This window comes from Coenobita brevimanus, chromosome 13 (genome assembly GCF_032717465.1).
Source record: "Coenobita brevimanus isolate Jiangsu-jjx chromosome 13, ASM3271746v2, whole genome shotgun sequence".
NCBI lineage: Eukaryota > Metazoa > Arthropoda > Malacostraca > Decapoda > Coenobitidae > Coenobita > Coenobita brevimanus.
In genome coordinates, this window is record NC_136966.1 from 10,333,228 (window position 1) to 10,405,316 (window position 72,089).

At 42.3% G+C, this 72,089-nt stretch overlaps 1 protein-coding gene across 1 annotated transcript; it reads right to left on the reverse strand.

The window, feature by feature from the left end:
- Positions 1–11,420: 11,420 nt before the first annotated feature.
- Positions 11,421–56,427, reverse strand: LOC145414904 (uncharacterized). Its single transcript, XM_080284323.1, has 3 exons — positions 56,352–56,427; positions 13,733–13,839; positions 11,421–11,621 (listed from the first exon to the last, which is right to left on the reverse strand). The coding sequence occupies exons 1-3, from the start codon at positions 56,425–56,427 to the stop codon at positions 11,421–11,423; spliced, it is 384 nt and encodes a 127-aa protein (XP_080140449.1).
- Between the last annotated feature and the right edge of the window lie 15,662 nt (positions 56,428–72,089).

A 72,089-nucleotide genomic window follows, 5' to 3' on the forward strand; every position in this document is an offset into this window, starting at 1 on the left:
AATCAAAACAAGAAATGACGGCTTAGGACTGTGGTGGCAATGAAGAGTTTGTGTGGAAGGAAGACAGCTTTGGAACTAAGGGACAATAAAGAAAATTGTCACATACAATATCATCGGCATCATCATCATAGATATCATCATCCTATCCCAGTTCGTCATATTGTACGTAAAGTGATTACCGATATCTTTTAAAACCACAATCGGAACGTGACAAATTCAAACATTTATAAACCCAATGACGCGTGAGGAATTCACATCCATATTCATCTTTAGGTGAATTTATTATATTCTACATATATTTGGTCACGGAATCCTCTACATAGCGCTTAATCTACGTCACATACGTAACCGAAAAAATATATACATATATTACCGGTACTATGTCGTATGTCAGATCTTCCTTTCTTCACTGTGTCTTGCATCTTTAATCCCTTTAGTCTCTCTCCCCCATTACTCATCATTCCCACATACACATCTCACCATCCCTCTCAACATCACACCTTTCCATCAGTTCCTTGCTTACCTTCATTTGTGTCTACTTTCACCCCTTCTTCCCACCCCGGCCACTACGGGATTTAATAATTTGCTTGGGATACGTATGTGGTCTTGTGTGTGTGTGTGTGTGTGTGTGTGTGTGTGTGTGTGTGTGTGTGTGTGTGTGTGTGTGTGTGTGTGAATAATCGTGTGGAAATATTTATCTGAAAATGTGGGACATATTATTTTCACCTCCCTTTCAAGAATATGTTTTAACTAAGTAAAGTAATGTGGTAAGAAATAAAAATTAAATGCCTTACCTTTTAATACGCCCTTCCTCTCTTTCCTCTCACTTTGTTCTATAAAAAAGTTCATCTTGCGCCTTCTCTTTCTTGCAGATATCCCTCCTAGTCGCCTACATCGCCAAATTCTTTCCTTTCCTTTACTGAGAAACCAGCCAGCCTCCTTTTCCACAGTACCATAGCATCTCTCTCTCTCTCTCTCTCTTCTTCAACAGCTCCCAAGGTGTGAGTGAGAGTGGGCCATAGACTAGTTATCCTTCACTGCCAGACACTGTATTACCTGCCGTATCTCACTGCCTCTTCTCCCGCACTGCCTCCCCTCAGCCCACCTCTGTCATCGCCTCCCTTCCCTACCTTCCCTCACAGCCTCCTTTCCCCTGTCCTCTCTCCCTGCCTCCTCTTGTCTCCCCTCACTCACTCATTTACTTTCCCTCCCACACTGTCTTCTTTCTCCTTTCCCTCACTATCACCCACCCCTCCCTCGCTGACTCTCATACCCTCTCGTTTCTTACTGTCTCCCTTCCGTCACCTCTTCTTTAATTCCTCCTGCCTCCCCCTTTACTGTCTCACTTCCCCTCCCCTCTCTTCCCTCACCGACGACTCTTCCCTCTCTCATACCCTCTTCTCGCTCATTAACTACTCCCCCATACACTCTCATCCCTCATTCACTCCTTCCACATTCGCTTTCTTCTTTCCTTCACTCCTCTCCTCTCCCACATAACGTCCTGTCTGCTCCATCATTAACTCTTCTCCCATCCCCTCTCTTCCCCAATTTACTTCTCTTCTCTCCCCTCTCTTTCCTTATTGACTCCTCTTCCCTCCCGTATCCTATCCTCTCTTTTCCCTCATTGACTCTCCTCCGCATATTTCTCTCCGCCTTCATTGACCACCCTCCTCACTCCTCCATCTCTGCCTCTCTCTCCCGCTTCCGCGTCTCAGTGCAGTAAATTTCTGATGATATTAAACCCTCCACCTTACTCTTCCATTCCTGCCTCTCCTCTCCTTCTTTACCTCGATGCAATAAATTACTGACGTATGGATCAGTCACCCCACCTCTATTCCTCCATCCTTGCTTCACCTCCCCTTCCTCACCTCAGTGCAAAGGAGGGAGCACAACGAGCGAAGCGATGGTTAAGTTTAGCCGAGAAATGAGCGGCCCGACACGACCCGGCCAGCCCCGACACGACACTGCACGACCACTGTGGTGTTCAGAGGCTAATAACTATTCTGCTATGTGAGATAATGAAGAGATTCTTTCAGCAGGTAGTAGATACATTTAGCACATTTTCTTTTTAGCTATATATTTACTCAAGAGACCAAAGTAACCCCTTGGAATCCCAGCTTTCCAAGGAATGTACCGAGGGCTTCAATTGACATGCTCCACCATGAAATCGAATTAAAAAATATTTCCTGTTGTAACACTGTTTTCTTCCATGAATTCTAACAATTAATATCGGATATATATTACGGTACGCTCATAATTTTTCAAGAACGTTTTTTCTGTGTTTAGGGGGTGAAGTCAGCAAGGGTAATCGCCCCATTTCTGGGTTTTATCATTCGATCAATAGCCAAGCATTTACCGACGCAGTTCGTTGACACGGCAAGTCGGGAGCAGAGAACTGAACATTGTGAGTGTGATAAATGCTACGGCGCCTCGCAGTAAACAAATCCAGAGAGAAAACGTGAGAAAGTAAATAATTTAGCTCAATAATTCTTCTGTTACTGTACAACGACCTCACCAGAAATGTTGAAAGTTTATACCAAGATGAAATTATGATGATACTGTAGACATATGTACTGTACCAAACGCTTGCTCGCCCGTCACGCACTCACAAAGCGCTCTTTACTGGTGTATGGACCGCAAAATCCAGTGTCCATATGAGAGAGTATGAAAAGTTGGAGTGCAAGCCATTTTTTTCTATGAAAATATGCTGTAATCCCCCCCCCCCTCTCTCTCTCTCTCTTTTCCATTCTTCCCCTCCTTGCCAAGCCTCTGCCCTCTGCTTCGTCTCCCCTTACCTATTATTCACCAGCAAGAGAAACCCAACACCCCATCACTCCCCTCCTTCCCTCCGTTCTACCAGATTCCATTCATTTTCATTATGGTGCCGTAACAAGACATCTCCTTCTCACTTTAGTTCTTTTTTCAGTATCCCTTGCACTCCTGGTCCCAGCTAACTTCCCCTTCCTCTCCCTGAGTAATGTCCCTCTTCTTATGTAACTGTGCATATCCAACCCTCACTCTCCCCCCCCCTCTTTCCCTTTCTGTTTGTTTTTCTCCTTCTTCCCTTACTCTCTCCCTCTCAGTCTCCCATCCTATAGTTCCTGAATTATTTCTTCCCTGCCACTCCTTCCTACAACCTGCTTCCCGTTTCTTCTTCCCTCTCTCCCTTTCTGCCTACCTCTTTATACTCTTAATAGTTTTATATGGCTCCTGTCCTCTCTCTTTCCCTCTCTGCCGCCCTACACCCCCTTCTCTCTCTCTCTCTCTCTCTCTCTCTCTCTCTCTCTCTCTCTCTCTCAGTCTGTCTATTTGTTCTGTTTATCTGTATATATATCTCTCTACATAATTATAATCCTTGGCTCTCCTTTTTGTATTCATATTGGTATCTGGGATCATGGAAAATAATTTTATGATAACTTTTATATTTCTCTTCAACCAGAGGACAATTCTCTCTTTTTTTTTATTTTCTCTCAAATTTCTCACTTACACCACACAACCTCATTTCTCACTCACACTTTTATTTATCATACACGTACACTAATACTTACACTCACGCCTCTCATCCATACCAATATCCACACCCGTAACGACACTTCCACCCATCTGTACGCGAACCTACCCGCACCCACTGCCACATCCACATCCACATCCATCAAGGCCATTACAGCTTCACCCTCACCGACACTTACATCTTCCTATACCCACACTCAAAACCATATCCACATCAGTATCCACATTCAGCAAGATCATCACACCCACATCACACTCCCATCCACCTACACTCCTAGCTACACACAGACCCACTTACCGCTACACCCTCACCCACTTGCACCCACACACCCCTACTTACATCAACATTCACACCCACTGTCACACCTACCTAGACCACCTGCACCCACTTCTGCACCCAAACCCACACCCATTTACATGCACAGATTCAGACATGGTCAGTAAAATAAAACAGACAATAGGGGGCGAGATATTGCAGGCAGGGCATCTTCGTACATTGTCTTTGAAACAATACACGGTCGCAATCACTGGCTATTGAACTTATGGTGAAGGCTCTGTGCAATTTCACACATCATGTCTTTATCATTATCTAAATATCCTAGTCAAGCATCGTCTCTGTCTAGCTTATTGTCTACCCATTTCTTCCTGTTGTTTAATTTCTCTTGTCTTACATGGCTTGCTGAAAATATCCCCTCGCAGATAAGTAGATGGGTGCGTTTGTGTGTCACCGAAGACTGACATTAAGGGATGGCTTCTGTGCAGATTGCTATAGTGAGGCCACAGTGAGATTTTGTCATATTATCACTCCAGGTATTGCCATCACATCAGTGCTTAATGACATGACTTTTGCCTTTTTTTCGGACATACTGACTAACAGACGAACACTCTCCAAATAGTTCATTCATGAAGTAAACTGCTGTGTTATTCTTGCTACTGGCTGGTAGTGTTATTAAGCTTAGGGCAGGACACGCCTCACTCGTTACACAGATGTTTTTACTTACTGAATTACATTAATTATACCCACGCTCTCGAAGATAGAGCGGGTGTAATTTTTCAACAGGATTTAGTCAAGCTCGTAATGACTTGTCTTCTTACATTAATTTTATCACACATTTCTGTGTGTGTGTGTGTGTGTGTGTGTGTGTGTGTGTGTGTGTGTGTGTGTGTGTGTGTGTGTGTGTGTGTGTGCGCCTCGTACCTCGAAGCAAAAGAGTGAACTACCTCTCGATTATGAGATCAAGGAAGGTGCTTGTAGTTTGGAATGAATGGAGGGAGGAGGAGGGGAGGGGGTTTAGAGCTGCGTCCGAACACCAGACCATTCTTGGTTTCCTGGCCGCGGCATCGACATGGCCTGGATACTTTCTTTACATCGCGAGTGTACCCGAGTCATTTACGACCCCCTTGAGAGAGAGAGAGAGAGAGAGAGAGAGAGAGAGAGAGAGAGAGAGAGCAAATGATTTAGTGAATGGCAGTTTGGAAGAAAGACACGTAAGTTGGATATGCATGACTCCACCCACTGTAAGGAAGAGCAATGTAAAGGGTTTAATGGAGATGGGTGAGAGAAGTGCTAGTGAGAGAGCTAAAGAAATGAGGAAACAAGGGAACGACAAAAGAATAAGTGAGCCCCTGTGGAAGGTTGATCCTCAGGAAAGAACTGACAACATGGGAATAGGGAAGGATAAAAGGAAAAGAGAAAAAGGGAGGGGAGAAAGAAGGCAACACCTGAAACTAAAGAAAGTGGAGCAGACAAAAGCTGTAACCCTCTATACATGATCACTGAGCCTCGGATGGTGGCTCAGTTACGGGTATTAATGGTCCACCCTCTTTTGGTAATGGACTGACTGAATGATGGTTTTCTCGCTAGGGGTAGGTGCCCTGTTGAGGAGGCTGAAAGTGAAAACACAGGGTAAGAGGGAACCAATAAACCAGCACTAGAACAAGTGCTGAAAAATAAATAAGAAGATGCGTTACGACAGTGTCCAAGAATGCGAGAACAAGGTGAAGCGAGGACACAGGTGAGGGAAAGTGACGAAACGAGATAGGGAACGGGAACACAATGAAATGGCTTACCTGCACACAAAATTCCATCATTGCTTCAGCCTTATGCGTGGCAGTCAGTCATCCTATCCCACTCTTCTATCTAGCGTTAATTTTACACTTAAAAATATTTGGGGGTCATTCAGCAGAGAAACAGTATAACATGCTTTTGTTTACATATTTTTGAAGAAGTAAAAAAAAAAATAGTTAGGGAGGCAAAGGCAAATCAAGGGCATGAACCAAGACAATAGTAATGGTTAGAAAAAAAGATGCTAGACAGGAGAGCCGATATATAAAGAATGAAACACAGAGAACTTGGGCCGTGAGCCGTCCATACAAAGTGCCATTCGGTATGCCTCCTATAGCCTTGCGCCCGGACTCGCCATACAACCTCCATGACCTCCTGGGCTAATCAGTTCATCCCATCACCACCATTTTGGCTGGAGTGAGGGACTGAGTCAGATCACTCCTGATGGAGGTTTTGGGTAGGCGGGTGGGGGATCCACTGCAGCTTGTCAGGTGGCGAAGTAAAGGGCTGTCTGAATGTGAACCCAGTGGATTGTAGGCTAAAGCTACCCTTCTGCAGTCCACTAGCCTTCTCTTGGGGGACGGGGGGGGGGGGATTAAAGGACGTTTGTATGACCAAGAGCGGTGCCACTCTGCCAAATTGATGCCGTGCCATCACGTGAAGGCGTCCTTCTCAAGCTTTTGGGTAAGAGTATATTAACATTATACCGACTTCATCACCAGCTCAGTCGGTAGAGAGGTGGCCTGCAGTCCTACCGGACCCAGGTTCAAACCCCGCTTGGGCAGGGAACAGTTTAAGGATTTGAATTTAATAAAAGCAGATTTTACTGATCTACTAGAAGACCCGCCGACATGTCGTAGAAATACCCCCGCTAGTACCAATACACCAGTCCTGTATGAGACTTCCCTAGCATGTATTCAATATGGACGGTGGGTGTTAGCACCGAAGTGGTGACATGTGGAGGTGTTTGGTATGTAGGAGGACTACTGGGCCTTGGGAACAGGCTGTGAAGCCTATGCCCAGAGTCGAACACATAAAAAAAAAAAAAAACTGTGCTACTGCTGTTTGGATAGGTGAAAATAATAATGACTTCATCTAGTAGCCTACCAGTACCTAATAAACAACCTACCACACCACACACACAACATTCACTTACTTAGCTACTGTATTGACTTAAATGCCTAGTCAGCTACTCATTATGAGCGAGGGCAGAGACCTCGCGAGCGAGTCTCTCGTCAAGTAGAGGCATTTTCTCACATATGAACGGCCCACTCCGGCCCGGCCCAACCTGGACCGGCCCGACGGTAACGCTTTTCAGAAGCTTATATCTCAGCAACCACAGGTCCGATCACTGCGTAGTTTGCACCGTATGATAGACCAATTCTTTAAGATTTGTTTTTGACAGGTTTCATCACACCCAGGCGGTGCGTAGGGCACGTGACACGTGCCAAGTGCAGCATGTCGAAAATCTTCAAAAGAGGGCCACAGGTCAGGCGGTTTGTCGTAAAGGCATAATACTTGGTGGGTAGATAGCCATCAATATACTCTAGGCGTCCTTGGGATGTAAGGCGACATTTCAGTGATTTCGGATTTAAATGGCCTCGCTCGCACCCCGCCGACAAAGGCGTTTTACTGGTGTATAGGTTATTCGCTTTAACCTGAATTCACTTTTCATCTTTTCGCAGCTTATTTCATGTAGCTCAATGGTCTTCGAAAAGACAGTACTGTGGCTCTACATCCTTTCTGTAGTGCTTTATGGTGACTATCACCGTATTCTACTGTTAAACTGTTATTATAACTTAACGTTCATTATTGATGGATGGCAATTTTAGGCCATGGTAAAGTGAAGAGAGTATAGTAATAGCACAACGGATTGTGTAAGTCTCTTCTCTGTGCTGACGCTTCCTTCCAGCATCCTTATTCGCTTCTTAATCTCTGCCAAATTCGTACCCAATCTACCGCATTATCAGATTCATTACTCCATTCATCCGTTATTACGCTTCTTTCTTGCCTTCTAACACACTTACCTCCACTGAATCCCCTTCATTGCACTAATTTGCCTTATTTCTCTTAAAGTCTCTCATCTGTTCACCATTTTTCCGTCTTTTCCCGTATTTTCGTCCTTCTTATCTGTTTGTATGGTTTTCCTGTCTTCATCCTCATTATCTGATCTTCCAAGCGGCTCTTCATTCTTACCCTTCTTTCTTCTTTCTGTTATCTTTTCTTCCTGCTTCACTCTTTCTGTCCGCATCAATTCCTTTCCATTAACTAAACTCTCATTTTTCCTCCCTCTGTACAACATTCTTTCTCACCACTCTGAATCCTCTACAGATTTTCTTCTGCAAAGGGATCCTCCTCTTTCCTCATTCCCTCCTAAACTGTTGATCTCATCCATTATATGCTTCCTTCCTTCTCCTTCACATTTTTTCCCTTGATAATTAGCCTTTAGCAGTTGCCTTTTTTTTTTTTACCTGTTATCTTTCAGAAGTAATTTCTATCGAGAGAGTATCATCCCTCTAAGACCCTTTCTCCTTTTTCTCTTTTTCATTTTTCGCCACATCTCCCATTCACTCTGCTCGAACCCTCCCATATCTCTCAAGCTCTTCCCTACTACACCTCTTCTCTCCTTCGTCTTTTTCTTTTCATCTCTGGTACATTCTTGTTCGTCCATTAACGTTTGACCAACCCAGATTTTCCCACTTATTCCATATTTTCCAAACAAACCTCTTCCTCCCACCATCCTGTTCCCGCTTCAGTCCCCAATACACTTTTCTCTCCCTTCCACATCTTATTTAATTCTTCAATCTGTCTTTCCTCCCTTTCGTTTATATTTAATCAGTTTTCATCTGTGTCAGTTATTTAATTAGTTTGTCTCCCTTCCTTTTTCCCCTACCGTACTGTCTCTCCTCCTCCCTCTGTTCACTATCCATCTCATATATATACAGATAGATAGATAGATAGATAGATAGATAGATAGATCCCCGTAGCGTTTCAAATAAAGTAGCTAAAAATGGGTAGGGTAATCTTGTAACCATCTGGGATCGTGGTGAGCCAAAAAGGCAATAGCAAGGCTGGGTCCAAGCGGGTTTCCCATAACTACTCCTTCGACTCCACTTTAACCCACTTTATTTCAAACGCTGCATGGATGATACCTTTGCCATTTTTAGGTCTCCTCTCATGTGCCCTTGTTTTTGGATTATTTAATTTCTAAACACGAGAATATACAGTTTACCCTTGAAACTGAGGAAGGAAATAAACTTCCTTTTTTAGATATTTGTATACAGAGCACACAAGGAACTTTTGCAACGTCATTATACAGGAAACCAACATATTCAGGATTAACTACTTAATTTAGCACTAACTTTCCCCTCCAGTATAAAATATATCTAACTGTAGTGACTAGGACCTATAATTTATGCTCCTCATATTTTTCACTACATAATGAGCTACAATTTCTGAAGAAAACCCTGTACCAAAATGGATTCCCAACTAAATTTGTAGAGAAGGATATCGTAATACAACTAACTATACTAAGAACTACTACGTTGAGAGTAACCCACACTGTTGAGAAAGCTAAAGTTCATTTTGCAGTACCATATTTAGGTCCTATTATTATTTTTTTTTTTTCGCGGAACCGGATAAATGTACTAATTCACAACTTTCATCCTCAGATATCTTTGAAGGTGGTACAGTATTTAAATCTCCCATAAACCTGTTTCAGTGCCTGATATTTACGTACCTTGTCCCATATGTCGAGCAGTCCACGGTGGTTCAGATATGCTTGTAAAATATAGTAATGGCAGAAAAATGGATCCCACTCATAACTCAACGCTTCTTATCAATATCAATGTGTTTCTGAGCGTAATGGCCTCCACTATATTTTTTGAGCCAGTGCTGAATTGACTTACAAAATAATGGACCCAATTACAAACCACGAAAAATTCCATCGGAAATAATTAATTGTACATGTTTTAGTTTAGTGACAGGTGACATTTATTTTCATTAATATACTCTTCATGGCTCAGCAGATACCTGGCGTGTGATCCCACCGGGCTCAAGTTTAATTCCCGCCTCAGGCTGTGATTAATTTCTAAGGTTTTGTTCAGGGTATTACGCTCGTAGATCCTCATCCCACGCCGTTCCCTTGTGCTTGGGTGGCTGGAGCAGCATAGGTGTTTCCAGCAGCCACAACCTCTTCTGACTGCCGAGACAGAAGTGAGATTATACCTGATCCTTCTTTTCTACCTTAACACATGTCCGTAAAAGGAAATTGCTGTGAAACTGGTAACATTCAGTGTACAGTACATGAGATGTGTTGGAATGGGGAGTGGTTGGATGGAATGGAACTGCATCAGTGAGAAACTTCCTTTATCAGTACCCATAAAGGATATACCGTATAATGACAATCCTGTCAAGAAACTCATTTTTTATTTGATGATTACAAAGGGGGGGAAGTCGCCCTGTTCTAATGTTTATGTACTGTCTTTGGTGTATGCATGAGAGTTTGCATATGCAGTTTTTATTTATGCTTGCCTTGCCTCAGTACAAAATCTGTTAAAGGATTGTGGAGTTATCACATGCTTAATGACACTGGACTGTCCTTCATTCTCATAACATGCCCAGTACCTTGCAAGTCATGTGCAGTATGCAGCCATTTTTCTTGTAGGGCAAATGGATTTCCTGAGTCTTTTTCTGCTTTAGACGATCAAAGTCAAACCAATCTATTTATCATATATTGTTGCAAGCAAGAGGAATAAACTTACATTTATACAACTGTGACATTTAAGGAAAATAGTTAATTCTGAGTTACAAAGGATTTATCAAATCAAAGAACATAGGTGATTATATTGGATATGTGTAAACGTTATTAAAAACCTATTGTAATACACCCAAAGAAGCCAAGGAAGTAGAAGATAAAGCATTAATATTCTACTATTTGTTATTTTGATAAACAGTTTAAAAGCTACGGTGATCTTTGTTGTTATAAAAATGTTCCCCATTGAAAAGTATGAGATTTTTTTTTTTCCCCCTTTTCGCTTAATGAGCGAGACTAACGTGTCTTGATCTGCGTTTGAGGAAGGATTATTACGATGGGTGCAGTCGTTCAGGTATGGGTCATTGCCCATTATCAGCAAACAGCACTAATTTACACAGTGTTTCTTCCACTTCCTTGATACACTTCTAATCCAGCAACATCACTTCTTCACTTAACTCGTGGAACATCTTCATGACTCATGTCTGCTGCCATTTCTCTTACCGCTAAATATATGTTCAGATAGAGAAAGCAAATATGGTGCATGAAGGCAAGCTTCGTGGTATCTGACTTATTGTGATCATCATCATCATCAGCAGCAGCAGCAGCATCACCACCAACTGCACCAGAAATCATCATCATTATCATCATCATCAGCAGCAGCAGCAGTCATCATCATCGTCATCATCAATCATCATTACATATGGAAATTGATGGAACTAATAAACTTACAAGAGATCGAAATGGATGGATGGATTAAGCACTAATTACCACGCCTTTCATATTTTGGTAATGAGCAGGATCATTATACATCAGGTGTATGGACAAAATATCTCAACAGAAAAATACGAATGAAATGTTTAGAATAACCGAGGCTGAGCCAGGATTCCGAAGGCGTGGATTATGTGTAAATGAGTGCCTGGCCCATTTCCCTCCCCATGCTGTGTGGTAATTATCTCATTCTGGGACTTTATATTCTATTCATTGTGGATCCAACCTTGCCCCTATTTAAGGTATGATATGGGGTTGAGATAATGATGAAGATGAATTTTGTCGCCGATGTGATGCCTTCGTGGCGCTGAGACTGCCGGCCTAATTCATCTTCTCGTAGATGTGGTCAGCGAGTACGTTTTCTTTCCCAACTTTAAGTACCACATCGTAGAGGTATTTAGATGAGGCTTCGTCGTAGATGTGTTCAGGCGAGGCTTCTTTCTTGGGGTCGGTCATCGGCTCCATGTACGCACCCTCATCCTCCATGTTGGAATCTGGTGTTAGTTTTGTCCAGTTTCTCTTCTGAAAAAAAAATGCTTACTTATCGGTTTCTCATTTATTATCTAACCTATAAAGAGATGGCTGTTGGGACAAATCGACATCGGGACAGCCTATCTGAGTTTAGCTGAAGATCTTTATTCGACATTTTATATTCTTCTTCCAGACCATCTTCCTCCTCCTTAGTCTTAACCTCCCGTTTACCATTGTCGGTACGATCCTTATAGATAAACCACTGCAGGGTCGGTGGCTACAAATTTGTCCACTATGTTTTGCTCCCCCTTGATATACCCATATTTATTCCACAGTCTCATCCTTCAGTATACAGTAACTTCCTTGTCCTATGAAAGTTAGTTACGGTATGTCGACTGCCAACAGTGTTTCGCTATTGTACTTTGGTTATCACACACTACAGTTCTTTCACTTTAGCTTGGCCTAGAGTCTCGTCCTTTTGCAGCTTATTGCGTGTAGTTCAGTAGCAGAAAAAGACAGTGTTAAGGCTTTGTAAACTTTACATAACACTTCTTCGTAAGTAGCATCATATTTCTCTGCTAAGCTATGGCTACAGAAATAACAGTTTTCAGTCAGGCTGTAGCGAAAGAATATTTGCTCACTCGACACTTAATACCCAGCGAAAAGTTTGCCTCCAGAAAGTGCTGACAACCGCGACTCCCTTCGCTCACACATATAGTAAGGTTTTCACTTCTAATCACCCCTGTCTCACTCTCGCTTCCCTGTACATATACATCATTAACTTATCCCATTACGTGTTACTGGAACTTCCCGCATTCATGTGGGAAGTTTTATTATTCCTGTGAATATTATTATTCTTATTTAATTTAAAACTGCGATATTTCAAAGACTTTTTGACTTACTGTAGAGCCTTGAAACTTAGTCAAACTTAGCTGGACGGCTGTCCGCTTCTTTTGGCCAAATACAGTGTCAGTCCGTCAACTGGATCTTCATATATTATCCGGAACACAAGACAGTGAGTCAGCCACGCAGTTTCTTGAGCGCTCAGGCTAGGAAACTACAATTTCACTACAATACGAGTATAGCCTTAAGGCGGACGCAGTGTTGATATGGGCTGATATAGGTATGAGATTGCCTGGGGTAAAAAATTGGGACTTTTCTGGTTATTTCGAATGCCACCTAATTTTTCCGTGGAGGATTAAAGCTAGAGCCACCAAACTTAGTGGACATGAAGAATCTGATGACCTAAGGTTACATGCACAAAGATCAGTGACGTTGACCTCAAGATGCCTTTATAGCTCGGCTGCTGGTAGGCAATGGCTATGGGAAGTTTTTTTTGCGTATCTAATTTGTCCTTTTTACGGTGTACTGCATGTTAATTGTACTAATTTTAGAGGATTATATTAAGCTTACGCTAGACTTTTTGAATTAAATGTATGTGATATAGACTTCTAAACTCCTTCTTTACTACTCATGCTTCCTGACTTGAATATAATCCCTTCACAGCACCATGAAAACTACCAGAATTCGCCATTATATTGAGGTTTAAGTCACAGAGAAGGCACATCACATCCCGACCTACAGTTCCCCAGTTTGTCATTATAATAAACAGTTCAGTATTACCCTTATTGTCGTTTTTAAACTGGACATAACAGACTGGCAGTGAAAGGCAAGTTGGGAGAAAAAGCAGTGATGGGTGATGGGAAGGACAGGGCTAATGAGGCACGAGAGTGAAGAAGTATGTTGGGTGATACGAAGAGCGAGTTTGAGGCAGGACAGGGTAGGTTAGTGGTAATGTTGACGCGTGGCAGGGCGGGTGAGAGTCAGGGTGGGATAGTGGTATGGCAGGGAGGGTGAGAGGCAGGTCAGGTTAGGTGAAAGGCCAGGTGGGTAAGAAGCAGAGTGGTTGAGAGACAAGGCAGAGTGGGAGTGAGAGGCAATGCAGAATGGATGAGAGACAAGGTTGGGTGAGTGTGAAACAAAGTAGGGTGAGTGAAAGGCAAGGTAGGGTGGGTGAAAGACAAGGTAGGGTGAGTGAGAGGCAAGGTAGGGTGAGTGAGGGGAAAGGCTGGATGAGTGAGAGGTAAGGTAGGGTGGGTGAAAAACAGGGTAGGGTGGGCGGGAGGCAAGATAGGGAGGGAGAGAGGCAGTGTCTTCAGTACCTTGCGACTCCAGGCGATAACCATCATGATCAGGTTGAAAACTGACAACACAAGGACTATGCTCATGCACGCCAGGAGTGTGTTTGCGTAGCCGGAAGTCGCTGGACCTGTGAAAACGGAAGAAAAATATGCGCTTTTACTTCCACTATGAAGAGTCCCATCCTGCTCATGTATAGATGCACTACGGCTTTGGGTATTGCAGACTCTCCGGTGAATACTCCACTATGGTAAACCTGCTCTGATGAAGATTGAGTGTACTGCATGCTTGTGACACACCGCTCAAGACTGATCATCATATAAGTATTCATATCCTAATACATTAGGTCAGTCTTGAAACATTACAACCTGCACTGATCAGTTCCAGTATCATCGGAGACCCACTGCGAGGAAGGTTTTGGAGGAAGTGTACGTAGGGAAAATACCTCAGCACTCACACTAAATAATATGATAATCAGTCTAATTCTTATTTCATACTTTGATGTCTCCCTGCATGAACATTCCTTATTTACCAGACTTATCCCACGGTCAACAAAGGGTGAAGGGAAAAAAGTTACCCTGCTTTCAACCTGAGTGACAAAGCTAGTACAGTACCCACGTAACTACGATGAAGAAGTTAATGTAGTCAGTGGCCATAGAATGATATGTCAGGTAGCAATATCTAGTGAGAGAGAGAGAGAGAGAGAGAGAGGAAGCGAAAAAAGATAACATATTTAATAAACAGGATTCAAGAGAACTCGAGTTGTCACTACTGAGATATCCTGTGTGTGTGTGTGTGTGTGTGTGTGTGTGCACTTTACACTACCACCACAACCACTGCCGGTATTACTACTACTACTATTACAACCACTGCTACTACTACTACTACCACTACCGCAGCTATAAAAAAATAATAATCATGATAATAACTATAATAATGATATATATATATATATATATATATATATATATATATATATATATATATATATATATATATATATATATATATATATATATATATATATATATATATATATAGTATTTATACCGGTACATATAGATAGATAGATAATGAAGTAAAATTGTATATGAAAGACAAATATTTTTCCTTTCATACTGAGGACACATTTAGGGAGCCGTACAGCATAGGGTCGTACTCTGAATGAGACAAGATAACATGCATTCTGTATGGACTTTGGGGTTTAGTATTAAAGTGAGTTACATGTAATATGCATTGCATGTAGGACAACTGGTGAACACTCGAGAACAAAGAAGCACAACTGTGCCCAGAATAGGTTGCCACCAGGAAATGCATCCGGTGCGACACAGATAGCTGCAGACTACAACAAAGTCCTGTAAATAATGGCGCCATCTTGCCTTACTAACTCCCTCAGTCTCATGGTCTTTTTTCTTATAGTCTTATTACCTTCTGATTATTTAGTAACTTAAAAAATGATGTCTCGTGGGGTTAAAAAGACTGTATATATCCCCTTAAATATGAAAATCCTCTCCATATTGATATACAGATGCCTGGGGCTGCAGGGGTACAATACAAGATACGTCATTGTAGTGAACGGCCAGTCCCCATTAAACCTGATGTGTTATTTCTAATCTAATTCTACTTAACTTCAAAGGATTTTCTGTTCCAGAGAGTCTTTTCTAACTGGAGGAGTTAGATATAAAAATCCGTAGCTTCACCGCGAGAGGCCCTACTTAAATTAAATAAAAACTGTCTGGTGGCAGGAAACATAAAGTGGAAACGGGTCATTGAATAAAGGAGCTAAGAGGGAAGTGAGGAGGAGTATACGAGTCATAACAGTGTATTTTTACGATTTGGTCTTCTGGCGAGAATGTTATTTATGGAACCCATCCTGTGCTGAAAGGGTTAATGAATGTTACCTCTTAACACCCCAGATCGAAAAGTCACTCCTGATAAGACCCAAATACTATATCTATCTATCCAACCATTCATCCATCCATACTTCAATCTGTCTATCTATCTACATCTGTCTATCTATCTCTTACCTATATCTAAAAGACAGTAATAGCCAACAAATCAGACGACGTATTGTATTTGGGGGAGGCGGTGGCTCAATCGGTAGAGAGGCGGCCTGCAGTCCTACTGGACCCAGGTTCAAATCCTCGCTGGGGCAGGGAACAGTTTAAGGATTTGAATTTCATGTAAAGCAGACTTTACCGACCTACCAGAAGACCCGCCGACATGTAAAAATACCCCCGCTAATACCAATACACCAGTCCTGTATGAGACAGCCCTAGCATGTATTCAATATGGACGGTGGGTGTTAGCGCCGAAGTGGTGACATGTAGAGAGGTGTATGATATGTAGGAGGACTACTGGGCCTTGGGACCAGGCTGTGAAGCATATGCCCAGAGTCGAGCACATAAAAAAAAAAAAAACATTCTTACTATCTCCAGATAGTTTTGCTCACTTTTGTTTGAGCTTTTCGGTTTGGTGGGGACAGATTCAGGCTTCATTAACCCCTTCAGCACAAGAAACTCTCCTTGTATAATCGTCTGGAAGGAACAAGAGCATAGGGAGAAAAAGACGTTATTGGAGTGAAGGGGTTAAGAACTCAGGGTGGTTCTGCTATAAATTATACGATAAAGGGGGTCTCCTTGGTAGTTATTTATTACCAGAAGTCATTTTGTTTGGTCGTATTTTTTCACTTTAATAATTATTGCTTGGTTGTGAAGTGCGTGGTAGTTATGACAGTTAAGCCTAATTTATAAACAGATATTCATATGAAGACTCAAGCTGACGTGAGATTAAACATACAGTCTCTGCTCTATTTTGTCCAGCCTGAGGCAAGAGTTGACGTACTGTTACTCGGCGTCAACTTCACACTTCGGGAATGTCCGTCACTTTCCCACTTGACATGTCACATCATTTATCGGCAGAAAAACATACCAACATTCCTTACCTCGAGCATTAGCCAGCTGAAGGAAGTGAGAACAAGAGGTGAAACATGAAGCGAACTTTAGTTGTGTGACCAGATAAACATAGCAAAGGTCTCTCAGCTTAGGAATACTAACCAGTAGAAGAAAGTGAGAAGCAGAAAAAGGTAAAATATTACGATACCTTACGTCCAACAGAAGAAAATGAGAAGTAGAAAAGGCGAAACATTACGTGAACAGCCCTAAGCCTGTGATATTACAGTCACTGTCATACCTTGCCTAAAATGTAACAAATTTCATGCTTACTGCGTCACAGCACACATATTAACCCTTACAACCCTAGGATATATATATATATATATATATATATATACTGGTGTAGTTGATGATATATCCATATTAAGTAGGAACTTCACAGGTGAAATCCCTGCTCTTCGAATATATGCCTTGAACTGATACATTTCGCCAGGAAAAAAGAAATACTAAAAACTTCATCATCAGGAAAGGTTAAGAGCCGTATTATGAACCTCAAAATCTGATGCTGCATTTAATATTTATCCATTGCTACTTTCAGAGTCATTCAGCTTGGGAGAAACTTTTCAACATGAACTTATTTAATACAGCCTTCCGTTACCTCTTCAATGCAGATCTTCCTTCTGGTGGCAGCAAGATTATAAGAAAAATAATCGTGTTGGAGGAGTTTGACTTACAATCGTGAAGGGAAAGTATACCTCCAAACATGACACATTGATAAAATACACGGTTGAAAAATTAAAGAACCATATGTACAGACAGACACATGAATCTTCCCAAGTTTGGCGAATACATAGCTTCATTTTTCCCATCGATTCTTATCGTCTCTCTTAAGAAGAAAATCGTCTGAAAGTAGCAAGTACGGTAACCCATAAGATAACAGAAATTACTGTACCTCACCGGACTAAAGCAACTGAGGCTTACTTACACATTGCTGCAGCAGTTTTAACGATGCGGCAGTAAATGATCTTGGTTTCGTGTATTTATGTACGATGACGGGAGTAAAGAGGTGTGAGTCTTCACCACACCAACATTACACAAAGACTAAACTGTGCTCTGATTTCCGGTGTTATTGTCTGGCCACCGTAGCAAGACAATCGTGCACCATCATCACCATTGTCGTCTCCGTCGTCATCATCATCATCATCATCATCTTCAGTATCATTTTTATTATCATAATCTTCATAATAATCATCATCATCGTCGTTGTCGTCTTCGTCATCGCCATCATCATCCTATTCACTATCATCTTTATCATAATTTTCATTTCGATGATACTGATGATGATGATGATCATCATGATTATTATTATCTTCAATATCATTATTAGCCTGTCATCAACGTTATTATTATCATTGCCAGCAGCAGGAGCATGACCTCTTTTCACACTGCAGGATGAGGTGAAATAGGACCCAGAGACAATTAAACAGAATGCATAAAGGTGGGAGAACGATCACCATCCTGCTGAAATGACCAACACAGCCACCACACAACATTCAGACCCCCACAGTCCTGTCTGTACCTCACGACCATAATCGTCTGTGCACTTTTTTCTTACAAAAGTTTAACACGACGAGAAGAAGGTACTAGTGCAGTTGTTGTTGTTTTGTTGCTGTTTTTGTTACAGTCGCGAACGAAAGCGATGGGGTTATGCGTTTGGTCTAGTCAGTCTGCCCTGTGGTCTACCTTGTCTGCCCGTCTATCAAAAAGATTAAAGAAATGAAACCACCAGATTCGGCGCTGTGATTGAGAACTATCAGAGGAACAGGTAATTATTCTATGGTCGAACGAGGGCATGGGTCCTAGTCTAGAGCAAGAACAAATCAAGCAGTTTTGATCCGATTTCGACAAACTTGGTGGAAGGGATAAAGGACAGGACAGTGTGACTCATCTTTGAAAACAATGACAAGGTTAAAGGTTCGACCTTTGAACTCAGAGAGGCTTGGCTCGATTTACACCAGACTTTGTGGAAGTGTTAAAGGCTGACGAGGATGACTTTACTGTATTTTTAAAAAATGTGTCAAAGGTCTAGGTCACATGTTAATGTTAGCTTTTAATTTTGATCCTATTTTGATGAAACTTAGTGGTTGGGATGGAGGTCAGGCATGCGTCAAGTAATTCTGTTTTGAGAGTAAACAGTCAAAGGTCAAGGGCATAGGGGATGGTGATGTGTTGAGTCTCAAGCACTAGTTACACGATCAGTTGCACGTGTAGTGTGCCAGCACGCTGTTCATCAGTGTCAAGGCTGGTGACGAAACGCTTTTTAAACGGTACACCAGAAGATGGGGAAAGTGATTCAGTTCATTTCGACTATATGATTATTTTCCAACATTATTTTCAGTACTGTAGTGTGTATCTACAGGTGCACACTGATCGTGTGGATTGGCATTTAGACCGAGTGTATGGCGCGAGTGTTGCACCATCTGAGTGCTTCTTGTTGTTGATTTTGTTGTTGTAATTTTTGTTAATGGTGTTTGAAAATAACATTCCTCAGATTTTCCTAAGAAGGGGAAAATATGAAAATTTAGGCTGAACTGGTGGAAAACATGAGTTTGTGAACAGATGAAATTTTGAATGCAAACAAAAGGAAGCGGAGACGTGACGTAAGATCCATCTTCCTGTTCGGAACGTCAAGTGGCTAGCTGATCCTGGCGCTCAGCTCTTTCTCTCTGGAATTTCCTTTGCGCCCCGTCATTGGCAATTTATTATCCTACTCCATCCCAACATTATCACATCTTCATTGCCCAGGCAGGAGAGTAGGGGCTTTGGAGCTAGAGTTCTCAGTGTAGATGATTTTCTTATCTTTACCCAGGTTTTAGTCGTTTTGAAACTTATAGTACGAAGCTCAGGGGCAGAATAAGACAATATTGTGGCTGTACATCCTTTCCACAGCGGTTCTTCATGGCTTGCACCATATTGAAGCGATGATCCCATGTTACAACTCAGTATTCAGGATGGAGAGATGTCAGTTTTAGACCAAGTTAGAGTAAAAGGGGCATAGTTGTTTGTTCCTACGTAGCATCGCATGAGCAATAAACCCCAACCATCTCTCTGAGCTAAACCCTTCTAAATCCGAGTGGAGCGCCTTAACTCACCAGACCACCAAGCTACCTATTGCAGGTTAATGTTCTTCTCTGTGTTTCTAATATCTTTTCAACCAATTCAGATCGATAACGTGTTTTATATTTCATTCTGTTGCCACCAAGCGATTTTATACAACTAATGAAGGTGTTGATGAAGGCGCTATGTACCCGGTCCAGTTTAAAGAGTCTCATATAAGCTAAATATAATCGTCTAAAATGTACAGGGGAAATGAGAAAAAGAAAAAAAAATGTGGCATCAAACTTGTGTGGTTATTACAGCCTTACTGTGGGAGGTTGGAGGGGGGGGAACGGTTGGGTGAGGGGCTGGGTGTATTCCGGTATGACAGAGAATTGGATCTCTCTCTCTCTCTCTCTCTCTCTCTCTTCATGTGTGTGTGTGTGTGTGTGTGTGTGTGTGTGTGTGTATGTGTGTGTGTGTTTGTGTGTGTGTGTGTGTGTGTGTGTGTGTGTGTGTGTGTGTACAATATCCTGTGCATCATCAGTGGCTGCATCAAAACCACTCCTCAGCTCACGTATGCTTTGTAACTAGTCTTCGCTGTCACTGAATATCTTGATATGAGAGGCACTTGTTCTATGTTCCGTGTTCCCTTACATTCTATCGATCCCATCTTACTCATTCCTTTAGCCTCTCTCTCTCTCTCTCTCTCTCTCTCTCTCTCTCTCTCTCTCTCTCTCTCTCTCTCTCTCTCTCTCTCTCTCCTCTCTCTCTCTCTCTCTCTCTCTCTCTCTCTCTCTCTCTCTCTCTCTCTCTCTCTCTCTCTCTCTCTCTCTCTCTCAGCTACATGACTGGGCTTCATCCACCCAGTGTGAACTTGTAGCACTTGTGAATGGGCTGGAACAAGTTTGTCTGAGGAAACAAGATGTCATCATCTTAACAGACAGCATGTGTGCTCTGCAATCTCTCTCTGACCCTCACCCCACATACCCTGACCTTGTTCACAGGATCAGGCGGATTGTTGCAGTGCTTAGGGAGATCGGTGTACAGGTCAAATTTGTTTGGATCCCCTCGCATGTTGGAATCTCGGGTAATGAAAGAGCTGACATTTTAGCCAAGGAGGCTTCTAACAAGGACACTTGTGACTATGACCTGGGACTTTCGCTTAGACAACTTAAAAGAAAGATCATGACCATACAAAAAGAAAGAGTGACTGACCTTAGACTCAGAGAACACAACACCAGCACTTCCATACACTACTACAACACAGTTGCATTGATGACAAGTTACGTATATGGCAGACATACGACAAGTAGGTGGGTTCACTCTGTACATGCAAGAATAAGGCTTGGCTACTGTTACCCTTGGGAACTGGGTTGGCAGGTTGATGATGAGAAGAGGAAGTGCAAAGTATGTGAACAACCCAACAAACACACTTTGAGGCATTATTTATTGGAATGTCCACTCATACGTGAATACAGGAATACTCAGTTTATGACAATAGAGAGTCAGGCAAAATTTATGTTAGAAAATGATATTGTCAGAAAAATACTGAGGAAGTATAAATTATTTGATTCTCCTCAGCAACACAACAATTGCCCCCAAAATATACTTATCCTAATATAACTGTTATAAAATTTGTCAGCTTAAGAACTTTTTTCATATATGTGTGATCAGTTCGTTCAACTCTCTCACCCTATGTATACTGATAATATAATATGAGTTATATTTATGTTGATATACTGTTGTAAGACTTTTGTAATGCAGATAGGGATGCATCTCGCTGAAATACTGCCTTCCTTTTGGATACTCCTTGTAAATTCTTTGTATGATGCTGTATCTATGTATTCTTTTGACGCTGCCCCTTCACAGGATGAGGTGTGGGGTGTCCAATAAACTAGCCCCACTGGGGTCAAATCAAATCTCTCTCTCTCTCTCTCTCTCTCTCTCTCTCTCTCTCTCTCTCTCTCTCTCTCTCTCTCTCTCTCTCTCTCTCTCTCTCTCTCGTTTCTTCCTTTAACACCCTTCTCATTCCTCGTTTTAGCTTCCTTTTGTTTTAAAAATCCTATAATTCCTCTTTTCCATTCGGTGTCGTCTTTTTGCTCACATCCACTAAGGCATATGATACTTAGGATCAATGCAAATTTCGGTTTCGCTCACCCTACCTCAGTTATATATTATTTTTTCCTACTTGATGTACTATTTCTGTCTCTCTCCACTTCACAACTTCACAACCACACACATTTTAAAGCCGTAACTGGATCGTCCCCTCTAATAATCCGATTTTTCCCTTCCTTTCTCTCCTACATCCTTCTTTTCATTTTTTTTAGTTCTTCTGTGTCCTGCCTCCTTCTTTCTATGCATCGCCTTTTCTCCTTTCTCTCCATTCGATATCTGTCTGCCTCATATCATGCTGGCGTCCTCAGTTTCCGCGACATAGCTTTCTCCCCTCTTCCTCTTGCAATCACCATATCGGTTTCACTCTGCCTTCCACATCTACACTACCGCTGCCACTTCACACTTCCTGCAGAGACCCCAATAGCCTCCCACTTACCGTAAACATTCCCCCTCCTGCATATACTGTAGCCCAGGTGATTACCGTAACTCTCTTCTTCCTCCCTCCATCCCTACCAATATCATCACTTTTGTACTGACCTTCTCCTTCGTTTGGCATCATTTCTCTTCTCCTCGTTCAGGGATCTTTCTTACCAGTAGAAAGAGCCTGATATCTACAGTTCACAAGAGAGAAAGAGAGAGAGAGAGAGCGCAAATCCTTCTCTCACGTTGACATTTCACCATCCGTTCCTCAGCCTTCGTACCCTTTATTCCTGTTTCTTCTCACCCTCATTCACATCGTCGCCTATTCCTCCCCGCACTTTTGCATCAGCATCATGATTATCATCGCTGTAACTCCTGCCGTCTCATATTCAACTCACTTCATCAGCCTGTCACACGATCATTTGTCTGCATTACTTTAAAAGATTGCCCCTAAACTCATCTCCTGCATCCCTACCTCCATCTACACACACCACCTTATTAACTCTCCTCTCCCATTATTCTGTCCGTATCATCTGTTTTCCTCACGGTAAACATCCCCTTCACCTGATCTCCTCATCCTCTTTCGTACTGTCCCTACTCTTCTTCACTCTTTTGTAATACTTTTTCATTCATTCTTGTAAATCGTTTCAGTTCTAACGGTTTACTCAATTTTTTCCTCCAGTTTTTCCTACCCCACTCCCCAGTAGCCATTCACGTGCATTGTCCCCTCGTTCCTCTCTTTAAAATACCGGGTACCTGTTTCTTCTTTTAAAGTACATACGTCATATCTCTTCAAATCTGCTCAAAATCTACCTGCCCGTTCCTCACCCTACTTACTCCTGCATATAACTAGACATCCTTCCCTCTTCAACCACAGTCCACCACAAACTATCCCTTCCAGTCTCTCCTCACTTCTCCACACACCCAGTCACCTATTTCAGTGTCATCAGTTGTCTACATACTCAGATGCCACGCCCTTTTCATCCCAACACTTTACATTTAATGACAACTTTCTTTTCTCACCTTCACCATTCCCTATCTCTGCAAAACTTTCACATCCTTCTGTTACTCCTCTGGCTTTGTCTTTCTTTCCCATTCTTTCCGTATACATCATCAGTTGCACATATGCAGCTGACAATACACAGGCCATACCCTCACACTCATACCCATAAATAGAGTGATTAAAGATTGTCAACAAATCCAAGGGAATATCAGATAGTCTACACAGAGCTATGGTACACTGCATAGCTCTGTGTAACGTGTGTAGAATAATTAAAAAAATATAAAAGGATATTTCATTAAGGAACAGTTGTGTCAAATCTGACGCGGCGGCATGCAGAAGTAAAATAACAGTGCCTTGCTGAAAAGGTGTTTTTAAGAGAGAGAGAGAGAGAGAGAGAGTGTAAGGAAATTCCCTTGGTTTCCACAGCATGGTGTGCAGACCTAATCAGAAAAAAAGGGTGGGGGGGAATAAGGGGGACTTGTGAGTCATGTTGCAGAGGAGTAATAGAGGAAATGGATGAGTAAGATGATGGTTGAGAGGGTTAATGAAGAGGAGATGAGACAATAGGGAAAGAGGGAGAATGTGTGAAATGATGAGAGGGTGGGACTGAGGTATTACAAGTATTTAGTGAGAGTGAGGGGAAGGAGGGAGTAAGGAAACAACAGTAATGAAGAGATGGAAAACGAGAGATCAGTGATGTGGTCGTGAGTTACAATGTGCTTGGAATGGGAAAAAAATTCAGTGTGGGATTAGGGGAGAGGTGAAATATGAGAATTTATATTTGAATGTGAGAAAAATAGAGCAAAATTATGACTGGCAGTTTCCGAACGACATAGAGGGAAAGGGGGAGGACAATAAAACAGATGCAGTGAATAGATGAGATGTGGCTGGAAACATTAGGGAAGGGGTGGCATGGAGTTCAGCTGACATGTGAGAGGGTGGTATGTGTATTGAACGTAGGATAAGGCAAAGTTAAAGAGTGCAAAACTAATTAGGAGGATATGGGGTAATAGACTAGATGAAGAGTGCTATCCAGATCCAAAAAAGTAAAGGCGAATCTGAAATAGTTGGAAATGTATTGGGATGAAACGTAATAAATAAACATTAATATAGAATGGAAACAAAAGAGTGGTAAAATACTGAGAGAATAAATGTGAGAAAAACAGGGAGAATTTAAAGAGAAATCATGGAGAATAATAAGGAATATAAGCGAGTGGCGAAGGTCAATTGGAGAGGGAGATTCAGAGAGGGGAGTGAGTGGATAAAATGCGAAGGGCGAGGGATATCCGTGCAGGCAGGGGAGTGAACTGGGGTGAAATACAGCAGAGGGGAAGAGGGTAGCCCCATATAATTAAAACAACGTGAAACCGCTTTTGGCTTAGGGCGCTTAAATTGCCTTATGGAAATGCACCCGTAAATTTTGGTTTATTAGGGTACATAAAGGAGTTTTAACACCGACAGATTACGTTCGTTTGATGAATAGTGAAGTTTTTTGCTTAACACTTGAACAGCTTTCATGGCGATATCATACCTGGCTTCACCATGGTAATTGTCCTTTGGTGTACTCAAGGAAATTTTTTATAACAGTACCAGTTGTCTGAACGATTGATTTTCCACGAGCGTTGGAGTAAGCTGCCACTCCTTTCTGAATCTCCTTCATCACTTAATTGCTCCTCTGTTTTGGTGTTTTATTTTTCCGCACTTTTTCCATACCTGCAGTTTAATAATCTATCTATCTATCTGTCTTTCTATCTATCTATTGCCAGACGCCTCAATGCTGTAAGGGGTGGCCACAAACTAATCGCCTCCATGTCGCCTTGTCCAATGCCACTTCACTGCCTTGCTCCCAGTTCACACCCCTCTCTCTCCTATACCTCTCCACTCCATCCCTCCATCTCATCCTCGGCCTCCCCCTTTCTCTCCCCACCCCCTTATTTTCGAATAAAGTTTTTGCCTTCTAGTTAAAAGTTGGCCACCTCACTCTATCACTTTGGTGGGGTGTAGGTGTGGTGATGATAATGATGATGATAAAACCTAATCAACTCAGACACAGATAAGAGAAATACTGAGATATGTACAAAGCATGGAATTACCCTGTCCGGAAAGAGTCCTACACACACACACACACACACACACACACACACACACACACACACACACACACACACACACACACACACACACACACACACACACCATACCTTTATTTTCTTATTTCTCTACACTCACCGTTCGAATGTTAATATCCCTGACTCCAGTACATTATACTTACATGCAGTAACAGATGTTCTCTTTGCTTTATGTACCGACTCACTACATTTCCTCACTATACTCAAGGCACATATCGTAGACATACCCAACACGGTAGCGAGATAAATGTCTGGGTCCAAGAGTTCGTTTTACATAGACATTGTGTGTATGTGTGTGTGTGTGTGTGTGTGTGTGTGTGTTTAATTATAACCCCCACTACCGGTATCCCTGACCAATGACAAAGTTCCAAGCAATTACCAACATTCCCCATCATTTCCTTTCAGGTGATGGGGCAAATACGTTTACGAAATTATTAATGGCATTATCCTATACTGTAGCGTGGTCATTAGTGAATCCCCCGCAAGGTAGGCATGAGTGATATAGTGGATAATTTCCCTGCTGACTGAGTGATGTGGCCCAGCATGACCTCATGGTGTGCAGATAAAGACTATTATATCATGGCGCGTGGCAATAATTAATCATACGTACCACCTGCACACCGCTAATTACACTAAGCTCTAAGTTCATCGGCTAGTGGTAAATAATTTGAGATCAGATGATGCAAGTTTTCTTGATTTTATATATAGTGTATTATTGGAGAGTCTGTCGCACCACAAAGTATTGGTTGTATCACTTCCATAGACTCCACTATATCCTCTTCCCTTAACCTTTTCATTCACTAGTTCACATAAACCAAATTCATATTAGCAAAGTCTCCCTGGCTTTCAGCTCACAACGGCCGTTCTTCCTCCTCTCTCTCTCTGTCCTTCCATTCACTGTTGCCTGCAGTGTATGGCCCAGCGATTAACCCTTCCTCCCTCTCCTCGTTATTCTGTTCCCTTCATCCTTTCTCATCGTCATAATTATTTTCTCCCTTCTCTTTGCCTTACATCCACCCTTTCTCCATACCTTACCTTTGGCTAATTTCACCCCCCCCCTCCCATATCTTCTCTCTCGCCCTCCATCCTTGTCCAACCAGGTCAGGAAGATAACCTCTCCTACTTCCTTAATTAGTCCTCCTAAATCTGCTCTCGTGCCCAAGTTACCAGCCCTATACTCGTATCTCCACTCCTCCCGTGATTACCTCTCCATATTCTCTCCCTCCATACAATTTCTCTCCACTTCCTTTGTCTCTGTCCCTTTCCTTCTTTACGCGTCATAGTTCTTAGTGGTTCCTCCCTCTCTCTCCGTCTTCCCTTCATTCCTCTGGGGCTTCCTCCTCCTCCTCTGCTCCTTCCTCCATCCCTGCCTTCCTTTCACTCATCTGTGGTTTCTCTTTCCGTTAATCCCTGCTTTCTCTTTACATTCATATCAACCAGTCATTACCACACACCATGCGTAACTCAAAACTATGGTACTATAGTAAAGTATCCTAACTACACACACACACACACACACACACACACACACACACACACACACACACACACACACACACACACACACACACACACACACAGTGTTATTTCCTGACTCCACAACACGCCACATCCGACTTTTACATGTCCTGCCTGCAATACGTTTTACTCAGAAATTAAGGCTTCCCTATATTTTAGGCATCGGTACAGTCTGTATCCTCAGCACCCTCAAGGCTCATTTCTTCTATGGAAACATCGCTAACACTACAGTGAGACACGCGTCAGCACCCGAGACTCCTGGAGTTCGTTTTACAAACACATTTTGTGTGTGTGTGTGTGTGTGTGTGTGTGTGTGTGTGTGTGTGTGTGTAACTTCTAAAACCACTCTCCCTAGCCACTGCTGCATCACTGATCAATAACCAAATTTCCATTTAATTACCTTTCAGGCGCTTATTGATACAGCGTTGTGAATATTAATGTCCTTTTCCACAGCTGTGAGCTGCTCATTAGTGAGCCGCACTGAATTCATGAGTGAAATACTAATTTGTTTTTCCGATGACTCTATGACGTGGGTGTATGGCGGTGTTGTGACCATATAATGACCACAGTAAATCATCACATAATTGGCTAAAATTAATATAAAAGTGGGGCCTTCCTAAGTTCACCCGATGGCATACCTGTAAATACGCGTGTAGTTTGGAATTCTCAGGACATATTCCAAACACGTCCTGGTAAAGTTTTACGAGTACCTTGATTTCCACCCCACCCCCCCATGTTCTGGAAATTAAGGTAAATGATGTCATTACTACGATAGTTTGTAAAATTTAACCTGGCAAAACATCGGAGTTCCAATGAAATATGGTTGATACCTGACATCATCTCGGAATTTTGATGAATGGTAGACACGGGGAGGGGAGTAGACAGCTCGTGAGATGTCCCACTTGTTTAAGCAAACGAATATTTGAATTTACTTGTATTGCTATCGCATCAGTTTGCATTATGGTTTCTACTTTTGCGTTAACAATAAGTTTTAGATCAATTAAGTTTCAAATATCTGGTTACAACTTAAGCGCACAGTTGTGACAAGGTATGGGCTACTTGATATTTAAAAGTAACTCTGACATATAACTTCTTCACCCGTGTCTACCAGTCGTTTTTCGTTGGAATTCCGATGTTTTAGCAGGTAAGATTTTACATACTGTCACAGTAATGACATAATTTACCTGCATTTGTCTGAACAGTGCCGGGGGGTGGGGGGAAATTGAGGTACTCATAAAACATTACCTGGAAGTGGTGTGAATTGTCAAAAGAATTCAGAATATCATGTTTATCTGTGCCATCTGATAAACTTAGTAAGGACCCGTTCTTTTTATTAATTTATGCAAATAACTATATATGATAGTTTATTTGGGCAGTTTACCGTCAAACTGTTATTGTAAGCCTTATAATGGTGATTTAATTGTGTCGTTAATAACGAATGCACACGGACAACCAATCAGCTGCCAGCTTTCAAAAGCCTAAGGCTCGTCTCTTCGCATATGAAATCAAATAGACTATAGGCAGCTTATTCCAATCGTCCACTACACATATTTCCAAACCAATTTCTGCCTACTTGTATTAATTATCCATACTAAATTGGAATTTATCTGTTTTGCAACCATTACTCATAATTCTATCATATGCACTTACTTTAAGTACCTTGCTAATATCTCCCTTATTTATCCCCTTCATCCACTTAAATAACTCATTTAAGTCTCATGTTAATTAACTGCTTTCTAGTGAGTTCAAATTTAGTTTTTTCAGTCTAACTTCATATGAAAGATTCCGAAAATCATGTATCATTTTTGTCTTTCTTATCTGTACATTTTCTGACAAATTGACCCGTAGTTTGGGTCACACACATTTATTTTTCGTGTTGTCTCATCTCATTGCACTTCCTCCTCAAGCTTTCCTTAGCGTTACCTCAGATCTTCAAACTCTCTCCACACTCTCCAACTTTCGAAATCTCACCTTATTCCCTGCCATTGTCTTAATCTTGCCATTTCTTCCCAACTTCTTACAATTTCCTTTTCTTTAGTTTTCACATAATATCTCATCCCAATTTTTTTCCTTCAATTTCCGTTCAAGTCTTCCTTTTATTATCTGAAGTAATCAGCGCCCCCCGCTTCTCTCTCTCTCTCTCTCTCTCTCTCTCTCTCTCTCTCCATTGCACCTGCAGCTGTGCTCGGTAATAACTCACCTGCCTGGCGCGAATTCCAGTTCATTACCTGCTGTTGGTATTTCATGCTTCTCACCAGATGGTTAATTTTGCTTAGACGAATCTTTTTCGAAAAGAGATTGAAATAATATCTTCATTATCTCCTTCACTATCAGAGATCCTTCTCAATTTGAGTAAAATCATATGGAGGTAGTCAGGGTAAACTGAATAAAAAGACATCATGGTACTGAATGGGATAAGCGAGAGGACGGGAGGTCGGTGTGTGGGAAGGCTCACCTGTGTGGCATTATTGTCTGTTTTGTCCCAGTGAACACAACACAAACGCCATTATCAGCAGGAAATTCTCTTGGCCTTCACAGATTTTTACATAATATTGCATATCTGATATATAAAGCTGCTAATGCTTATGCCATTACTGGGCTCACTAGCATTGTCTCATACATCTTAATACAAGGTACCAGTGATGACTAGCCTGATGCTGCCTGTGATAATATTCCATTAATAAAAGATAAGAAGTTTTCTCTGTTACTTTCGTTCTCTTATAATTTTGTCACCTTCCCTTCATTCATTTAGCCTGCCTAACCTCCCCCCCCCCCCACTCCTGCCGCCTCTCTGTTTGTGCCACTTGCTGCCACTCCCCCCACCCATCTTCTCTTCCAGCTTCTCTGATTACATACGCCTGCCTCCCTGCCTGCCTGCCTGTGGGTGAAGCAGCAGGTGCACCACTAAGGCAGGATGCAGCTGTCGGGGTTATTAGTTAATGCAGAAGGCCTCCTCTCACCCACACTATCTCACTCTGAATATCCATTTATCTCACTATCATATTACCTTTTACCTCACACTGTCGCACACGTCATCTCACGCCTTTATGCATTCACAGGCAACATGATGTCTGTAACTGGTCTCTCGTACATGAGTGATTAAATCGCGTTATTCGACAGAGACATTTTATTACGCTTCCCCCAATTCCTGTTACACACAACTGTCTTCTTCCTCTCTCTCTCTCTCTCGCTTCCATCGGTGACTTACACACCCTCCTACCTCTTCCCATCCTATCACCCTTCCCCTCCAACAACCATTCCCCTCACTTTCAACAAACCTATCCCAAAGGCCACTACCAACCTGAGAATCCCCTTGATGTTCCTTAATGGGAGACTAACACAAATATAACATCTCATAAACGATATTAATCCAAACAGCTGGGCTCGTCTCGAAGAATCTGCTAATAATAAAACAAAGGCAGAGGAAAAAGAAAAAAAAGGAGGAAGATCACAGAGGCGCGGCCATCAACCAGCAGAATGAATGTAATGGTTTCGCCTCACCGACTCTCTTTCCCGGCCAAAATAAAACCGACTCTAAATATCCGCGATAGTGGTGTGGCGGGCAGGACACACACACACACACACACACACACACACACACACACACACACACACACACACACACACACACACACACACAGCTAGTATATACGGAGCGCATAACTACTTTCAACATGCCACACCATCTCGCCCCAAATGAGCCTGGTGTTTGCACAGTGAGGTGTGGGTTGAAGAAGAAGAGAGGGGAGAGGGATGGAGAAGGGTAGAGAGGAGAGGAGAGAATGAGAGGGGCTTTAGGAGGAGGGGTAAAGCACCGAAACAGCCTGACTGTGCTGAGTTTTATTATTCAGCTAATTTTCTTTTCTTTTGTTCCATACATATTTTTGAGGGTGTTATGTTTGATGTGTGTGTGTGTGTGTGTGTGTGTGTGTGTGTGTGTGTGTGTGTGTGTGTGTGTGTGTGTGAGAGAGAGAGAGAGAGAACCAATTTAGGTGAAAGGGCTGACGGTACGCCAGGTATTGTCCTACTGTATTTTAATGAAAGATCAAAGGTCAAGGTGTCAAAGGTAGATACTAATAAGGTCAAGCAGATTTAATCCAGCTTCTGCGAGACATGGTGTCAGGGCATTGGATAGGACCATAATAAAGGGAATCCTATTTTTTAGGACACTCACGCCAAAGGAAAAGGTTGCAGATAAAAGAAGTCAGTTAATGTGTCTGTATGAGGACAAAATTGTAAATAAACATTTGTTTGAATTTGGAATAGTTAGTGGAAGGGTTGAGGAGTAGACTGTAGCACCAGTCGAGCAGGGCAGTACTCCCGAGGTGGATGGAAAGCTGATGACAGGGAGTGCTGGAGCTCCCGTTTCATCAGCCCTCAGGACTAGTTCCTGACCATCCCCCTTTGCTGAATTTTTTCAGTGTCTCAGTTACACAGAGAGTAGGCCAGCATGCTCTCCAGTACAAATTTCTCTATCTATCTTCACCAAACTACATGCACAGTACACACTACACTTCCTATTCAAAATTTACCAAAATGGCGTCAATTCACCTAGCCTCGGAGTCCCCAGGGGGGGGGACCATAAATGCCCCCGCCATCTGCCCCTCTCCCGGTGACGACTCGAGGTGCCTGGAACCACTGTCTGACTCTCTTCTTCTTCATTTCTGCAACATTCGCAGCCTTTCATCTAACTTTCGCTCTGTTGAGCACCACCTCTCCTCCTCTAAACCTCACCTTCTTTTTCTAACGGAGACTCAGCTGTCTGAGGCAACTGACAGCAAACCCTTTTCTGTATCCTCCTACTTTCTCTATACTCATTTCAAAGCCAAAGGTGGCTGTTGTGTATACATACGCAACGACTTATCTTGCTCTCGTGTTCCTGAACTTGATTCTTCTGAATTCTCCACTCTTTGGCTTCGGCTTTCCTGTCATTCTCTGACTAAATATATCTGTGCTGTTTACTTATCCCCTAATTCTACTGACTATCAAAAATTCTTCGACTATCTTACTTCTACGATGGAACACATTCTGTCCATTTCTCCTTTCTCTGAAATCTCCATTCTTGGAGATTTCAATGTTCACCACCACCTTTGGCTCTCCTCTCCTTTCACGGATCCACCTGGTGAACAAGCCTACATCTTTTCTATCCTTAATGACCTAGAGCAGCTTGTACAGCACCCTACCCGTATCCCTGACCGCCTTGGAGAGAGCTCCAACATACTTGACCTCTTCCTCACAACTAATCCTTCAGCTTACTCTGTTAATCTTTTCTCTCCGTTGGGCTCCTCCGATCACAACCTTATTACCTTAACCTGTCCTATCGCTCCAGTACGGCCTGCGGACCCTCCAGGGAAACGTCGTCTCTGGCATTTTGGAGCTGCGGACTGGGAGGCCCTCAGGCAGTACTTCTTTGATTTTCCCTGGAATGATTATTGCTTCCATGGCCGTGAGCCATCTGAGTGTGCCTTGCGCATTACGGAGGTTATTCTCTCGGGCATGGAAGCATACATTCCTTTCTCATATCCTTTGACTAACGCAAGAAAGCCTTGGTTTAATCACGCTTGTTCTAATGCTGTCCGCAACAAGGAGAAGGCCTACAAAAGGTACCGGAGCCAACCCACCCCTGAATCACATAATCTTTACGTTTCTGCCCGGAATCGTGCTAAGTCTGTTCTTCGCTCTACTAAAAATAATTTCATCCATACTAAATGCTCTCAACTCTCCAACTCGAATTCTTCCCGCTCCTTCTGGCACCTTGCCAAAAATCTTTCTAACAACTTTACCTCATCATCCTTCCCTCCTCTTTTCTACTCTGATGGTTCTGTAGCTATTTCTTCTACTGATAAAGCAGATCTCTTTGCACAGACTTTCTCCTCCAATTCCACCTTAGACGATTCCGGTGCTGTTCCTCCATCACTTCCCCCTCTGACTTCCTCATGGCTGACATTAAAATTTCTTCAGTTGATGTATTTTCTGCCATTACTGGCCTCAGTACTAACAAGGCATATGGGCCTGATGGGGTCCCTCCTGTTGTTCTCAAAAACTGTGCTTCTGTGCTTACACCCTGCCTAGGCAAACTATTTCGCCTTTGTCTGTCAACTTGTACCTTTCCTTCTTGCTGGAAGTTTGCTCTCATTCAGCCAGTCCCAAAGAAGGGTGACCACTCCCAACCCTCCAACTATCGTCCAATTGCTTTAACGTCCTGTATTTCAAAAGTTTTCGAGTCAATTCTTAATAGAAAAATTTTAAGGCATCTTTCCTATCACAACCTTCTTTCCGATCGTCAGTATGGGTTCCGTCAGGGACGCTCCACTGGCGATCTTCTCACCTACCTTTCAGACTCCTGGTCATCCTCCTTTCGGGACTTTGGCGAAAGCTTTGCCATTGCACTTGACATCTCAAAGGCTTTCGATCGAGTCTGGCATAAATCTTTAATTTCCAAACTGCCCTCCTACGGTTTCTATCCTTCTATCTGTACCTTCATCGCTAGCTTCCTTTCTGGTCGTTCTATAGCTGCTGTCGTAGACGGCCATCGTTCTTCTCCTAGATCTGTCAACAGTGGTGTTCCTCAGGGCTCTGTCCTATCACCAACTCTCTTCCTTTTATTCATCAATGATCTTCTAAGCTGTACATCTAACTCTATCCACTCATACGCTGATGACTCCACCCTTCACCTTTCCATTCGGTTCCCGCAACGCCCATCTCAACAGTTACTTCAAGAAACAAGGGATGAGGCTATGGCACACCTAATGTCTGACTTGGCTCATATCTCTGACTGGGGTAAAAATAATATGGTTGTCTTTAATGCTTCTAAGACTCAGTTCTTACACCTATCAACCCGACAAAATGTTCCACAGGTATACCCACTAATGTTTAATAATATTCAGATTAATCCTGCATCATCCTTGAACATGCTTGGGGTTTCATTTACTCGGGACTTATCTTGGAAAGATCATATTGCATCTCTTGTAAAATCTGCTTCCAAGAGATTGGGTGTGCTAAGCCGACTCCGCTCTTTCTTTACCCCTGCACAATTGTTGACTCTATACAGGGGTTTTATCCGCCCCTGTGTGGAGTACAACTCTCATGTGTGGGGAGGCTCCCCACATACAGCTCTTCTCAATAGGGTGGAGTCAAAGGCTTTTCGTCTCATTAACTCTCCTCCTCTTACTGACTCCCTTCAACCTCTGTCTCTTCGCCGCACTGTTGCATCTTTATCTCTTTTCTATCGCTACTTTAATGGTCACTGCTCCTCTGAACTGTCTGCTTGCATTCCTCCACCTCTACGACGGGCGCGTAGCACCCGTCTGGCAGCAAACTCTCATCCCTTTTCTGTCCAACTCTCTAATGCAAGAGTTAACCGTTACTCCCAGTCTTTCATTCATGCAACAGGTCAGCTCTGGAACTGTCTCCCTCTGTCTGTATTTCCTCCTGCCTATGATCTCCAGTCTTTCAAACGCAGTGTGTCCAGGCATCTCAAAATGATCGGATCTTGAATTTGGCTCTCTATTGTATTTTGTTTTTCTTTTGGAGGGAACTGTTACTGCGGGCTCATGGCCTTTGGTTCCTTCTTCCTCGCATAAAAAAAAAGAAAGAAAGAAAAAAAAAAAGCCATGAGTAAGACCTGTTGTTTGCTTTAACAATAGATCAGCAGCCTTGATCTCAGGATAAGGCCAGCTAAAATACAGTTTAGGAAATTTAAACCAAGTTGTGTGGAAGGGTTTAGGGCAATGCAAGGAAAGGAGGATTCCATTTTCAGAACAATAATTGTCAAAGTCACAGGGAAAGGTCACATCCCACTGTTACAGGGATGGTCAGCTCAAACAGTGTTGATCGTACTGGACCATACTTGGTGGAGGAGTTACGGGAAAGGCAAGACTGAAGTAATACACCTTACACAGCAGTGAGTTGAAGGTCAAGATGACAGGGTAACGTTGTATGTTTGGTCCTTAGAACAACTGGTGGGCGCTGGTGTTGCCTCGGTGAGTGCTCCTTGTTCTGTTATTTTCTTATGTTTCACTGCATATCATTTCTATCGTTTTCACCTTTTTACTACTACTACTACTATCGATTTCCCTGAACTCTGGTCTGTAAAGTTTTCTCTTGGTACACCAGCACTCGTGATGTGAGAGTGGAGTAATGGTTTACTGGACATCTCTCTCTCTCTCTCTCTCTCTCTCTCTCTGAATATATATATACATATATATATATAGATAGATAGATAGATAGATAGATAGATATAGATAGATAGATAGACAGACAGATAGATAGCAATACATACCCTGAAACAAAATATATGAGGGGAAAGGAATTATTGTAGTAAGTACAGAACGTGGGCAGCGGCAGGACAGGACAGGACATGGGGGACCGTCGTGCCTATGGAGAGGAAACAGTAACACACGAAGGCATGGCGGGTCAGGACAGGTAGAAATAGCACCAGGATGATTAAATACGAAGTGGAAAAGAATGGGAGCGGGGTGAGGAGGGTGTGGAGAAGACGGAGTAAGAGCAGCGGCGAGGTACTGACATGGGACACAGCACACCACACCGTGTTTCTGAAGTACTGTCACTGTCAACTTCATTTCCTTTGTCCGGATGGCATTAACATTATGACTCAGTTTTCTGTGATCAAACCAGGCGGGGAGAGATAAAGAAAGGCGTAGTAAGCTCTTTGGGGATATAAAGCAAAAGCGAGAGTGAGTCCCAAGACGAGCTTTTTTCCCTCATGCATCCTCAGGAGTAGAGGTAACTTCTACTGCAATTTATCGAGGGTGGAATCACAATTTTGGCAAGCTAATACAAAAAGAGGGAGACAGACTCATCTATACTGAATTGTCATTTATGAGAGATAACAGTTAAGAGATGCTGACTCTCATTTCTCGAAAAAAAAAAAAAAAAAAAAAAGAAAAGAAAAGAAAAAAGGTTCATTTCAGTATAAGGCTCTTATTCTCGATGATTAGGGAAGTTTCCTAGCACATCTGCCTTAGTGACTTATTTTTGGATGTGGCTGGTTAATATCTTTGTGTACGTTGTGCTTGCAGAGTATGGCGATATTGGAAGGATTTATGTAACACAGAAGAGGACAGTAATATATAAGAAATAAAATAAATCACTTGGGAGAAGGTGTTAGAGAACTTCATTAATTGACGAGTATACCGGGCCATGTGTGAGAGCGGTAGATAAAAGGGATAACGAGAGAAAAAGAACATGGCAGTATAGCAGGTGTCGGACGACCGAAGAGGGCCAGACAGTGGTTTGTAATTAGCTGGCACAGGACACAATAATTAGAGGCAAAGGACGCCGAAAATGGAATAATACGAGATAAGGGGAAGTTTGTGAGGGCAAAATCCTATGGAGGAAACTGTGAGAGGAAGAATGGAGAGGGAGGCCGTGGCGAGTGACACTGGGGAGAAATTATGGGAGAGGAAGGGCGAAGAGTGGTGGTGGGACAGGACCAGGAAGAAGGCCCGACGGTAAGGAATATATGTGGGAGACAACGAAGAATGAAAGTTATGGGGAGGAAACAGCGAGGAAGATGCTGTGAGATGCGCACTTATGAGAGAATAGGACAGAGAGGGTATGCAGGGAAGTATAAAATGCGATCTGGCTGATATTATAGAGAAGGCTGCGTGGCATGAAGGGGAGACGGGGAATTAAAAGAGAGGAGAGCAGAGTCAGGGAGAGAGGGATAAGAATGTAGGGGTTCTGATAGAGGACCGAGGGGCACAAAGCAGGGTAAAGAGAAACACTGTATTAAAGTGAAGGAATATTGGCCGATGAGCAGCAAGATAATGGAAACTAAACACAGGCAAAGAAGAGACGCAGTTAGGTATGAAAAGAACCTGTAATCAATTAGCAGACGAGACAAGAACAAGGGAGAAGAGGAAGAACCAAAAAAAAAACAGAGGGGGCAAGACCACTATATATAAAATGTTTAAAAATGCATGAATGAGGATGAGTGAGAAGGAAACGAGGGTCAAGGATAATGAAGCAAAGGAGATGGGCAACTGTCAGGCTTTATATTATGTTTCAATAAGAAAATGGGAAATGGAAGAGAGTGATAACAGAGGAAGAAAAGAGGTACGTATAGCGAGATGATGAACAAGAGAGAGAGAGAGAGAGAGAGAGAGAGTACACAGGAGTACACTGAAAGTACAGATAAAGGGGGGTCGATTGGTTTATAACAAGGCTATGTTAAAAAAACCTACTGAGGTCAAAACGGTGTATGGGATAAGAATAAAACAGAGCAAAATTTCTTCCCACGCCACCTTCCGTAAAAAACCGACAGGAAAGAGCTAGAAAAACACCATGACTATGAGAAGAACTAGCAAGCATGGAAATGTTAGAGGAGAGGCGGAAGAGGAGAATCTATGCTCTATGTAGTGTCTAACCTACAAATTTGCCCCCCCCCAAAAAAAAAAGGGAGGGGGGCATACACAATCGCCGATTGTTCTCTTAATTCGGCGGTTGCCTTGCTTTCGTATACATTTGATTCAATATGGAATTTGGCAACACTAAGGGTCAAAATCTCCAGTTATTTTTCTTGCCAAATTTCAAATGCATCAGTAGTTTTTGCACAAACCACTGTTGCTGGTCAGTTGATCCTCCGGTCTAATACTTGAATATTAAAGTCATTTATCCTCGTATGGGTGTTGGATTTCTTGCTTTTGAGTTTCATTCCATTATTTCTAGCCGTAGTATCATATTTATATCGAGCAAATTATCCCATCGAACATCGTAGAAATCGTAATAATTTTATATGTCTGTATTATATCTCTTTTGATTTGCTCATTTTTAGCGAAAAATTACGTTGTATGTTTAGCTGCACTTCCTAATTTCGCAGCGATGGGATCTTTTTCGTGGCTTTGCCCTGCACTCTGCTGAGTATACCTTCGTCCTTCATAAGGTTTGGGGTACAGTGCTGCATACAGTATTGTAGATGTGTTGTTACTAATGACATGTAAGGCTTCCTGTACATATTACGTTATGATCGAAGTTCCTTGCGATGAAGGCCAACATTGTGTTTGCCTTGTTACTGGTTAACATGCATCATTTACATATATATATATTTTAATTGTCTTGACTCTTAATAACATTATTGTTTTTTTTCGCCCTTTAATTCCGTCGGGGAGATATCGAACATTCAGTATTCATATTTCACGTTTTTACCGTCATTATCTTCCTTATATTTCATCTGCCAATTTTCACTGCAATTAACTTATTCAGGTCTTTCTCTGTTGTAATTACTCTGCCTCAAATCTTCGTGTCGTCTGCAAATTTCGCCACCATTGAAACGAATCCATTTTTAAAATCAGGAATATAATTAGTGAGAAGAACTGGTCCTAGAAATTACCCCTGAGGAACTCCGCTAGTTAATTCTAGCCAGTTGGATGATCTCATTTTTTAGCCAATCACCAGTCCATGATCATGATTTGTTTGAAAGGCCGCGGCGTTTTAGTTTTCTAGTGTTCTCTGATGCTGGATTTTATTAAAGTATTTCTTGAAATCAAAGCCGATGACATCAGACGACGGTTTTGTATCACAGTTATCGTGTATGATTTAAACAAATTTATTACATATTTGTTGTAAAGAATGATGTATTAGTACGAAATCAGTGCTGAATATCTTTTGTAAGATTATGCTTCTTATGAGATAAAGTATTTTAATCTCGTACAGTTTATTTCCAAAGTTTTGCTACTGTAAGTATTGGCGCCAAGTTAGTTGAGTGGCACTTTTTAGCACGTATTTTATTTACTTTCTTAAATATATGTGACTTGCATGAGAGCTCATATCGATTAGATTCTCTACCTTCAGTTTATAGGTTACTGAAAATTTTATTAGCAGGAAAGACTAACAATATAGCCTTCGTGGAGTGCACGAGGAAATATTTGGTATAGACCCTTTGAAAACAGTAATACAATGAAGTAAAAACAATGTAATTCAGCCACAGAAACAGAACCATTACCTGTAGAAAATGAATGTGGTGAAACGTCCACAACATGAAGAATCATGAGAAACTACACCAAATGCTAAGCTAGGAACAACCTGAGCCACTGGCGAGTCTGTTCTGATAAGTTTATCATTATTACAAGCTGGAAAGATGAATGATATTTGGTATGCATCAACGAATATTCAGAGATAACTTCAACAGCTAATTAACAACTTTTGAAAAGAAAGGTGCCTCACTTGCAGGAGTTACAAGTGAAAATTTACCATCATAATCTGTGTTACGCTTTGTGACAAGAATTTACAGAACTCTGATGCCGTTAGAAGGAACCACTATGTGTGACTGTGGTTCTTCCTAAAGGCTTCTGTTGAATGTCTCCTGGTCTGGCTGCGTGGCTTAAGTCATGCTTTCTGAAAACAACAAATCAAATTACTCTTCTATTTTTACAAGAAGTCCAGGGTTTCTATTCTCCACGATTTAAGAATAAAAGAAGAGGTGACTTTGCTTTATATGAAATGCTGCAACACTCTCCATGATTTAAGAATAGGAGGTGACTTTTTTTCTTTTTTAGGAAGTGGTGCATATACCTTAGACGTCAGTACAGTGATAAGGAAGTGACGGAACCAGAAGCTGAACGAAGACCACAATAGAAGAAGTGTTTTCGTAAAGGTCCCGCACCATTCCAACAACGCGTTAGGCGGTACACTGTTTAAAAGGAAAATATTTACTGGATGGAAAGTAGGGAAAATGGAGATGGCTGAAGAGTTGTTGGAAAGGTAGAAGCAGAGGGAAAAAGTTTGGAACGGATGTTGAAAAGAAGGTTTGAGGGAGAGGAAGAAGTTGTTTCCGAGAGAGAGAGAGAGAGGAGAGAACGACTTAAATAATGTTAGGTAAGGACACAGCAAAGAGGAGAAGGAATGGGCTGTGAGAATGAAACGAAGAATTGTAGCTTGAAGTAGGGAATTTGAATTACAATAACAAATGGGAAAGAGCGGACGAAACAGATGCAGTGAGCAACCAAGGGAAGACGCAGACAGGATAAAAGCACAGAAAGCAGCAAGGAACAAGAGGTAGAGTGTGAGTATAAGTGTAAGGTACAGGAAGGGTAGACACCACGTAGGGATGAGAAGGAAATGAGACGTAAATGGAAGAGGGAGGAGGTCTGATGGGCATGAGTAAATAAAAGCAAAAGCAGAATGGCTCACCTGAGTATATGAGAGGCAAAGGAGTGTGGCAGTGGAAGGAGTGAGGAGTAGGGAGATCAGAAAGGAGGACAAGGAGTAAAAGATAGACGAAGAAAAGAGAAGTAGAGAACAAAAAAGAACCAGTTAAGTGGAAGAATAACAGACAAGAATAAGCAAAGGTGAAGGTAAGAAACCTGGAAGGCTTGGGAAGGGAAAAAAAGGTTGCTTAGAAAGTTATTGGATTATAGGGAGTTAGAGGGAGGCAAGGGGATTAGGATGGTGTGCGGAGAACAGGGAACCTGGTGGTCTAAGCCTAAGGTGGACGAGGAAGAGGAAGAAGGGAAAACGACAAACATGACGGAGGAAGGGAACGAGAATAATTGGGAAGGTGGGAAAGGAAACCGAAAGGAAGAAGGAAGACTACTGTAAGCTTGAAAGGGCGAGAGGGAAATAGAGTAAGTGAAGAGGGAGGAAGCTTTTGAGAAAGGGAAGAAAAGATAAGGGGAAAGAGAGAAACAAAAATAGATTGATAGGTAGCCAGAGAGAGAGAGAGAGAGAGAGAGAGAGAGAGAGAGAGAGAGAGAGACGCAGATCAGTAAACGAAAATGGGCGAGAGGGCAAGAGAAAGGAGTGAAGGGGCAGAAATGAGGTGCAATTACTGGAAAACAAGATTACCAGAGACAAGACCGTAGTGGGTAGAAATAGGCGAGCAGAACAGAGTTAGGAGTGGAGGGGAGGAAGCGAATCAGATGGGGAGTAGTGGAAGCAAATGGAGAGTGATGGAAGGAGATGGGGATTAGTGGGGAAAAGATAGGGAGGGGTGGAGTGGATGTAATATATGGTGTGGAGGTGATGGGGAGTAGTAGGTATGAGACTGGGAGTATTCGTCTCTTTCAGTCGCTTTCACTCCTTTATGTTTTTTTTTTTTTTTTCCATATTCCTTTCTCCCCTCTTTTAATATTCCATTCCTGCAGAAGCCAGTCTTGGCGAAACGTTGAAATAAACTGGGTTAATACTCCGCACTTTGTACCGCCCTCATTGGAGTTGTCGCAGCCTACGCTGAATTCGCCACAGGAATGCAATATACTGAGAGTAATGAACATATGAAGAGAGAAGTAATGAGAATGTGAAAATTTAATGATCATGGATGAAAACTGAAAATAAGCTACATTAGAATTACGAAACTATTTGCAAATAGATGCAAAACTGTAAAACTGAGTATGGTAAAAGCGTGTGAGAGGAATGAAGCTGGAAAACACTAACAAATGAAATGAACTTAGGAGCAAGTAAGAAAAAAATATTTTGAAAGGTTGATGAAAGGAAATGATGAGGGCAGCGAGGTAGAAAACATCGTTGGATCTGGCTGCCTGCAGAGGCGCGGTGTCGAAAAAATTTAACATTGAAAAAATGAAGAATTTTGTGAAACGGTTGAAAAAGAAATGACTTCTGGTAAGTTACTAAGGTAAATGCAGAGATCACCAGTAGTAGTGAAGAGTTTGGAATGATGTGTCTTTGGAAATATGTAAGATAGCTTGAATGAGTGGAACTATGCTAGCAGTGAGAAAGAAGTCTTGGACTGTGCTCTTGTTCAAAAACAGTCGTGATGAAAGTGAGTGCAAAGTCTGACTTGTACGAACTTTATGAGGCAGAATTATCATGCAAAAAATAAGGAGTATATTATAAGTCTTAGTGAGTGACGAACAGGGAAACTTCTGTAGTGGTAGGGGATGTGTATATTAGATATTGCAATAGACAAATTATGAAAAAATAAATACAACTTGTAAAAAGGGCTGTAAGTTCTAGAAAACGAGTTTCACAAGGTAAGTACAGAATGACTATGAAAAGTTTACTCATGAATAGTGTGGACAGAAACTGTCTGAATGTTATTATTTTTTTTTTTATGGTAGTGACTTCAATAAAAGTAGGTAATTATCTGGGCAAGTGGGCAAGTATCAGTAAGAAAAGGTATATAGATATGGATGGTGTTACGAGAGGTGACAACTCGAATTATAGTCAAGAGATGGGGTAAGTAATGAATGATGAAGAGTGGGGTATTTCAGACTTGATGTATGCGGATCATGCTGTGAAACTTGCTAACAGTGGACAAGAACTTTACAGACTGGAGCAGCTATGTTGATGGCTGTGAGTGCGTAGGTAGGAGTCAAGTAATGGTTGTTGAGATGGTGACTCCCAAGAGGACGCTACTCTATATGGAGTGAGACTCGGGGGGACAAGATAAGAAACGATATGATTTGTGAATATGTGAAGTACGAGGGTCCCTGGACAGCAAAACTGAAGAGAACGTGCGTAAGTGATATGATCATGTGGAGCCGAAATTAGATACACAGTGATGAAGAGGATGTTCGTATATGAATCTAAAGGTAGGGAGAGGCGACAGAGGGCAGGAAGAAGGTGGATGGATATGATACATGAGTGTGTAAGGAGGAAAGAAGGGGAGATTGCTAAGACTAAAGGTTACAAGCCCTCAAGTTGGTTGAATGGATTTTGTAAGAAGGACTGCGTGCCAAATGTCTGACACCCCATTGGTTACTTAAAATTTATCAACTTGACTCAGTGAAATATTTAAATAGTAATCTAGAAGAAGTGGAAGGTGTGGCTTTGAGATGGAGCCAGGATTCGGGAGGTTTGAAAAGTGAGTGAAAGAGTGTGTGGCCTATATATTTGGTCACTATATCCATCAGTTCTCGCTGTTTCATGTTTTTTCCTTGTCTTATAAACCCCTACTTCAGCCCAGCCTGGGGTGGAAAAACAGGCGAGTTGATGATGATGATGATGATAGGAATATTTTATAATCAGTAATTAAAGAATTCTAAATACAAAATCGTGAAAGGCTGACTTATAATTACATGTGGGTCGTTCTCTCGTATAACTGGCTTTGAATTGTAGAGCGTCGCCTCCCTCTCTGCACTGCCACAATCACTACCATAAACATCGCAAGGGAGCCAATAGAATGGTTCCTAGTGTCTCTTGTGTACCAATATTGCATTAAATTCAGGCGGAATATATTTATTTAACGTTCAGCCGAGCAAATTCATTGGGATTTCAGTATATTTTTAATAAATTACCCTTTCCCAGTATAGTCGCATATCTTGCACATCTACGTCAAATACAGTTCTTCGTGAGATAAGTAATATATAAGTAGACTGATTGATTGATTGGTTGATAAACCCTTGGATAATGGCCTCTCACTGCTATGAGAAAACTCCCTTGTTTTTCCATTAAGTAATAAATCAAAGGCTGGAGGCTATGCTAAAAAAGTATTCCTTTCTAGGAAAAACTGAAAGATAATATATTTCTAAACACTTCTGATATAGCATATAACAGAAATTAATAGCAGTGATATGGGCCTTATTTCCTGCATTGCCTAAATCTTAGCAGGATATATATTCACGTCTCTAAACTCTGTAAACGAAAGTTAGATAAATTCCTGCGCTATCCCTTGGACTCTCAACGTATCTCATTTAAACTTCCTGCAACTCCCACAGGATGCATCGCAAAGGTTATCCAAGCCTTTCCTCTCGCGCTTATCATTCCGTGTGTGTGTGTGTGTGTGTGTGTGTGTGTGTGTGTGTGTGTGTGTGTTTTCTCTTCTTTTTCCAGTCTACCTGTTAAGGCCACTCGATTACTACATTTCAAACATCAATTCGAGAAAGGAACAAACCTGAATTGTGTTGCTCTTCTCTGTCGACGATTTGGTCGGGAGTTCGGCGAGATTCCTTCCAGCAACATACATGTAGAGTCTCCAGCATGGCCATCCCCCAAGAGGAACGAAGAACAACACAGCGTCTGGCCTAACCTGATGGGGCGGCGCCACACTGTATATTTGCACTTGGCCAGACAACACATGACACCAATTTATGCCTACTAGAAATTACTACGCTTTTTCCGTACTACAGGTAGCCCTTTCTTCACTTCTTTCCTCCATTACACCCACGCTTATTAGTGAGATTGGTGATGTTTTTGGCTGAGTTAGTTTGTCTTTGTTCTTCCGTCTGTTCTGTCTGTTTACCTGTTGCGAAGTTAATGGAAAAACTATGAGGAAATTGGCGAAATTTAGATTACTCATTAAGGATCATCAGAAAAACGATTTTTTTTTTTGCCCCCCTCCTCACAAAAAATAGGAAAAAGGTGAAAGGCAGGATCAGCTCAAAAGTTTTTTTTTTTTTTTTTTTTTTTTTTTAGAGAAGACTTGGTGGAAGGGTTGAAGAATAGGAAAAAATGAAATGATTCACTTTTGAGAAAAATTGGCAAAGATAGAGGTAGGAGTGCAAAACTGAAGAGTCAGCCCATTACAGCAAATAATATATACTCGGTTCAGAGCAAACCTGATGAAGGGTTTAATATCAACCAAAAATGAAGTGATTCTGTTTTAGAGACCAATTTCGTAAAAGTCAGCAGCCTCTAAAAATGTCAACATAAGGATCTTTCTTTCAAACTGAAAGAAACAGGGTGGATTCTTTCATGTTAAGACAGATAAATAATCGGCTGAAGGTCAAGGTCACATTGAAGGGTCAAATGTTCACTCTCAGAAAGTTTGTGTGACTTAGGTGTCCTACACTGAGGGTTCCGTTCTGCACCATTTTTGCTCTCCTTCTTTGTCCTGTCATTCTTTCACCCTCTTTCCTTCATCATTAATACCTTCCCTCTTATCTTTCCCTCCGTTTTTGTGGCATTATTTCCTTCCATCATTTACTTTATTCCATCTTTCCACTCCTCTCGTTTTCTTTTTTCTTTTGATCCCGACTTCTCTCTCTCTCTTTTTTTTTTTTTTTTTTTTTTTTTGTCATGCTGTAATTTTGCATCACTCCAGTTCTATTTTACCTTCATTTTCATACTTTATTATCTTTATCTTCCTTTTTCGTTGTCAATACCCCTTTTCCCCTCGATATAACATGGCTACTCAGACGCTCAAGCAATCCATTACATCTATTTCTCAAACTGAGGTTCTTCGCCGCCTTCACCTTCCGTTTCCTGCTCTGACCCGCGCCTCTACACACCTCGCCAGCGTTACTCCTCTAGATTGCATAATTTATCTTTCCCCGTGCAATTCTGTTGGTAATTTGTGCAATGTTCCTCCTTCCGCCGTTCCTCTGCAAGCTATTTCTTCACTGGTATACTCCGCTGCCCTGGCTATCCCTTCCTTTCATCTTTGCTGTTTACTTTCTATATTGTTTATTTTACACTGGCAGTCCCTTAACCTTCCTTCCTCTTTGCACTAGTCATCCTTTGCCTTCCGTGCTTCCTCATACCCCTGCATCACTTTTCTTTCCATTCCCTTTCTTTGAACCTTTGTTTTTCATCCCCTAATTAGTACTTCTTCCTAACCTTTCAGCCTTATCCCCAACCTTCCTACTGCTCTGCTTAATTTTTTCCTTTCTCCCTCCTTCCCCCGCCATCCCACTTCCCCTCCACTCTCTGTAGTACCTTATTCTTAAGTCCTTCCTCTTATACTTCTCCTGCTTCGTTCCTTCACTTCACTCCCCAGCTCTTCTATATAATTCTCTCTCTCTCTCTCTCTCTCTCTCTCTCTCTCTCTCTCTCTCTCTCTCTCTCTCTCTCTCTCTCTCTCACACACACACACACACACACACACACACACACACACACACACACACACACACACACACACACACACACACACACACACACACACACACACACACACACACACACACACACACACACACACGTTACATCCACAACCTCGCATCACCACACAGCCAAAATCACCACAGCCACACCCACATCCTCACATCACCACACTGCCTCAACCACAACCACCATAAATTCCTCCAAAGGTTTCAACATCTCCGCCCACATGAGCCCCCAGTCTCGCCAGTAGCACAGAAACGAAAAATGTTATTGTCGCCTGCAAATTCAACCACGAACATTGGCTCAGGTAGGCCAGGGAGAGTGAGGAAAACGAGACGAAAGGAAAAGGATCGAGCAGAGGATAGGAAAGGGAGGAGACAAGATACAAGTGAGGGAGAATAATCAAGAAAATCTGGGACTTCAATTTTGATCTAAAACGTGAATTTGTTAGACATAATTTTTACGTCCTATTATCCACATACTCTTCACACAGTTCTATTGATTACTGTATTTCGAAAGCCAGTGTTATTCCTTCACATGCATTGGTTTTCTGAATTGTGAGTTTAACATGTACGTCTCAGTTACTTCTCCTTACCTACTTTTATTCAGTTTATTTTCATCATGAGCATTATGTGTCTTCCGGCCTCATAATTTAGAGCTTTCTTTTACTGTGGTTTTCCTTCAACGGCCTCTGTTTGTTCCTTGTTGCATACCTTCCACAGGTGTTCTGCCTCCTTGTTCACTGTTACTTTATGCAACATTTTATCTTTGCTAAATTTTTAACGCTGCCGAATGTGCATGTTTTCAGTGGTAAATTTTTTGCTGTTGTAGTCCAGGTTTGCTCCTTCACCAGTTTTTACTCTCCCATTCAGAATTTCTCCTTTGAAGCTGCTCCCACTTTCTCTCTCCTGCAAAGTCTTTTCCCCTTTCTCACAAAATATTTCTTTCTTAAATATTGTCAGGAGTTTCCAAGTTCTCTCTCTCTCTCTCTCTCTCTCTCTCTCTCTCTCTCTCTCTCTCTCTTTCTCTCTCTCTCTCTCTCTCTCTTAGACATATGGACGAAAAACCGATAGATACACATTAACCATCCACATTTTTCGTTTAATTTGGTTAGATCATTTAGAATATTATAATTTTCGTAATAACCTCGTTATATATTTTTGCCACTGTGTCTGCTCTTTCTCATTTTCACAAAGTATAATTAGCAGATAATCATTTACATAACCTGTATACACAAAACCAGTCATGTTCTTTGTCAGCCAGTTAATCTCCGTAGCAATAAAACACGCCAGTAAACACAAAGGGGGTAATACAGCAGCTTCCAAACCACGATTTCAGTGCAGCAATACACCTCCCACGTCAACCCCAATCATCATAATTCCAAACCATAACTGCAAGAACATTTGTCATTACACTCTTAACCACACCACGACAAATACTTCGCCGGCATCACAACCGTATAATTAAGTACACATCAGTTTAACAGTATTATCATCCCGCCTTCACAACCACCATTACACCCAGAACCCCACATCACCACATTGCCATAACCATCACTGCGTCCACAACCCCACACAACCACATTGCCTCAACTACCATACACCCACCACTTCACAACACCACACTGCCACAGCCACCGCTACACACACAAGCTCACAACTTCACTTCCACAACCACCACTACACCCAAAACCTCACATTACCCCACTGCCACAACTACCACTACACCCAAAACCTCACACCACTACACTGCCTTAACCACAACCATTACTACAACCCTAGAAGCCTATTCCACCTCACCTGAGCGTCCTACCCTGCCAACGAGACAAAACTTTTAGGTGTTACTGCCGCCCTCAATAGCAGACGCTAACACCGGTCAGGGGTAGACGGGTCCAGTGAAAAAGTTGGGGGGGGGGGGAGTGAATAAAACAAAGGTGAGCAGAGGAGAAGTAAAAGAAAGTAACAGTGAATCGAACAAGGTCAGTTAAAGGGGATATGAGAGGGTATGAGGGGCGAGAGAGACGTGTACGCACAGTGGGATGCGAGGAAAGGAAGGACAGACAGGAGTGCAGAAAAGGGCTTGAGTGGGAGAGATCAATTGATTATAAGAAAAGTGCGAAGAGGTTGGCAACAGCGGTGAAGTATACAGAAAGAAAGATGAGTCAGGACAGGGAAAGGTAATGAGTACCTGTATGGATGGTAAGAGGTAGAAGACAACAGAGATTAGTGATGGAAGCCGGCGAAAGAATCTGGGAGAGACTGAGAAAAGAATTTAAATCGAAAAAGGCGTATAATAGAGATCGGAAAGGGAAAGTAAGACTGGTTATGGAGACGAACAGGACGAAAAAGGCGGGAAGGGACGACCGAAGAGACTGGAGCGAAGGGTGGAAAATATAAAATGAGTGGTTAAGGAGGAGAGATGAGGAAGGAAGCGTAGGAGTGGCAGATAAAGTGTAAGAGAAAGAAACTTGCGGGGTGCGTTAAAAGGAGAGAGGAACTGGTGTGGAGAGTTTGAGGGAGAATTTAACCGGCATCACATAGGAAAGAAATCTCTGTAGAATACCAGATTGTGTAAACAAGGCTGAAAGCAGTACAATAAAAAAAATGATAGGTGAAACTACGATATACTGTGATATATGATGAAGTGAAACAAAGAGGACACCGTGAAGTAAGGGAAGTATGGGAAAAACAATAAATAAGAAAAGGCTAGAGAGTGTTGCGACAGCGTAGGAAGGTTAGGAAAGAGACGGAACTGTGAGCTGAGTGGCGAAGAGAGAGAGAGAGAGAGAGAGAGAGAGAGAGAGAGAGAGAGAGAGAAAGAGAGAGAGAGAGAGAAAGAGAGAGAGAGAGAGAAAGGGAGAGAGAGAGAGAGCAGAGTGGTAATGAGATGAAGGTGGAAGTAACAACTGGGGAACAACAGAGGTTAAGGCAACGTGGGATTACACAGAAAGGGAAAAATAACAGTGGCTTTAAAGAGTACCATGGGATTCCAAGTCCATGGAAGACATGGACTTGAGAAAACAATATTATCGTTATCGTTAGCGCTGTCTTTCCCAGCACAGTACAGTTTGAGACATTTCGACGGTCACTTCTACTCGTACTCCCTCGCATGGGATATTATGGACAAATTATAATTTCATTCATTTGTCTCAACATATAGTTCTAATTATGTATATTATGTTTCCTGAGTTCTAACAGTGTATCATATCAAAACTTATATTTTATTCAGAATACCTTTTATTTTCTCATCTAGGCTTCCTTCAGTATAACAATTACTCCATTGGTGTTCAGACCTCTCCTGTATTATTATTATTATTATTTTTTTTTTTACCTTGCTCTCTTTGCTCATTTTTTTCGAGTTCCCTCATATACACTTTTCTTTCAGTCTCAAATTTACATCCTGCAGTAGTCCAAGTTTCCTCCTCACATTCAGAAGTTCTTGATGAAGATGGTCTCACTTTTTGCCGACTCTAGCTTCCTTTGCCATTTTCTCGCACAGTTCCAGTCTCTCTCTCTCTCTCTCTCTCTCTCTCTCTCTCTCTCTCTCTCTCTCTCTCTCTCTCTCTCTCTCTCTCTCTCTCTCTCTCTCGTTCTAAATTCTACTAAACTCTCTTCTCTCCCTCCCGTCTCTTCCTGCTTCCTCTCTTCCCTCCTATACTCCGTCTTCCTGTTCCACTCATAGTTTTCCATCAATACTCCTCCCTCTTCTCAGGTTCCACAATAAATGCAATAGGGTTAAACGTTTTACTACACTCTCCTTCTATCAGTGTAGGTCAGAGCACAGATCATTGACAGACTCATCTTTCCCCTCCTCCTGATTCTCCTTCCACGTTTCCTTCTTTCCCTCCTTCTAATGCAGCGTCTCCTCCTCGTCTTCCTTATCCGTGTTATTATTCTCTTGATCCTCGTTATCTTACTTTTCCTTCTACTCATTTTTCTTCTCTTGCTCCCCTTTCTCCTCCTCCTCCTCCTCCTGCTCCTGCTCCTCCTCTTCCTTCGCCTCCTCCTCTTCCTCCTCTTCTTCCTTCTCTTCCTCCTCATGTCCTCGTCTGACAATACCCTCACCGTGAACATTGGACAAAGCGACGGCCCATGGCTCAAGACGAGAGAGAGAGAGAGAGAGTCAACAATGAAATAGTATAGTCTATTGTCATTATGTAATATGAATTTGAGGAAATCACACATTACCTCATTATTTTCCTGGATGGAAGCCTACCGAACCGTTCTCCGCCTACCAACTCATAGTCTCGAAGCTCGAACGTGTAGACTTTTGGATTCCCTACTCCATTAACATATGAAAAAGCCTATTACCCTCCTCCACTTAGAAGGATAGTTAATAGAAGGTTAACAAAAGTTTTTATGATTCTTATTGCTTCCCCTGTGTAATAAATTTCTTATCCTTATGCAGTGCGCTGAGATGGATCACTCTACTACAGCCTGTGTGTGTGTGTGTGTGTGTGTGTGTGTTTATGTGCTCGACTCTGGTCATAGGCTTCTCAGCCTGCTCCCAAGGCCCAGTAGTCCTCCTATATATCGTACACCTCTACATGTCACCACTTCGGCGCTAACACCCACCGTCCATATTGAATACATGCTAGGGCTCTCTCATACAGGACTGGTGTATTGGTATTAGCGGGGGTATTTTTACGACATGTCGGTGGGTCTTCTGGTAGATCGGTGAAGTCTGCCGTAATGAAATTCAAATCCTTAAACTGTTCCCTGTCCCAGCGGAGATTTGAACCTGGGTCCAGTAGGACCGCAAGCCACCTCTCTACCGATTGAGCCACCGATTGAGTGTGTGTGTGTATCTTCCCTCTGTCATGTACTTCACCAATTCGTCCATCCCATCTCATCTTGTGTATGTTGTGTGTGTGTGTGTATGTGTGTGTGTGTGTGTGTGTGTGTGTGTGTGTGTGTGTGTGTGTGTGTTCTATTTCCTTCTGTTAGGGAATAGTGGTCCTCCTGCAGCTAGCCAGGACAAAGCACCTCTTCCCTGATATGAATTACGGCCTCAGTGTTAAGGCTTGGGAGCAGTAGTTTTTATGCAGAGTCGCCCACCAGACACTTGACAATTGATTAATGGATTAGCCTACAGTGACGACCACAACACGATGGCCTGGAGTGGAATTCTCGAACATATATACGATCGATTCCCTCTTGTAACTTACATTGAGTTTTTGCAGCAAGAACTAGGAGATCGAGATTCTGAATTCTCCCCCCCTATTCTTCCTACAGAAAACAGGTATGTCCTACGGCAATTTTCCCTTCGTAAACAAGATTTGCTTGGTCTAGGAAAATGGCGACATGAGAAGACTGTACACTGTCCTATCCTTATGCTTCTAAAAAGAAAAGAGTTACAACTGGGCATTGTAAGTTTGTGAGTCTGGCCCCATGTGGCGGTAGTTTCGTGGCTGAGATGCTTACCACAGACACGAGACAAAGTACACGAACTTTCCCTCACGTAGGCAACACACACAAACTTGGGAAGAAATCCAGCAAGTAATGTTTCTTGAAGTGGAAGGGAGGAAGTTTGGGTGTCAAGAAGAGTTATTATTTACGTGACTTGGATGCTACTCTGTGTGTGTGTGTGTGTGTGTGTGTGTGTGTGTGTGTGTGTGTGTGTGTTCACTGGCACTTTCCATATATTTATTTTTCTCTCTGCTTGTCTACGTGCATGTTACCTTGCAATTTTGTTCTCCGTCCGTGCTCCATACCTTTTGATTTATAGATTCCGTTTACCCGCCTTTCGCTCCACTCGTATATGCCTCATAAATCTCATCCATATTATGATCAATCTATATATTTTGCCTGAGCTCTCTTGTCCCCATGTGTCTATTACAGACCTTCCTTTATCTCCCTGGCTATTTATATCCCGTTTCATACTCTCCTCTTTACAGTACAAGCCCTAATCCATTTACCCAGAGTTCCTCTTTCTAAGTAAAATCTCTTGAAACATTAATTCAGGTCTTGGTTATCACAATGACAGTTTGCGTCTTATAAACTGCACTGTACATATCATTGCAAACACCGTATTTACTGTACTGATAATGTTTGTCACCGAACAGCATCAAGACGATGCCATGACGATGGAACCAAAAATACTTGAAGGGATTAAAAGAATGAGGAACAAATTCAGGAATTTGGTCCGTAAATAATTTTATCGTCTAGGATATACACAGCAAACAGGTGGTAGGTGGGGGCGCCCATCATCCACCCACTTATTGTGGCGGTACTCTATTTGAAGGGTAGCTCCACATTGAGTGGCAAGCCAAATGATTTCGTGTAAACCAAGAAATTATTTACAACGCTGGGTGGTAACCTTATAACCAACCAAAACTTGTTGCCTACGTGACAGCAAGTGGGTTGGCGGAGGGTTAGTGCCCCTTCCGGGAAAACAACTAAAAACGCTAAAAGCCATGGACCTGGACTGACTAACAGCTGAAGGCTAAGGACCGAACAAAGGACATGGTACGGCTTGCGACATGGAATGTTAAGGGGTGCGAATGATGAGGTGAAAGAGAGAGAGAGATTGTCCAGGTGCTTAAGGGTGCAAAAGTGGACATACATGGAATAACTGAGGCTAAATGGAGAGGTGAGAGTGTGAGAGCGTGGGAGTATGGACGGGGTATATGAGCGGGAGTAGGTTAGAATGAGAAGGCAAACGAAAGGGTAAGTATTGTATGCAAGAGTCGGGAGGATGATATAAGACAGTATGGATCAGTTGGCTCAAGGATAGTGTGGGTAAGATTGAAAGTAGGACTACAAATGTGGGCGATCGTGTGTGTGTGTATGCTCCAGTGCAAGACTGTGCAAGTAGAGCTTGGGAAGAGTTCTCGGCAAATGTGGAAATGTGCATGGAAAAGTTTGAGAGGAATGAGAGAGTGTTTCTGACTGGAGATACGAATGGAAAAGTAGGGAATGTGAAGGTGAATGGAGTAGTGGATGAGTGGGGTGTGCCTGCAGATATGGATGAGAATGACAGTGCTCTAGTGGACATCTGTGTAGAGAGGGGGTTGGTGATAGCCACAGGTATACGTGGCGAGTGATAAGAGGGTGGGTGGTGAACTGAACGAACGGAAGGCAATGACTGTGTAAGTGGATGACATACTGAGAAGGTGTATAATGGATGCAAGAGCATACAGAGGCTGGGGGAGTGGACTTTCTGACCACCATTAGGTGATGGCAAAAGTCAAGGTTCAAATGCAATGGAGGAATAGGAGGAGGGAAAGACAGGAAGTAGTAGTCCATACAAGGAAGGTAAAAAGGCTGCAAAAGGATGGAGAGAAACGCAGAATATAAAAGAGAAGTGGAGGAGCGATTGGGTAAATATAATTTGGAGCAGATGAGGGGGTGGAAGGTGTGTGCAAGATTTGCAGAAAAAATCTGTACAGCATGTGAGGTGGTGTGTGGGTTGAAGAGAAGATGAAAAGAGGTGCAAGGAACAGAATGGTGGAATGAAGAGGTGAGGCAAGCTGTGGTGCAAAGGAAGACAGCATACGGTGAGTGGATGGGAAGCAGGGGCGTGGAGGAAGTTGAGAGACGGAAAAAAGAGGTGAAAAGATTAGTAAGAGAGAGTAAGAAAAGAGTGAATGATGAATTTGGAAGGAATTTGAGTGTAAAATGAAGGGAATGTTAGAAAATGTTCTGGAAAAAGGTAATGAGATTAAGACAGGGTGATAAAGAAGTTAGACGGGGAGTAAAAGATGAAAATGGTAGATTGCCAGTGGAGAAAAGAGAAAAGGTGAGCAGATGGGGAGAACACTTTCAGGTACGTTTAATAATAGAGAATGAAAATGATGCGAGTATAAGTGGCTGGGGAATGGCTGGGAGAAGGAGGGTGGTGAGAAGAGAGAAAGAAATCACTTGGATGGAAGTAGTGGAAGCAATGAAGAAAGTCAAAATGGAGAAAGTCCAAGGAATTGATGAAGTGTGTGGTAAAATGCTGAAGCATGGGGGAGAGATAGTAGTAGAAAGGATATGGAAGATGTGCCGATTGGCCTTGGAGGAAGGTAGAGTCCCGGTGGATTGAAGTAAGATGTAATAATTCCCCTGTAGAAAGGAAATGGGGAAAAAGAAGTTTGTGGTAATCATAGGGGCATTTGTTTTCTTAGTGTAATAGGAAATGTGAATGGTAGGATACTTATGAAAGAGTCAGGAAAATAAGAGAGCAATTAGTTGGTGCAGAACAGGGAGGTTTTAGGACGGGAAGAGGTTGCATGGATCAGACATTTCATTCTTAGGTCTTTAGTAGAAAAGTTTCTAGAGAAGGGAAAGAAGTTGCATGCAGCCTTCAAGGATTTGGAGTTAGCATGTGACAGGGTGGATGGACACAGAATGTGGAAAATACTAAGAATATATCAAGTAAATGGGAGGTTGTTGAATGCCGTGAAGAGTATGTATGCGGGGGCTAAGGCTGCAGTGCGTGTGGATAGTGAATTGAGTGATTTTTTTCTATTTGAATGTTGGATTGAAATAGGGATGTGTTATGTCTCCATGGTTGTTCAATCTGTACATGGATGGGGTTATAAGAGAGACACAAGGTAGGGCAGTGGATTTGAGCGGCTAAGAGAGAGGGAAACGTTTGGATATTCCCTGTACTGTTTGCAGATGAAGAGGAACTGCAAAGCTTGGTATACCAGACTTCGCCCCGCACATACATCTCGGGCGGTGGATACGGTAAACACTGAGTGAAAGTGGCTCCAACATCGGAGAACAAATGGCCAAGGAGAAAAAAAAAAAATAGAGTGTGGCGAGTGGTGAGATGGAAGAGTGTCCTGATGGAAGGGGTGTATGTGTGAAGGGATGAGGCAGAGGACGGAGGATGGGATGTCGTGGGGTGAGACAGGGAAGAGAGAGTGGAGTGAGATGGAGGAAGGAGGGAGGAATGTCTAAGGAAGGGAACGGAAGAAGGGAGAGATGTGGAGGACAAAACAGGGTGCTTAGGTAAGAAAACGGAGGACTGAGAAAGGGGAGGGAGGATGAGGTAGGGAGATGAGAAAGGTAATGTTGGTAGGAGGTGTTAATCGATGCATCTATTCCGGAGTGTTTTTGGTTAGTAGAGGACTGAGGGGGATATGGGTAATACCTGGGGAGTAAAATAGCTGATGGATCAAGTGAAGGTAAGTGAAAGGTGAAAGAAGAGGCAAATATATAGTCTGAAGAGAATGCGACAAAGATACGAGAGAGAGAGAGAGAGAGAGAGAGAGAGTTTAAAGGGAGATTAATTGAACAAGTGGAAAAAAAGACCTAGAGGGAGAAATGAGTGGAGACCAGTGAAAAGGGTGAAGGGCTGTATGGAAAAGAGAGATTACGGATGTAGGGAAGGGTGAGAAAGGAACCAAGATGAGAAAACGAACAGTAAAAAGTGGAAGAAATAGAGATTAATTTGTGGTGTCTCATTTACCCTAGTATATCATTAATTAGTTCCTAAACCTAGCGTGATCTTCTCAATACTACTGCAATAACAAAAAACGAGGAAATGAGAGGTAAACTAGTCCACATATTGTTTCAGTGATCACCCCAACAATTAGTAGGGAATACAGGGATGATGATGATGGTAATGATGATGATTTCAGTCTCTCACTTCCATCAGACTCTGTGCCTTCCCTCCCACTCTCTCCACTTCATCCCCATCCACCATCGCATCCACCACCTCACTCCTATCGCTCCTTCTCTTCATTTTATCTTCTTCCTCTCCCTTTCGTCACATTCATCTCCTATTTTTCCACCCATCCTGTCTCTTTCTCTTTCTAACCTCAAAATTCCATTTTCTCTCCGTCCCAACATTTCCCGTCGGTTACTCCTCGTGTGCCGTTGTGCAGACGAGTGATATTGTCCTCAGTAGCTAATGTTAATGTGGTTTGTGCAATAACGACAATATTCTTCATGTTATGCTCGGATGACTTTAATCAGTTGTGAGAAAACACATTTTATTTTCTATTTATCTTAATAATGTTATGGCGTCAATTTATTTTTACTACCGTCTGTGGAATCAATCGGTTTATTAAAAAATATATATACGGTAATAAAAGTGCTATAAACGATAATATAAGTTTAAATATATGGGTGCCTGTTAAATGCTATCTGCAAAAGGCAAACGTATTCCAGTAGGCAGAGACCAATCGTATCAAAAGTTTATGGCTTTTTTATGGGTAAAACTTGATCAATATTTGCCTGGCCACAAAGAAATCCGAGGATCTGTCGTGACGATCTGTATGCAAAGACAACTGAGAAGGAACAATGAAAGCACCGGTATTGGAGATGATGGAGAGATGCTGTTATGAAGGAAAGCTGCTTCCTCCCTTGCCTCCCTTCACGCTTATCCTTCAGTGTGCCAACCAGTCATCCTTCCCTCATTTCTCTTCTCGCAGCCTTATCTTTCATCCTGCCAGCCAGTCAGCCATCACTCACCAGCCTTTCCGCCCCACTGACTATCCTTCATCTTTTCACTGAACTCTGCCACACTCTCCCTGCTGCCATGCTTCTCCAGCGTCACCCCACTGACTTTACGTCACCTCCAATTCTCATCGCTGTTTTGCTATCAGTTGTAAGTAACGTTATCACCTTTGACTATTACTACCACTGTTCCCCACCATTACTGCCAGTAATTACCACCAGTGTCATTACTGGTTACCACCATTATCATCGCTAACTACCATAATTACCACCACTGAATTCCACCTTCACCAATAGCGCCTGGCACCCTTACCATAATTGCCTACCACTGTTTGATCCTCCCAGTGCCATCATCACAGCCATTAACATCACAGATCTGCCAGTGACGGCCACCGTCGCCATCGTCAGCACCCACTTTGGTATGCAAATATCCTGCTTGACGGACCAACCTCCTTCCTTCCTCACATTAACACTCGCGACGCGTGGAGAAGTCTCACCTCACCTCTCCTCTCATTCCTCTACTTATCTCTTCCTTTACTTTCATATTTCTTCACTTTCTACCCATTCATCGCTTCTCTTTCTAGTTTCCTCTTTATTTTCGTCATCTTTCCATTAAACCCAAACCTTTCCACTAGCACTCAGCCATCAGTTACTACACCCCCTCCTTTTCACACTCATTAGGTAATTCTCTAACCCCTTCATAGAATCCCTCTGTTATCATCACCTGCTTCCCAGTTACTGTACTGTGCCCTCTCCTAACATTCTTCTATCGCATGGAAGCTGGCAGATATGTTGTGGCAGCCTACGACCCCCCTACACACACATGTATCAGGCAAAATTATATTACATTATACTGTATTATATGAGAGTCGTATGCAGACTACAAATGAACCAGAAATGCTAATATGGGATGTCAGCTCGTTCGCTCGTGTCTTTTTGTTTTCATCCCTAACGGCAATATGCATTACTTTTGTGAGTGCTTCGCGTGCAGGAAGACCCATCCCTGCCACCCAATCAAACCAGGTCTGGACCACTGCAAGTGTTGTGTCAGCGGAGGTGGGGTGCAGAGAAGAGGAATAAAGGCGGCAATATGTCTAGAAAGCAATATCCAGCCTCCCGCTGGCTGTCTCGCTTTTGTCCCATGCGGCTACTCCTTTCTTGAAGCCCTGCGTTCCCTCTGTGACGTTGTTCCCTCTGCCTTACTTTTGGGTAGCGATTTGTATGTGTTTCCTAGATTTCATTTACTGTACGATACTCAGCTTTCTCTCCTTCACACCCTCATGGCCCCTCACCGTCTTACTCATCCCTGTAACTGCTTATCTCTTTCTTCTTTCTCAACCGTACCCTAGCATCCACACTCACTCTAGTCCACACTTTACTCACTTCTAGAAACTCCCTTCTGGCCCAATCAGTCTCACTCTAAAACTCTTTACCGCTTAACCAGCACCTATTTTCATAAACCCCTTTCCTCTTTCACCTTCCTCACCTCCCTAACTTTGCTGCCAATCTGTCATCTCTCCCGGGATCTAACGTACCCTTCCTTACAAGTCAACCTCCAGAATGACGTTCCTTTCTCCCAGCACTCAACTTCCTTCTCGATTCAGTTCCCCATTATGCCGATGTCACTCTCATCGTTCCAGTTTGTCATCCCTTCTCGATTCCAGTTACCCCCTCACACATGAGCTCAGTGTCCCAATCCCATCTACCCTTTCAACATAGGAATCAGCCCCTTTCCCATTACCTCTGCATCTTCACTCCTCTTTCCATATTAATTCCCTAATCTCTTTACCTCTTCTCTCCTTAAGCCTCAGTCTCTTCCCAGTTTAACTGAACAGCATCACAGATCCCTCGGGACCATATTGCTTCACACAGGTACGAAAATGAGTCCCCAAATGACGTCCACGAAACCGAAGCACGAACCTTGAAAGCCATGCATTGATTTCAAGCCATCAAGAGAGCTTGGTTGTACTGGGTCATCTGCAGCTGTGTTATGCTTCGTGTGTGTCGGCATTGGAGCTGTCTGGTCTTAATAAACACAACTGCAGCATTTATAGCGACGTGACGAGGTTTACATTGGTTGTGGAGCAGCGGTCGCCAGAAAGTACAGTAGCCAGGCAGGTCAGCCAAACTATCAGAGCTGCGGTGGTTATGTGGCCTGACCTCCAGGCAGCAGCACTCAAGCTACAACTGCAGGTGTGGAGCCCGACACGTCTACACTACAATATTCCGTTCATTTTACCTTCAACAAGAATTCCCATCTCTTCATCTTGAATGCGAAGTTAAAACAATAGTTTAACAGTAGAATATGATGCAAGTCACCAAGAGGTGCTACAGGAAGGTTGTAGAGCCACAGTACTGTCTTTTTCTGTCCCTGAGATAGAGGAAATAACCTGCAATGCGATGAAAACTTGGGGCAGGTTTAAATGAATGAACAATATCACTGGTACAAAACTCATAGCACTAAAGTTATATTAATCAGAATCAGGTTACTGCCACATAATTGATAACCTCTGATGCGACATACATAGAAGGGCATTTCAATGTCTGCCTGAATGTTAGTAAACGTCCTATTGTTTGTAATCATAGGACTGTGATTGGGAATCTCAATTATGATTAGCTTATTGGTTCCGTTAAGTCGTAATGAACTTAAACATTTGTGGTGCTGACAGGTGTAAGGACGTGAGGTGTGGTAGTGGAAGCGTCCTGTGCGGAAAACTCTTTGTTATATCTTTGTACAGTAGTCACGTGAAACAGCAAGTGAACATATTAATCGTAAATAATACTGGAGCGAGGGAACAAAAACATTTATGGGCCAAATGCCAATCGCCCACCGCAGACTATCTACAAACCATATTTGAAGAAAATATCTCTGCCCCTAATTGGTTACGTGGGCACTGTACGTCACCTCAGCACGCACATACACACGTGTTACAGTCACATGTGCGGACAGCGCGTTCATGTACGTGTTCATACTGTTAAAATGAGTCTATTTTTTCCATCGTACAGCCAGAGAATTTATTACCCACGTCGTGAATTATCAGATATTTCTACGGGAGACAACTGAAAATTTTACCTTCGCCACTCCCATACCTCCGGGTCTATAATATCCATCTTCCCCTCTTCATGCCAGCGCATCAAGCACAGTTCTTTCCTCCTACACCACCTTTATTTTCTCTCTCCCACCTCTCATCACACACACGTAAACATACCGAACTTTTAAGACAAAAACCGTGACATAAACACTCCTGTCGCCAACACTGCAACTCACACAATGCCCATCTTCATGACCTGCTATTTTCCTACCACCTCACCCATTTTTTTTCTGTTATTTTTTACTTGGATTAACTAGTCTGCCCCTAACTCATTATCATCACAGGCTATACTTCCTCCCCCATACTTCACCACCCATCACCATTCATGCCCATCCCATGCACTTGTATCTGTCAGCTCAGCCCATTGATGAGACTTGAATCAACTTATCTGTAAACACACACACACACACACACACACACACACACACACACACACACACACACACACACACACACACACACACACACACAGCTCATTATCACCCAGTAAGGAATTCTGGAAACTAGAAAAAAAAATGTATACATGTTGATCTCCATTAACCCGTTCAACACAATCAAACTTTTTCTCAATATACTCATGCCACAGCTTTTTGCTTTCACCTAACACAGTGGAATCTTAGCATGGTGAAGAGTTAACAGTCAAGTCAAAACTTACTTTTAAAAATTACTCATTCTGACCACATGAGAACTTTTTCCCCAATGTAATTTTTTAGGTAAATTTACCACAGCAACACAACGCCTGAAACGAGTCACGACCGCTGCGAAAGTGGCAAATGTTTGTGGACTGTTATGTTGTGTGGTTGGCTGGTCTACGATGCTGAAGTTGACACATTTACGACACAATGCTGACACAACTGAATTTTGTTGGCTCAACTACTCACAGGCAGGAGGTGGAGAGGTGATGCGAAGTAGACATATTATATATATATATATATATATATATATATATATATATATATATATATATATATAAAATCCATCATTCAATCCTATTTTCCTTGAGGAGCGTAGGAGCCCTGGGCTAGGCAAGTTGGTCCTGACTTTTAAGATGAGAGTGACCAGCCTTACTCATCCCTGAGTGGCATTACGTGAGCTATAAACCCCAACCACTTCTTGGATATAAACCTACACCGGCTCAATCCGATTGGAGCGCCTTAATTACCCACTAAACCACCAGGCGCCGTAATTTGTTTATATGGTTACCACCCAGCATAGTAAACGGTTTCCTGATGTACAGGAAACTATTTGGCTTGTCATTCAATGTAGAGTCGCCATAAACAGAAGGAAGAGGAAAGAATATAGGAAAGAGAGACAGAAGAAGGAGTGTAAAGTCACCCGTAGGCAGAAGGAAGAGGAAAGAATGAAGGAAAGAAAGGCAGAAAGGAAGGAAGAGAGGAAAGGGCAACACCCAAAGCAACACTGCATCGAGTAAGTGGATGGTAAGCGCCCTCACCTACCACCAATATATATATATATATATATATATATATATATATATATATGTGTGTGTGTGTGTGTGTGTGTGTGTGTGTGTGTGTGTGTGTATGCGTATACTGAGAGTCAGTGAAAACGCGAAAACGCACCATCTAATCCAGTTGCAATAACCATTCCTTGTGTCCAACATTGATCTGGTTTGCCGTGATCATGTACTCATACAATACCCATGTGAACAAAAAGATTCTCTTTGTTCACGAAGCAGTGTTCCGGAGTTAAATTAATTCATATAACCCATTCCATTTCCTGCCTATTGGTGGAAGTGGAACACGAGGTTGTATTACGTCTAGGACGAAGGTTAAGTCGCGTATAGGTGCAATACGTTTTGTTAGTTTTTGAAAGACTGCCAGCATGCCATGTTTGTCATGCCTTGAACGTCATGGTGCCATAGGGATGGCCATGCTTGCTTCTCGCAATACGCGTCCCTCCACTACGAATATCACCGTACAATTTCCCCACCAGTCACTCCACAACCAGTACCTCCACACAGTCCCCCACCACTCACTGCACAACCAGTATTTCCACACAGAGACCCCCACCACTCGCTCCAGTGACTCCACAACCGATATTTCCACCCCACAGCTAATATCTACACAGCCCCCCACCACCCACTACACAACCGATATATCCACCCACAGCTAATATCTAAACAGTCCCCCACCACTAACTACACAACCGATATTTCCACCCCACAGCTAATATCTACACAGCCCCCCACCACCCACTACACAACCGATATTTCCACCCTACAGCTAATATCTACACAGTCCCCCTCCACTCACCACACAACCGATATATCCACCCCACAGCTAATATCTGCACAGTCCCCCTCCACTCACCACACAACCGATATATCCACCCCACAGCTAATACCTACACAGTCCCCCTCCACTCACTACACATCTAATATCTGGTCAGTCTCCCACCAGAAACTACACTGGGGAGGCAGGAAACCAGCTTGTTAGACTACCGGCGCTTAATTGTAACGATGACAAAATGGCTGTTGTTACGCTGCTGGAAACACGTGATCAGTTAGCTATAGAAATGTTGCTTCCATTATTTTTCTCACTGACAAAAATATTCTGTGAACTACATGTCAGTTCCACAGATACACACTTTTTTTTTTTTAAGTAAATCATACACATAATTATTCTTAAATTCCCAGTTATCTTCACTCTTCATGAAAACATATTTATGTGAAAAAATAAAGAAATAAGCATGTACATTGGAAAAATACAATTATACTCCAGAGATGAGAAGGAAATACAAAACTAACTTGTGGCCAGCTCTGACATCTCTGTGTTTAGAAAGGCCAGACACGTTTTCAGGAAGCGTCATTTTTCCATTAGAGTTGTGCGCAAAGTTTAGTCGCCTGTGGTGTACAGGGCTAACCCAGTAACACCCTGTGGTAGAGATAAAAAAACACTTTGTGGCCGTGGCTTCTTATGTGTGAGAGGGGGCGGGGAAGGAGGGGGGGATGAGGAGGTACTATGAGAACTGACATTTGACAAGAGATATCATCAGCACCACCAACACCACATCACATTTCCTTTTCCTCGCTAAGCAGGAAGGTTGGTAAAGTAATCAGCAGGGGTGTTTCTCGAGGCATAGAAAAGGAAGGGCAATACAGTGATGAAAGATAAGGAGGCAGGGTGGGCGGGCCAGGTAAGGCGGCGGTAAAGTTCTGTGGGGTAGCAAAGGAGGCAAGCTAACCGATTCAGGGGGGGACTAAGGCAGGCTAGCCCACTGAAACAAGAAGGGAGACAGGGAAGTCTGGTGAGGCAGGAAGGGAAGATGAGGGGCATGGTGAGACAAGGAGAGTAGCAGGGGACAGTTAGCGGCAGGAATAAAGGTAGAGGAGTCTGGTGAGGCAGGTAGTGAGGGAAAGGATCATGCATTATGTATCAGTGTTCCAGATTCGCAGGCCAGTATCTATGCCTGCATAGTAACATAATGGAACGATATATTTATAACGACCCATTTGATTTATCCTGCTGTCCGACTTCTTCAGCAGACAGATGCAGTTAGTTTGTGTATGATAATCCACTGAACGTGCACTCTCAAAAAACACGGAAGATCAGTTAATGGGAAAGATTTTTGTCAGTTCCTCAAAGGCAATGACAGTGCGCCTGACTGTAATGAAATGTAGATTACTGATAGTCTTCTTCCTCCCCTTTCGTCTGTATCACACTAACCCTCCGTACCTCCACGACGCTCCTTCTAAATAACTGTCTGGCTCTCCCTGACGGCCCCTTTCTCCTGTATACCTTCCTGGTCCACCACTCTTTCCTATGTAACCGACTGCATCTCTCCACTGAGCTACTTCCACAGCTCAGATGAACCATAACAGCCATTTCATCCCCATCAGACACCTTCTTCCTTCCCCTTTACCCTCATCTACCTTCCTCACCCCATCACACTAGATATACTCTTTTTACTTTCGCTTACACATACGAGTTCCCTTCACGACGCCACTTTGCTTTTCCATAATACCAGTTTCCCCAACACAACCCTTCCACCGTCACGCGTCTGTCTTCCAACATTCATTACACTACAGCATATTTCAGTCATACAACACACTACTTACATCCATCACCCGTTTCCTCTACTACACCATTTCCCTCCAGTACACCCCGCCCCCCCTTCTCTATCTGTAAGTGTTCGAATACATCTCAGGGGGAAAAGGAAAGTGAAAAAATTAAGAAAATGACGAGTTTTACTTCCTGATTCCAAGGAAATGAAGTTTTGATTAAACTCTCTCTCTCTCTCTCTCTCTCTCTCTCTCTCTCTCTCTCTCTCTCTCTCTCTCTCTCTCAATATTTACTATATTTTCGAGATTCTCTTAATGTCTGCTGTCCCTTAATTCTTTTCCTCCATTTCTGACTTTTCTGGGGTAATTTCTACTTATCTCGTTTCATTCTCTTCTTTCTTTCACCTTCCTGTCTTTCAAAATAACCATTCCTTACTCAGTAATTCCTTTTGTTTTTCCTTCCTTCTTGCCAGCTTAACATGTTCAGTACCTCATAATTATTAACTCTTTAGACCGTGCCAATAGAGTCAAGAGTTCTGAGAAAATGTGGAAGCATGCATGGAAAAGCATGAGAGGAGATAGAGAGTGTTTTTGATTGGAGATATGAATGGAAAAGTAGAGAATGTGAAAGTGGATGGAGTAGTCGGTGAGTGGGGTGCCTGCAGAAGTGGATGAAAATGACAGTGCTTTAGTGGCCAATATTTTGTGAGGGAAGGTGATAGCCAGTACCTTCTTAGGCACAAAATAATCCACAGGTATACATGGCGAGTGATGAGAAGGGTGGGTGAAGTGAATGAACGGAAGGCAATGATTGTTTATGTGTGTGTAATGAGAAGGCGTGTAGTGGATGCATACAGAGGTTGGGGGAGTGGACTTTAGGACCGCCATTTGGTGGTGGTGAAAGTCAAGGTTCAAATGAAATGGAGGAATAAATGAAGGGAAGGACAGGAGGAAGTAGTTCATATAATGAGGGTAGAAAGGTTGCAAGAGGGTGGAAAGAAGGCAGAATATAAGTGAGAAGTGGAGGAGCAATAGGGTAAATATAATTTGGAGCAGATGGGGGAAGTGGAAAGTGCGTGCAAGATTTTCACGAACGAAATCTGTGCAGCATATGAGGCGGTGTGTGAGGTGAAGGGGAGATGAAAAGGGGTGCAAGGAGCAGCATGATGGAAAGAAGAGGTGAGACAGGTTGTGGAGCAAAAGATGAAAGCACATAGTGAGTGGATGGGAAGCAGAGGCTTGGAGGAAGTTGAGAGACGGAATAGAGAGTTGTATGTAAAGAAGAAAAGAGGTGAAAAGATTAGTATGAGAGAGTAAGGAAAGAGTGGATGTGGGAGTTGGAAGGAATATGAGTGTACAGTAAAGTGGAGGGAATGTAAGAAAATGTTCTAGAAAGTAAAGAGAGTTAGAGAGGGTGATGAAGAAGGTAATAGGGGAATGAAAGATAAAAATGGTAAATTGCTTGTGAAGAAGGGAGAAACGGTGACCAGATGGAGAGAACACTTTAAGGAATTGTTAAACATAGAGAATGAAAGAAGTGAGAGTATAAGTGGCCAGGGAACGGCCAGGAGAAGAAAGGAAATGAGAAGTGAGGAGGAGTTCAGAAGGATGGAAATAATCTAAGCGATGAATAAAATCTAAATGGGGAAAGCCCCAAGATTTGATGTAGTGTGTGGTGAAATGCTTAAGCACGGGGGAGAGATAGTTGTGGAGTGGATATGGAAAATGTGCAGAATGACCTGGGAAGAGGGTAGAGTCCCTGAGGATTGGGGAAGTTGGGTATAATCACTCACTGTACAAAGGAAAAAAGCAAAAAAAAAAAAAAACTTATACTAATCATAGGGGCATTTGTCTTCTTAGCATAATAGGAAAGGTATATGGTAGGATACTACTTGACAGGTAGGGAAATAACGGTAGAATTATTTGAGGAAGAACAGGGAGGTTTTCGGAAAGGAAGAGGTTGTGTAGATTAGACATTCGTCCTGAGTTATTTAGTGGAAAACTTTCTGGTAAAAGAAAAGAATGGGATGATATATTTAAAAAAACAGATTCGCCGTCAAGGATCACTCTGAAGAACACTCCTACGCTACAAACTGTACATCAGACCAGTGACGTCCTTTACCTCCTTGCCATCGTCCCCATCCTATCTAACACCCACTACAACACCTTGCACACAGTACAGAACAACTCCATTTGCATCATCACTGGCATCATCAATACCGCTTCCACTGATCACGTACCTGTTAAAACCAAAGACTTCCCTGTTCGAGAATATCTTGGCATGCCACACAACACACTTAGACATAAAACAATCACCGCACGAACATTGCCAGTCCTCGTTCACCGGTAAACGTCAGACATCCCAACATTAACGTTAAGAAAATGTAATGTACTCAAATCCTGCAGATGCCAACACAGCAACAAACTCTCATCCCTTTTTTGTCCAACTCTATGCAAGAGTTAACCGTTACTCCCAGTCCTTCATTTATGCAACTGGTCAACTCTGGAACTGTTTCCCTCTGTCTGTATTTCCTATTTCCTATGATCTCCAGTCTTTCAAACGCAGTGTGTCCAGGCATCTCGAAATGAACGGATCTTGAATTTGGTTCTCTTTTGTATTGTTTTTGTTTTTTTCTTGGAAGGAACGGTTTTTGGGGCTTAGCCTTTGGTTCCTTCTTCCTCGCATTAGGAAAAAAAAAATGAAAAAAGACTACATTATCAGCTCCCCTCATCTTCCAACACCCAGACATCAGAGTTATCCTTAAATGAGCTGATCGAGTTCACGTACCTAGGCGTGGATCAGAACATTACCGAAATCTTCTCACTTATCAGCTAGGATTAAGGATGGATGTCATCAAATGTAACACGTTTTTCCGTATGCAGAACAGCCCAACACACACACACACACACACACACACACACACACACACAAACTATGGAGCACTGCACAATACATGTCACACTAAAATTGTAGCATATGGGTAGGATGGCTATGGGTACTTTCTTACATATGGTCGACGGGTCTGCTGGATCAAGCTTTACTGGGATTAAGCAACCATACCATCAGCAACAAGTGAGAGAATAACCGTGAGGAAATGATTTTTTTTTTTTTTTTACCTTTTCCGGGTGACACCATATTAAACCAGACAATGTCAAATATTTAAAACCATCCATCAGCGAAGTAGAAAAAAAAAAAACTCTGTTGGACCGGTTGTTCGGCCACTGATCAGCAGCTCAATTAAAATCCTGAAACATAATTACAGGTAGGGATAATAACACAGCGGGTTGATAATCCCTGCCTTTGTGGTGCCATGCTGGGATAAGGCTGGTCATTACCGACACACTGGCTGCTGGGTTATAGCACTAGTGTTGGCTTCATTTCTTGTTTCAGTGGTTGGATACATTGACAAAAAATAACAAGAATAAGAAAAACAATAACAAACGGGGCAGCAGCAAGTGTAATAATAGTAATAATAATAATAATAATAATAATAATAATATATTATTATTATTATTATTATTATTATTATTTATTTTTATCATTATCATTAATACGATGATGATGATGATGATGATAGTGATGATGATGATGATGATGATGATGATTATCATCATTATTATTATTATTACTATTATTATTATTATTATTATTATTATCATCATCATCATCATCATTACTTATATTAAAATGGCAATATTTCATAGGCTATTTGGCCTATACCACAGTCTTCACTCTTCGTCAACTTAGTCAAACAGCTGTCCGCTCCTTTTGGCCAAATATGGCGGCAATCCGTCAACCAGATCTCCAAATATTATCCGAAACACAGACAAATAAGTCAGCTACGCTATTTCAAGAACTGCTTAACTTAGTTTACCAAGTTGAAGCACATCAAATAAATTGTATAGATCTCTTTTACTCATCAGCCTCTGTTGGGGCTGTCCCCTCCATTACCGATTTTATTTCATCAGCAAGTTTGGATATTTTGCTACAGAAACGTTCGTCAGTTTCGTCACCATAAATTATGAACAGAACAGGGTCTAAAACTTAACCGTTTGGTCCTTTGCTTGTGCCATTCTTCCATTCCGGTTCTTTCTCATTAAGTACAACTTTCTGTTTACATCCCGTAAACCATCGATCTGTTTTGGTACATTGCCTCTGATGCCATAGAATTTAAGATTCTCAAAAAGATGCTTATGGGGAACTTTATCAAATGACTTCTGGAAATCGAGGTAAGACTATATAAACAGATTTAATTTCTGCTTATTTATACTTATCAATAACGACACTGAAAAGATCAAGAAGATTAGTAAGACACGACCACTTGTTTCAGAATCCATCCTTTGAGCCTTTATTGATATTTTCTTTTAAATGCTTCAATATTTATCACGCTGTAGGGTTTCCACTAATTTGCACACTAATGATGTTAAATAAAGTGGGCAATAACTTCCAGGTTAAGGTTTATGTCATATTTTAATACTGGCGTTACATTCCCTAATTTCAAATGGTGTATTACAGTGTCATATATTACAATTCCATATCGTAGTGATATTGATTATTAAAGCTAAAGGTTTCAGTACTTCATTTTTCAATTGCTTCAAGGCTCATGGAGACATTATATCTGGTCCAGGTGTTTTGTTGTCCCTGTGCTTATTTGTCACATGGAGAACATTACCTCTCACTTATCACAGTGTCACTAATTGTTCTGTCTTCATCTCCATGTACGAAGGAAAGTAGAGGCAAGGAACATGGATTTTTTGCTGTAAATACAAATATAAAGAAAGTGTTTAGAGCTTCTAGTGGGTCTTCTGCTGGTGTCAGTATGTTATTATTTTTGATGTAACTAAAAAAGAATATTTGATGTACTAATGTTAGCTGTAAGTGCTTGACGATTTTTCACACTTTCTTTAATTAGCCCTTTAGTATTAGCGTAGGGTGTAATACACACACACACACACACACACACAGACTGTACATTATATATGCACGACACCAAGTGTCTGAAGACAAGATGAAGCAGGGCGGAGTGCAGGCAGAAAAATTATGCGGAAAAATTATATTCACTTAAGTCACTGAACAATAAACAACCTCTGGAATAAATTATTCCTCCAATAGAAAATATAAAAGTACAAACAGAAAAAAAGTTAAGGTCACGAAGAGTGCGTACCTGTGCCAGCGCCTGTGCCAGATCACTCGTAACACCATCAAAGTTTAACCAACTTTTCCTTGAGTCATGACCCACATATCGACAAAATGTCATTGAAATCCGTATTAACTTTATTAGATATCTTGTGAATTTAAAGAATATTTCTGAACCGGGACCCAAGCTCAGATCACCACCAAAATTTAATCTACTGTTCCATGACCCATGACACATATATCCACAAAAAATTCATGGAAATTCATCAGAACTATTTGGGTTATCTTTTGAACAAACAAACAAACAGACAAACAGACGTTAATACATAACCTCCTCCACCTTCGTTGGCGGAGATAAAAATGATGGACGAAGAGACTTATAAACAAAACCCACAAAGGGAGGGAGGCATCTCCTGAACGTTCCATTTTGCTCGGTGTTTTCCAGTATTAACCATCAGCCCCATAAGCTCGTCGAAATTTGCATATTTGATAGCCAAGAGAGAGAGAGAGAGAGAGAGAGAAGGGTGGGAGGGATATGGAGATGGTAAGAATAACAGAAGAAGTTACTGAACATCCACGCTTGGGAGATACTACCGAGAGGGAATGGATAAAAAGATGGTGAAAGTAAGACATGGAAAATCTTCATAAAAATATGATAAACAATACATACACTGCTTGTCATAGTCCTTACAAACAAAGGGGAAATAGAGGTGGGTAGTGTGGGAGCCATGGATCAGCAGTGACCGTGGGAGAGAGAAGTGGAAGAAAGCTGAGGTCATGGGAGGGGAACGAGGAGCAAGAGTAAAAGGATAGCATGATATATGTCAATTTATTTGCGTAAAAAATAAAGTAAATTATTCGATTGTCCAGCATGTAAAGCCGGGGCCAGATGATGACTGCAGTGTATAGATTTGTGAGGGAACTATTGGCACATCTGGATTGATGCCCCTACAATGTAAGCTGAACTGTTGCGTGTTGTATTCAGGGGAAATCACTGCTTGCCTTACATGAGAGTCAGACATGAGGTGCTGATCCAGTACTCTCGTTTAAGTTTTACGTAAACAATAACAGCCTTAGACTTGGTATCTCACTATGTCAACAAGACCACGGTAATTTTATGATATATTTCCAGATCACACTCGGCCCACGAAACTGTGAAGCAGGAAGGACAGTTCTGAGTGTTGTCCGGCTGCTTGTGAAATGTAAGTGAAGTAATTGCAAACTACAGTTCTGTTGAAGGCACTCAGAGAGCGCATACCTCCTCCAATGCCGTTGCAGGATCCAGATCCGGATCCTACCCAAAATTTAATTAAAACTTTCTTGGCCCATGGTCCATCCTTCCACAAAATTTCATTGAAATTCATTGAGAACTTTTGGAGATATCGTGTGAACAAACAAGCAAAAAATTCCTAGGTCCGGATAATGATCCGGATGACAGCCAGAATCTAATGGATTGTTCCTTGGACCATACCCTACCCCTCTAAAAATTTTCAGCAAAATCCGTTTGTAACTTTTTGAGTAATCCTGCTAACAGACACAAACAAACAAACGCAGGCAAAAACATAACTCCCTTGGCGGAGGCAATAAAGGTGAATATAAATAAGAGATATGGTTGATTTGGGAGAAGCACTGCAATAGTCGCCGCATGAAGTTCATGTTTTTATATAAAGAATTACACCACCACACCAACAGGCACGACAGAGCACAGAACACAGCAACGGCCGGATACCATACCATCACACCAGCAGACACGGCAGGGACGGAACACAACCAAGGGCTGCCTCACCTCACAAGACTATCACATCACACTATCCACCCCAAAACATCATCACAGCCTTACAGTGACTCACACCATCATCATCACGGAATATCGTAAGAGCAGCAAAATGATGCCACACAACAAGCAAAACATCAGACTACGCAGTTAACTTTTTTGATACTACAAAAAATTTATCCATGTTCTACTTACCTACTCTGTATTCAAGCGACCCTCCACCACCAATGAATGAATCAGTCCCGGTAATTATATAATCATCCACACCCACGTCCGTCAGCCCTGGTGCTGCATAATAAACCACTGGGCCGGTGACTGCCAGGGGGGAGGGAGAAAGAGGAGTGGTACTGGGAGAGGAGAAATTGTGTTAACTAAGCTAGTAATATATAACCCCTCCACTTCGTGAAGTTTCTCCTGATTAAAAAAAAAATAAAGGAAGAAAGACATGAAAAGATAACAGATCAATATATAGCACCGAACTGAAGGGGTTATCCTTTAGTTCACTTCTTGTTATTTCCATCCTTTTAGTTTCTCTCCTCTCTCTCTTACATACATTGATGCATTCATTTTATCTTTATCACTACTCCTTTCCCCCATGCACTCATAATCTTCAGTAGTAACTCCACGGCAAGAAATTAACCTAACTTCATTTTATCACGCTCCCGTCCTTTATTTCTTCCTTTCTTACCCTCTCTTGTACTCCCCTCCACTTTATACCTCCTCCTTTTCTTCTGTTTCCCTTTTCAGTTCCTCCTTCATTTACCACGCGCCACCAATACCCTTGCATTCTGTCCACTCTCTCACCACTACATTCTCTCCCCTCCTCTGCGTTACACATTACAAAACAACTACTGCACCAACTCCAACTTGCACAGAGGAAGAATATTGGACTGGGGTATTGGGTGGAACTTGGATAGTTTTTGGCCCAAGTGATAACCATGACACAGTTTAACGAGGCGTTGTTTTCTATAAAGAAGGGAGAAGGTGGACCTGGCGCTATGTTGCGGGTGAGACTTTGGTGTAGGTGAGGCTGTGATGGAGATGAGGCTGTGGTGGTGGTGAGGCTGTAGTGGTGGTGCTGGTGGTGAGGCTGTGCTGGTGGTGAGGCTGTGGTGATGGTGAGGCTGTGCTGGTGGTGAGGCTGTGCTGGTGGTGAGGCTGTGATGGTGGCGAGGCTATGCTGGATGTGAGGCTTTGATGGAAGTGAGGCTGTGGTGGTGATGTGGTTGTGTTGGAGGTGAGGTTGTGGTAGAAGTGAGGCTGTGGTAGAAGTGAGGCTGTGGTAGTAATGAGGCTGTGGTAGTAGTGAGTCTGTGGTAGAAGTGAGGCTGTGGTAGAAGTGAGGCTGTGGTAGTAGTGAGGCTGTGGTTGTAGTGAGGCTGTGGTAGCAGTGAGGCTGTGGTAGAAGTGAGGCTGTGGTAGAAGTGAGGCTGTGGTAGAAGTGAGGCTGCGGTAGAAGTGAGGCTGTGGTAGAAGTGAGGCTGTGGTAGTAGTGAGGTTGTGTTGGTAGTGAGGCTGCGGTAGAAGTGAGGCTGTGGTAGAAGTGAGGCTGTGGTAGTAGTGAGGCTGTGTTGGTAGTGAGGCTGTGGTAGTAGTGAGCCTGTGGTAGAAGTGAGGCTGTGGTAAAGAAGACTTGTAATGGTGGAAGGCAAAGGTGATGGAATGTCAAGGAGACGTTATATCATTCACTAAACAAGATAGTCTCGCTTAAGTTTTACGTAAACAATAACAGCCTTAGACTTGGTATCTCACTATGTCAACAAGACCACGGTAATTTTATTATATATTTCCAGATCACACTCGGCCCACGAAACTGTGAAGCAGGAAGGACAGTTCTGAGTGTTGTCCGGCTGCTTGTGAAATGTAAGTGAAGTAATTGCAAACTACTGTAGAAGGCACTCAGAGCCTTCTGTTGAGACTACCATAATGCCGTCACATTTCTTCCGATCAGCTAGTGTCATTTTCGTCGTACCGTTTATACAGGCTTCAACAAACTTGCATGCGTCGGCCTTGGTCACCTTATGATGGCACTTTACT

Bases quoted from the DNA above. Each gene is read 5' to 3' on its own strand.
- LOC145414904 (XM_080284323.1), bottom strand. From the start codon at position 56,427: ATGGCGACGGTGGCCGTCACTGGCAGATCTGTGATGTTAATGGCTGTG. The intron at 13,840-56,351 runs GTAGGCAATTAT...CCGTTTTCACAG, and splicing joins ACTGGGAGGATCAAACAGTG to GTCCAGCGACTTCCGGCTAC. The intron at 11,622-13,732 runs GTACTGAAGACA...TTTTTTTTTCAG, and splicing joins TTATCGCCTGGAGTCGCAAG to AAGAGAAACTGGACAAAACT.